The 72,089-nt window shown below is 34.6% G+C and overlaps 3 protein-coding genes across 8 annotated transcripts; 1 reads left to right on the forward strand and 2 right to left on the reverse strand.

Moving 5' to 3' along the window:
* Positions 1-4,795: 4,795 nt before the first annotated feature.
* On the forward strand, positions 4,796-18,336 carry LOC133306602 (uncharacterized). 4 transcript variants are annotated; one of them, XM_061506923.1, is made up of 12 exons: positions 5,644-5,732; positions 5,857-6,057; positions 9,144-9,274; positions 9,968-10,357; positions 11,632-11,742; positions 11,901-11,991; positions 12,805-12,873; positions 13,850-13,927; positions 14,008-14,097; positions 15,349-15,399; positions 17,655-17,891; positions 17,985-18,336. In XM_061506923.1, exons 3-12 carry the CDS (start codon positions 9,225-9,227, stop codon positions 18,102-18,104), a joined length of 1,287 nt encoding a protein of 428 aa, XP_061362907.1. In that variant the 5' UTR covers positions 5,644-5,732; positions 5,857-6,057; positions 9,144-9,224; the 3' UTR covers positions 18,105-18,336. The 4 variants fall into 4 exon arrangements, with proteins under 4 accessions (XP_061362905.1, XP_061362904.1, XP_061362908.1 ...); XM_061506921.1 differs by lacking the exons at positions 5,644-5,732; positions 5,857-6,057 and adding an exon at positions 4,796-4,835; XM_061506920.1 differs by lacking the exons at positions 5,644-5,732; positions 5,857-6,057 and adding an exon at positions 4,806-4,835 and having other exon boundaries at positions 9,170-9,274.
* Positions 18,337-30,875: 12,539 nt separating this feature from the next.
* Positions 30,876-38,998, reverse strand: LOC133306601 (plasma membrane ATPase 1-like). 3 transcript variants are annotated; one of them, XM_061506918.1, is made up of 21 exons: positions 38,945-38,998; positions 38,395-38,514; positions 38,213-38,311; positions 37,696-37,833; positions 37,418-37,552; positions 36,241-36,420; positions 35,934-36,140; positions 35,674-35,793; positions 35,105-35,224; positions 34,748-34,870; positions 34,192-34,296; positions 33,820-33,964; positions 32,970-33,131; positions 32,651-32,889; positions 32,521-32,553; positions 32,350-32,431; positions 32,081-32,241; positions 31,794-31,994; positions 31,522-31,704; positions 31,144-31,322; positions 30,876-31,030 (listed from the first exon to the last, which is right to left on the reverse strand). In XM_061506918.1, the coding sequence occupies exons 1-21, from the start codon at positions 38,996-38,998 to the stop codon at positions 30,934-30,936; spliced, it is 2,883 nt and encodes a 960-aa protein (XP_061362902.1). In that variant the 3' UTR covers positions 30,876-30,933. The 3 variants fall into 3 exon arrangements, with proteins under 3 accessions (XP_061362902.1, XP_061362903.1, XP_061362901.1); XM_061506919.1 differs by having other exon boundaries at positions 31,794-31,973; positions 32,075-32,241; XM_061506917.1 differs by having other exon boundaries at positions 37,696-37,820; positions 38,188-38,311.
* A 9,359-nt stretch (positions 38,999-48,357) lies between these two features.
* LOC133306615 (ranBP2-type zinc finger protein At1g67325-like) lies at positions 48,358-67,611 on the reverse strand. Its single transcript, XM_061506936.1, has 7 exons — positions 67,513-67,611; positions 67,314-67,359; positions 66,481-66,593; positions 65,390-65,594; positions 51,734-51,847; positions 49,614-49,720; positions 48,358-48,739 (listed from the first exon to the last, which is right to left on the reverse strand). Exons 1-7 carry the CDS (start codon positions 67,525-67,527, stop codon positions 48,605-48,607), a joined length of 735 nt encoding a protein of 244 aa, XP_061362920.1. The 5' UTR covers positions 67,528-67,611; the 3' UTR covers positions 48,358-48,604.
* Positions 67,612-72,089: the final 4,478 nt, after the last annotated feature.

Genomic DNA, 72,089 nt, shown 5'->3' on the forward strand with positions numbered 1-72,089 from the left:
ATTTAGAAAAAATATTCAGATTTTAAATTAGTTAAAAAAAATTAATTTTGTGTCTTAAACTGGTTTAGAGAATATAATTATTGCTAGAAACATAATCTAATAATTAATAATGGGATATATGAGGAGCCTACCTGATTAAATGATGAATATATATATTATTTTTACACTATGGGAGAATTTCTTGGCTTTTTAAAGAGAAATCTTTTGCTCACCGTTAAAAATATATTTCTTGATGTAAAAATGTAGTTAAAATTTTAAAACGAGAGATAATTATAATTTATACACTAAATAGTAAAAGTTGAACACTTTGTTGTTTATTATCTACCTCATGTTCTTATCACACGTTTAGAAAGAGAACACTGAATTTGCTATCATATATGTGAATCTTGTGCGCTAGTTTTAATCATTTTCAATCAACCAATTGCGGAGTGGTGAGAGTTTTGTATTCGGGTAAAGCAAGAAGGCACTAAGAAGCATTAACAATTGGGTTGATAATTTTGGCAAATAAAAGAGTGGAGTTAATAATGTCTTTCCATCTCAACACTATTCTTGACAATGCCCATTCTTTCGCTTCCTTCCACTTAAGGGTAACCAAATTAAGCACGCACCTATGTAAAATGAAAACTTAGATTATTCCAATTCCAAATAGAATGTATCAAATCAGGAAAATACGCTTAATATTTCCGTAAAATTGAAGACTCAATACGTTATTTATTAAAGTTAAAAACAAATAATTTATCAAAATGAAATTACTCTATTCATTCTTTTATGGTTAATATTACTTGAATCTCATTTTTTTCATACTCCTACTAAAGGAGTACTTAATTACCTCATTTATGATGTTTTCCTTATAAAATTAATTATTTCCTCCCCTCAAAATTTTAAAATATTTTCATTATGAGCCTTATATGTATTTTTTTTGTCAAATAAATAGTTATAACTATAAAGAAGAATCTATAAGAAAATTTATTTCTTTGAACAAATCAAATCGTTAAGTTTTAGTTGGATTACCTTTTGAATACGTCAGATCCTAAAATTTAGTTGGATTGTCCCTAGACCAAAGTGAAATCTACATCATTTTAATTCAACATAAAAGAAATAAAAATTTACATCATCTAGCTTCTTATACGTGGTGCAAAGATATGACTGATTATGTGAGATAGGAAGATCCACTCACCTCTCGTTGTAGTTTACTTGTATCATTGTATATTTATACCATCAAAGTTAACTACCTAATTATTTATTATTTTGTAATTTTGGGTTTGTAACGCCCGTTCATGACCGGTTTGTTGAACACAATTACAATCATATTAGTTGAATTAATTACAATTCTTTTTTCACTTTCCTATTACATATATTTTTACTCATAAAACTCTTTCTCTGTATCGAATTAATTCAAAAACGTAATTATAACTTATACATTATTCGGAAACATTAAACTTTATTTAAATTCATTATACATAATTCATATATCATCATCAAGTGGTCCCCATGAACCAACAAGGTGTAAAGCTCAAAAATTGAAATGTTGGGCAGAGTGTGGTAGCACTTATATCAGATATTTTTCACTCATTTTAGCGCGCTTTAGCGCTCTCTAGATATTATATATGTAAAAAAAAATGGAAATTTGTTTGTTGGTCTAGTATTATATATGTCTAAACTATGTAAGCTTATGTTGTTTTGATAAACCACAAGTATTCTTCACGAGGGGTGTAACACCTTGTCTACTGCCAGTGTATTATCATAGCAAGTGGTAAAATGATGTATTATCTTATGAAATTTAACTAAACGTGGAAGCTCTATGTTAACTTATCCATTTATCTATTATCTTTCATGTGAATAAACTTTTTTTTTTCCTTACTATCTTATGTATTGCAGTATTCGAAATAACATAATGTCCATCATTACAACTCCTGTCTTATATCAATAAAATCACAAACTAATCATGTTCCTACATCAAGTAGGCATATCAACATCCATAGTCATGGTGTAAGTATATACATGTCCTCAAATCAACACTAAAACAAATTATTTAATAGTGGCATAGACAATCCTTATGCTCACATCAAATAAAACATACATAGTCTCGCATATAATAATCATGTCCAAGTAAATACAGGTAGGGGTGTTCGCGGTCTGGATTGGATCGATTTTGGAAGCAAAAATCATCTAACCCAATTCCTTGGGTTTGATCATGTAATCATCCATTTGGTTTGGATTTTTTCAAATCCGATTCAATTTTTTCGGTTTGGATTGGATAGGTTTTCGGTTTTTTGAAAAGCCTAAAATTTGTTTGATGATTATTGTGCAAATAACATATATTTTGTATGTATTTGCTTTGTGAAGTTTTTTTTTTTGAAATACAGAATTATTAGTAAATGATAATCTAATTTTTTTTTTTGGTAATGAGATATGAAGCTCTACACAAGTGAAAATTTGCTGATAGGGTGTGGCTAGGTTTTTTCTTGTTTTTAGTTGATGTGTTAATGGGTCTTTGGTTTAGAATTTTTTGGGCTATGATTGGAAAAAGACCCAAGTAGGTAGAGAGAAATTAATAAATTGGATCTGTTTGGATTGAATCGATTTTTACCAATCAATCTGAAAATCGATCCAATTCAATTAGAATTTACGATTTTTTATGGTTTTCAATTTTTCAATTTTCGGTTAATTCGATTATCGATTTTTCAGTTCGATTATCACGATTTGAATTGGTTTGGATCGGTTGATGAACCCCATTAAATACAAGCATATAAATAAAATCCATGCATGTCCTGCTAAAATATCTACGCCAGCCTCTTGCCTTGAAAAGCATCCAACTCATGGATATCAGCACCTGAAAAATGGTCTCCAAACGAGGTGAGATGACAATCTCAGTAACATTTCCACTTATTTTTTCTCACTTTAGCCGAGGAGCACACCAAGGAGGATTCAAGGGAGACTTTTCAAGTTTAACACCTTTCAATTACCATTTAAATTCACCAACCAAGCTACCAACACACCCACACATCATCCATCAAGCCCCAACATCATTTTTGCAATATTTTCCCAAATTTGCAAGCATAGCCGAGGGGTATGTCAACATAGGCCCAAAGGAGTTTTTCAATTATTCAAGTGACTTATGTCTCCAATCAACAACTAAATTAAATACTCCAACAACAAATTATCAATTCCATCACCCAATATTAAATTCACTTCATGAATTTCACCAAACTTTCCCCATCAAAATTTATTCTAAGTGTCATAATTTCGTGCCCTAAAATTTTATTCATTTTTCATCAACAAGACATCAATCTAATCAATTAATTTCAAAGAGACACTACCATTACATGCCTCTAACTACCACAACCAACTCACACATATTTAAATTTTATACCCATTTTTAAATTATCAACAAAACTTAATGGGATTGAGAATACTTACCACAAATGGAGTCACAAGCCTCAAAGGAGTGATATTCAAGCACCAATGCAACTCAAACCACCATCAGTGATCCCAAAATGCTTCAAAAGTTGCCATTTTTTAGCTCAAATGTCTCCTCACACTCACTCATATCCTATCTCATTCTCATCCCAAAATCATAATTTATTATTATTAATTTACTAAAATTCTAATTTAACGGTGCAAGTTTTTACAAGATGCTATTTTATTCATGGTGTGTCCACGACTAAGGCTGTAAGCCCCCTTCCAAAGATTGTACTGTGGAGGAACAAACACATGTTCTCACCTTCACATGCTCAGCTCTTATACACCAACTAAGCTACCATCATTTGATATGTAGGTTTATTATTTAGTTATTAATGAATCAAACTTCGGAATTGAATAATACTCTTAGGGCCTGTTTGGAGCACCTGATAAAGAAGATAGGATATGATAACTTATCATATCCTACTTTTATCTCTTGTTTGGTGGGTCAATAGGATATGATTAGTTTATCCTATTGTCTTATTTTATCCTATCCAATACATGATTTCTTATCCTATGAGGAAAGTTGGGTTAGGATTCAATAGGATAGGATACCAATAGTGGATATCCAATATATCCCTACGCTACCCAATATATCCTCACGCTACCCAATATATTTGTATTTATTGCATTATATTTCTTTTCTTTTTTTCCTTTCTCCTTCTACATAATCTTATCAGATTGCTAATCAGGTGTTCATCAAACACAAGACATGATATAGGCTTATCAGCTCCATATTATATCCTATCCTTATCAACCCCATATCATATCCTACTCTTATTCTATCATGTCCACCAAACGAGCCTTTAGGGCCCATCTTACATATTAATAATCATTCAAATTAATCGAGACCATAGAATAATTAATGAAAAAAGTGTGCGTGATTTCAAATGACATAAGTTGTGTCATTTTACATACATAAAAAGGTGTGACCCGCATCTCTATTTTATTTTTTGTCTTTATTTTTTTAGTGGGATCCCCCTTTGTGTCTAAGAAATAATATAACTTGTGTCTAGGAAATGACATAACTTGTATCATTTAAAATGATACACACTTTTCTCATAATTTACATGCAACATTATGGAATGTATAAAAATATTTATAAAAACCAACAAATATTATTGTAAAGAGTGAGATTATATTTAGTTATTTACAAACTATTTAGTTTATAAACTCTTATAATCAAATTTTAATTATTAATTTCTATTAATTTAACAATTATAATTTATTGAGTATAAGAGTTTATAAATTAAATAGTTTGTAAATATAACATATTCTATTTTAAATTAATGATTTATGAGTTATTATGAGTATACACCATAACCAGATTACACACTCTTGAAGAGAGAGGTCAGAGATCACAACGGCAACTGGTAACTCTTCGAAACTGAACTTTGATTCATATCCTATCTCATTCTCTTCGCAATTGCATCATTGGCTTTCACACTTTTGGTTCTGTAAGCTGTATTTGTTGGTCCCCAATTTGCTTTGCTTAGTTTACATGATAATGATAACCCTTCTTTCCAAAGGAACTTGCAAGTTTGTGCATACCCAGAGGACAGAGGAGTCTCTTTCTTTTATTTTTGAAACTGAAATAGCTTTATGTATTCATAATCACATCTGGGTCTTCGATAAGCAAGTTAGAAGTGGCCATGTTGTGAGTGCCTATGACCTGTTTGTTAAAATGTGCGAGAGAGGCTTTGCAGCATTGGGACACAATAATTGTGGGTGTGACGCTAAGTTCAGTTCTAGGACTTATGCTTGTGGTGGTTTTAATTTTTTTTTTTTTTTTGAAAGAAAAAAAATTAGGAGGGCTGTCTTGTAAATTGGATAAGCCCAAGGACATTTCATAATATTAGCAGGTTTAAAATCTGAAATTCAAAAGTGTTGAGGAGTGGTGATTCCATGAACTAACTCACACAATATTGTTTAATACTCTATGGAATCTAACCGTGTGATTTGTAATTTGCATGTATGGCTGCTCCGTTCTTGTTCAATGAGAAAATTTTTCTTTCTACACCATAATTACCACTTTCATATCCATCTCCTGCATGCAAAGGAAATCACTTTTAACCTCTTCCAAAAAGCCATTGACCTTGTGGGAAGAAAACTTCCATTCTTCCACAAATTGTTGTAACCGAAGGAAGAGTCTTAGAATCCCTGGGGAATTTCTGCAATTTAGAGCAAGTGAGAAGCATTTTTTTTATTTATTTATTGGGAGCTTTACGAAGTAAAAGGTTGGATTACAGCCCCTAAAGTGTGGACAAACGGTAAGAATGGTTAAAACTCATGTCTTATCCTCCTCATGTGACCGAGACAAGCTCCTGGAAGTTAGGAATCTAACTTTTTGAACTACACTTCTTTTTCAATTTCTTTTTTTTTTTTTTTTGGTAGGAAAATGAGAGGAATGTTGAAGGAAGACTAGAAACTCTTTAACTTAAGTGCAAGAATAGGCTGTAGGTTGGGTATTCAATTTTGGAATCCTAAAACTGAAGTGGGTCTGAAAGAAGGCTATAGAGAGAGGCTTTGAAACTGTGGAAGTTCAGTTTAAGAAGGAAAAAGCTTGAGCTGGAGTTAATCTTGAAAGTTCACAAGGTAAACCTTGGAAAAATTGTCTTCTCTCCCTTAATATATTCGGCCAAGGCTGATATAGCCTTGGAAGATTTGTTGCTTAGAAATGAAATGTTGTTGATGAAGTGTTTTTTTTCAGTACTTATTACATGTATGAATATGGTGAATTGTTGATATGGTAGTGGCCTTTGTTTACTCTTAATTTCTGCATATAAAAATCTGTGATTAGTACCTATTAAGTCATTAACAGTGAATGTATGTATCCTAATGTATAAATGGCTGATTTAGCAATAATAGTTGATTGCTATGCTTTGAGATTGGCTGCCAAGTGTGCATCTCTAAGAGCTGATATGAGAAGAGTATAAGATCAGCTAAGAGAATGAAGATATGCTGCGCAAAGTATTTATAAGTCCTTGGCCCTCGCAGGAGATGTCCTACTTTGAGCAAAAGAGGCTCATGGAGGTGTAAGGAGAAGAGAATGATGCATATATGTTTCTTTATTAACTGTTATAATGTCATTAGGGAAGCTTTATATCTTTTCTTATGTTCATATGTTGCCAATATTTTCTTAGGCACTTAGGCAGAGAAGAATCCGAATGGTTGAGGGAAATACCTCAAGAATTCCATGGGTTATTGATATTAAAAACCTCACCCCTTTTAGGGCTGCTATAGCAGGAGAAAAAAATGACAAAGGCGAGGCCATTGAAGGATCCAATGGGCAAGAGTAGGGCTGTTATGTGGTTATGGATGTTGTGCACTTGTGGGAACTATCACATGAAGTATAATTTGAAGCATGTTGTATTTTGAAAAATATGTTTTATTTTGATGAATTTGTGTAGTTGTGATATATGGGCTATATGATTAGGAGATATTTTGTAATATGGCTGACTTAGTATATAAAATGATCCTCTTGAATGGCTGATATAAATGGCCCTCTGGATGTATGTGGACCGCCACACAATAGAAAGAAGAAATAGGAGTTTCTTTTGATAGATATTGTGCTGGAGGTAAACTGTTATAAGAATGATGTATGTTGCTTATGTGGTGAACATCCAATGTGATATGTTGCCTCATGATGTTGGGGGTCAATGAAACCTTAATGGTATCTTGTGTTGTCATTTTGAGGATTATAGCTAAACTTAAAATGGGAGAAGTACAGGTCCACACCAGAATTTTCATCCCAGATTCCCAGTAATAGGCTCCGAATGAAATACATTATTTCCATGTAATCCATGCCATAAGTTAAGTCCCTAGATTAATTAAAGGAATTGAAATGATTCTTACGTATGACTTATTTCCAAGAAATGTAAGTTGGCAGATGAGGACTTTATATTGTATTTTTACGGAGTATAAAGGGAGCGTATAGACTGTTTTAAGCATGAAGCGTTTCATTAGGTTACATGAAGTAGTGCTGTCATATAAGATTAATTAATTTTAGTACCCTTTATGTTGCATCATTCAAGGCTTCCATTCTAATCATGTTCATCAGCGAATAAGTAAGTAAGGCTGGCCCAATAAGTTGGAAATAGTAATAATACTAAATATGGAGTAATAGAAATGGGATCACCTTAAGTTGGTCATGGTTCCCGTTACAGAGTTTAGAGTTGTTGACCCATAATATTGAAACCATGATAACAAATGGGGATCCCAAGAAATCCACCCACGTAATGATTAAATGAAAAATAAGTGACAAGGTAAGTTGTGATACCTCCCTTATAAGCAATCTCATATATGAAACTTAAATATGCATTTCCTGTTTCTTAATAATCTTGTGGGCATAAACTCATTGGCTGGTTACTATTGTCTACTTGCTTTGTGCCTCCAATTTCCATAGTTAAGTGCTTAATTTCAAGTTGAAGTGGCCTTGTAACTCGTGGCTAGTTTTCTTTATTCAATTAATTCCTAATTGGATTTACCTCTCTTCATGAATGAACTTGCCTACCGCGTTTGAGATCATAAGGGTTAACGTACCGGCCACACACGAGGCGTTACATTTTCATACCTGACAATTAAGGGATGTGCAAGTCTTTAAGAGCTTTATTTGCTTGTGTGGGTTCAGTTTCTGTTACGACCCATAACTGATATTAGGGGCTCAACAGTAAGTTTACGTAGGCAAGGGTGCAGGGAATTACTTACCCTAAGGCTGACTCATCAATTGGAGGGAAAGCTTGTTAGTGAATTCAGTTAAATAGGCAGCAGCGTGGAAAGAGTGGGGTATCTTTTTGGGCAATTAGAACTTGGACCTTTGGGAGAGGTCAGGGGCTCTCCAACACCTCTGAATCTATCTTTCTTTATTGCTTTATTTTGTATTTCCAATTCAGTTCTGTAATTAGGAAGTTCATAGGAGAAATATTATCATGGAGTTCTTATGTAATTGATACTGTTGATTGCTGAATTTAATACAAATTGTCTCTGTTTTTGGGTTTATTCTTGAAATTGCTGGATCTGATTGTTACAATTTCATTTGTTTGTTGGAACTTCTTTGGCTCTTATCCATTTGCCTTGTTCGTTTTCTGAATATTTTCTTGTTACTGGATTATTGCTGCAATTTCTGTGTGGTGTTAGAGATTTAACCATTTTCACCTTGCGGTTGTGGAAGGACTCCGAAACTTACTTGCAAATGCTTGTCATGGACTCTGTAGCTGATATTGTAGTTAGTTATATGAAATGAATTGATTGATAGTTATTGATTTTCTTTCTTTTCTACGAAGGGTTTCTTTTATAATGTAATGACTTCGTTCCTCATATGATTCAATAAAATTGTTTTGGCAATTGATCATGTAAAGAACCAATTCAACTCAAAAGATTAAGCTATAATGTAATGCACATGAAATGGTTTTGGCAATTATATTTCTCTAACACTTCCCTTCACATAAGAGTCCATCGGGCTTGAAGGATGAATAATTCACAAGCCCATCTACCTGTGCTAAGAAATTCCGCAATATTTAATTATTTATAAATAGAATTAGGGGCGGTGATAATCGAACTCTAGACCACTTGGTCATAGAGGCTCTAATACCGGGTAAATAACCAATTTAATCCAAAAGTTTCAGCTATTAGGTGAAGGCACATTAATGATTTTTATATTTTATATTTAATTTCTCTAACAGATTCCATCCCTTTTTGTTGTTCGAAGTTGGCGCCTTAGGACGGCAAACTCAAGTGAAGAGTTGAATTCTAAAGGAAAGGCTATGGATCTCTTGCATCAGTTAGAGGATATCCTTGAATCTGATGCTCTAATGTAAGGTTTACTGATTTCATGCACACGGACTGATATAATTCTTGCCCTGATAGTTGCTTTAGAAACTCATGAATTTTATGGTAGAGAACTAGTACTTCATCCCATATCAGCAAATTTGAAAGTTTCCTTCCGTATGGTTCAAGATGAAATGAAGAAAATGAAGAATGGAATTGTCATTTCCTTTTGCTTTTTGGTTTGTCTAGTATTAATTCTTGGCCCACTAGGTAAAAACTTTCATGACAATGTTTTCTCTTACCTGCCATCAGTTTGAGGCTTATTTCATAGCCTTTATGTACATATTGTGGGGATGACTTGTGTTTAGTTATTTGACTTGTTTCTGTACTCTTTTGTTTCTCATTTTACTACTTGCTACTTGAGATTTTGAGTTATAACATATAATTCATCAACTCGATGAACCACTTCGAAAATTGGAACATTTTCATCATTGATGCTTAATAGTATTGTTTTAGTTCATATAAAAAAATGATTTTCTTAATTCTTGGTAAATTTCGTGAACTTCACTCGTGAAATCTGTGGATAATAGAAGTTATTGTAAGATATAACCTTAACTTGTTAAAATAACACCTTGTTAGCAATGTCTCTGTAAAGGTCAATCTTTATTTTTTGTGGGGTGATTTAATTATATTGTTTTTCCTTGTTTTAATATGTTTTCCCTTATGCTTTTGGATCCAGTGATGAACTGGGGTTTATTCATCCATCCCAGTTTTCCTTGCTAAATAAGGAATCAGGAATTTCGTCTAATTTATCTGATGAAGCTATCCATCAATCAGCAGACAGGATAACAAGCTCTGAGGAATGTGCCAAACAAGAGAACCTATATTTCTGGAACAGAGATCATAAATTGGGAATTTCAACTCATGTTCTTCTACCGCTATATAGAGCTGCTAAACATGCATTTATGACTACATTTAAACAGTACATGATGTGTGACAATCAATCTGACAAAGTTGGAATTTGTTTACCTGCCTCTTCATCCTATGACCATCTTGAAAGTATACTACTGAGACACAGCAGGTCTCTCCTGCTGCTAAGCTGTGATTTTATGACTGCTTGGAATTGCAGGTTCAATTCTTATTTTTTGATCATTTTTTATACTTATGTTATTGACATGTGTAAGTCGACATCATAAGTTGGCTGATTCCAACAAATTGTTTTCACCTGCTCACTATAACTAATTGTGTGATAGTGTTGTCCTGTGTCCAAGTGTCCAAATGACCTTTTATTTGCTAACTAAAATGGCCTCATTGAGCCATATTCTCTTTCATATTTGGGATTGAAAGGTGTCTCTCTAACTTAAAGGAAAGTTTTAGACCACAGCCATAAAACTCGTGATGTTGTACGGTAGTGAATATTGGACGGCAAAGAGCCAACAAGAACATAAGCTTAGTGTTACAGAGATGAGGATGTTGCAGCGGATGAGTAGACATAGAAGACAAGATGGGAACAAGAATGAATGCATTAGAGAGAAAGTAGCAGTAGCATCTATTGAGGAAAAGATGGTGGATTCTTGCCTAAGGTGCTTTGATCATGTAAAAAGAAGACCAATAGAAGCAGCAGTAAGAAGAGTAGACCAGATGCAGGATAGCCCTATAGTTGGAGGTAGAGGGAGACCAAGAAAAATTCTAGGTAAAACCATTGAAAAGAACTTAGATTTAAATAGACATTCTGAGGATTTAGTTCATTTTAGAACACAATACAATTGTTTGATCCATGTAACCGGCTCCATCCAGTGAGAAAATGCTTGGGTTGTTGTAGTACTTATCTTGTTATCTTCATCCTTCACTAATAGAAATTCAGGTAAACTAAGGGCCTATTTAATTGAGGGTAATATCTTCTAATTTGGAGAGGAAAAGAAGACCGGGGAAGGGGGTTTCATTTTGAACTTATTTGATCTGTTTGCCTAGTTCAAAACAATATTTTAAAGCAGCTAAAAGATTTCTTAATTGCTTTTAAATCTGGAATATCTCAACTGGGTTTATATATTCTGGATTTAATCATATATGATGGGTTAACTCTAGTGATTCTGTCTTCTCTTTTGCAGTCAAAATGTAAATAAAATCATCTCTTTGAGTTTTCTTGAATTGAGCTTATTTTGTGATTTTCTTTGATCTACAGGTTTTAAGGAAACATTGGTGCAATTTGGCAGAATTCTTATTTTTTTATTTTTTTTACAGTTTGGGGTTTATAGCTTTAATATTGTTGAGAGTATAAATATATTGAAAATAACATTCTAGAATTGCAAGGAAAGAAAACATACAAAAATGGAGAAAATATGCGAGGACTAGGAGTTTGATTTATGTTACAAACCTCTTTAACTTTTTCTTTGCATATTGCAGAAAGTTAGTAGTGTCCAAGAAGAAGCAGCTCTCAATGTTTGTAGATGAACTTCTCCTGTCAGAACTTGTGCTGTCATATTCTCCCAAAAGTGAACAAGCTTGGAATCATAGGTATTATATGTAACAATTGCTTCTTATGGCTTTGCCTTCATCGCTAAAATGATAAATATTTTCTCTGAGTATGTCATAGGTGTGAATTTTGACTATTGATTGATCCTGAGGCTTTGGAACATGAATAGCAATCTAATGCATAGAAGTATTTTATCTAGGCGGTGGGTGATCAAGTCAATCTCCGCAAACTGTTCAAATTTCAAAGAGATTCTGGGAAAAGAATCTGAGCTGGTGGAAAAAATAGCTGAGGTCTAAATCCAGTACAGGAACTGCATACTGTTTAAATTGGAAATGTTTTATTTTATGTAGGCATAATTGATGGGCTTGCCTACACAAGAGAAGGAAAATCGTTGCTTTTCTTTTACTTTTTGTCCAGGGCCCTTGTTTAATAAAGGGATATATATGAGATTCTATTGTAACATTGGCATACGTATTATTTTACATCTTGTCTTTGACACTGTTAGGAAGCCTCCTTAGTGCTGGTGTATCATAGGAAGCATAACGGGTTCATTTCTCTAAAATAGAATCTGGCCAAATGATATAGAATATTGTGGGGTAAGGTGGTTACGGGTGAGTGGGAGGTTGTTACAAGTGGAGGATAAAAGAGGGAGTAGTGGTTGTGTTAAGGGGTTTCCAGAATAATGGAGAGAGAAGATTGGGAGAGCCTAAAGCCTCTCAGAAGCTCTATAATATCTGTTTCTTTCTTTTTCCTGCCTTTTCTTTTCCACAGAGTTTGTAATTTCCTGTACTGATACTATTATCCTACTCATGTCAGGCAAATATACACAAATACATGTTTAATTTTCTAATCTTGGTTCAATTCATACTTGGTTCCTATCAGACGCCTTTGATATTTCAATCCATATTGGATTGTAAAGATCAAATAATCTACAATACATCCTCCCGCTGAAGGGAAAAAGATAGATGCAAAACAAACAAGAGCTCTGTTGATGATTTACTTGATTTATTTAATGCTTCACCTTTTTGTCATAGAGATTAGAGACTTCATATATTTTGAGTTAAATATCCATTTATTCCTTTTATTTATCCCTTCATTTTTAGAGGTCAAAGATGAATTATCGTGCATGGAATCACCGTTGCTGGTTAATCTCATACATGACTAGAGAACAGGTATTGATTCTATGATATTTTTTTTATAAGCTTTAAGTGTTGCGGTATGAATTCTGGATCAAATTGCATAGAAAAATAATTGATGCAATATCAATTTGACATAAAATGTTGTACATGAAGTCTTAAACTCCCAAAAGATTCTGTACTTTAGTAGCAGCTTAATTGTTTTCACTTTTTGAAATATTTTGTCACATTTAGTCTTGTGCAATTTTTTTATAAGCTTTAAGTGTTACGGCATGAATTCTGGATCAAATTGCATAGAAAAATAATTGATGCAATATCAATTTGACATAAAATGTTGTACATGAAGTCTTAAACTCCCAAAAGATTCTGTACTTTAGTAGCAGCTTAATTGTTTTCACTTTTGGAAATATTTTGTCACATTTAGTCTTGTGCAATTTTACCTCAGTTATGTTTCAAATTTTTTTTTTACCTTAGTTGTTGGAGCAAGGGGAGATATTAATCTTACTAGTCCATGTTTGGCTATGAAATGGATCCATTTGCATTCCCATACTTGGTTAGGTCCTTTGAATGGGAATGAGCATTCCCACAATTAAAGGAATAGGTATTTCCCACAAAAGTGATGTAATCCTCATTCTATTTCACCATAATATGCATAAAAAATGGTCCAGCCCACATTGACCAAATTGTGTTTTTTTAGGCCCAAAAACATTGCGTTGGATTGACCTGGGCATGTGCCAGCCTAACTCATAATTTTTTTAAGCACCGAGCCTATTTGACTAGACAAATCATAATTTATTTTTTATAGTATGCTTATATCAATTAATACTGAACATAAAAAATAGAATGTAATCAATAATTCAACATTCCATTCCTGTCCATACCAATAAAAGTTGAACATTCTATTCCATTCCTACTCCCATTCCCATTCCATTAAAGGAAATATATCCTTCATTGTCAATGACTTAATAAATGGTTCTCATGAAGTCCATGAATTAAACCTGTGCTTATTTAGGTGCTGTATGAGTTGAAGAATTCTAGAAGCTGGGCTGCGCTACATGTTGCTGATAATTGTTGTTTTCATTATCACAGAGTAAGTTTTGATTTACTTGTTTGAACCCAATATTGAGTTGGAAGACACCCTGGACAATCGTAGTTTCTATCATATTGCAGCGGCTATTGCTGAAGATTATGGTGGACCAAAATTGTGTGGAAGAAATTATATCTTGTGGTCATAATGCTGATATTGCCCAAGCCTTTAAGGTAATAATCTAGCTCATTTCATTTATTGTACATGATATGATAGGCTCTTTATTTTGAGTCTCGTCTGAAGGGCTTAGGATTGAAGCCGGACCATTGATTGTTATCAAACTGTCAGATATATATACTCTTTTTGTTTCCAGAAAAGGTAGCAGAATGAGTGAAGTAGGACATTAAAATTTATAAGTAGCATTTCAGTTTTATGAGATCCACGAGTTACAAAATTGAGAAATTTGATGTTATCGAAGATGTAAATTTTTTAATAAATAATTGATTTGTTATGCTTTACTGAAGTCATTAACGCTTATAAAAAACATTTTTAATTGAAAACTGAATGGAAAAATAAAGTTTGAACAAGAAGGCTTGAAAAAGTTGCAAACAAGTGAAGCTCACTTTATTAGGTATCCTGATTTACTATAATAACATCATGATCAAGGTTTTGAATTGGCATAATTTTTTGTTATTGCTTTCTTGCTTAGTGTTGGACCATTGAAGTGGGTATATGAGCGTAAAAAAGAATAAGGTCCATTGTGAATCAGGAAAAGGCTTTTGAGAAGGAAAATGTGGAAATTGAGTTTGTTGTAAGGAGTTACACCTGGAATGCAGTCAATGGAGAGGAGGTAGTGGGTGGAAAGGAGGAAGTGGCGTCAGTTATAAAAAAAGGGGTTGGGGGAGTGTGGAAATCAGATGGTCAGTAAGCAAAATGGTGAGGTAGGGGAGCTTGATGAGGAGTGGGGCGCTTTTACTCATTAAGGGAGGTCACTGCTGGTGCATTGGTTCTTCTGCATTTCTTAGTTAATTGTTTAGTGTATTTCCATTACAGATACAGTGTCTCATAGGTTTATCAGTGAGTATTTGTCATTGTGTTACTGTTTCATTTATCTTGTACTAAGGTTGGTACCTGTAAGGGCTTGTCCCAGTATTTCAACATAAGTGCAGTGTTTCTGGTTTACTGGTACCAACACTTAGATACTTTAAATGATGGTCTTGATAGGTAGAATCTATGTTAGGACTTGGTCTTGACAACACTTTATCAATGAAATATCCAGTGTATTACGTACTGCAGAAAAATATTATGAATTATATGTTTCCTTCACTGAAACTTAGATAGGGAAAACGAGATCTAAAGATTGACTTATGGAATGGGCTAACATTACTGTATCATTTTGATCATTTTTGTCACATTGAATAACTGTTACTATTAGTACACATAAGTTTAGTTCTTTTCACTATGTGACACTTATGGTTTGACAGGACGAACTTGATTGGAATAAAACATTGATAAAGCGTTATGTGGGAAGAGAGGTACGTGGCTTTTGTTAGTTATTAATTTATTATTTGTCGATCATTAGTAAACTAAAGTGGTACATGGATCAGCTGGAGCTTTTATAAATAATCTCTTCATTCATTATCCAAGGGCTTCTTGCATTCCTGAAATTTGAGAGTATCATTTTCTCGTCTCATGACATCGGATTTTGTTACCTTTAGGGAGAGAAGTACTAATCTCTTGATGTATTGCTTACAGCATAGTGGGGCAACTCTATCCATTTGTCCAATTTTGTCATTTTGGTGATCTTTTTCACTCCCCTTTTCAACAATTTACGTCTTTTTATGAAGTGATTGCATGACTATGATATACATTGGCTCTTTTTGGCAATTAGTTGACTTGTCTGCTAGGATAAGGATTGGAGATGATCTCTGAAGAAATTTGCAAAAGTGCTCTGGTGATAACTGATTAGTATAGTGTACAATGGAAAATATTTTTTATATAAGTTAACAAATTTCGAGAACCTTTGATACTCATCCTTTTGTAAGTGTTTTATTTTTTATTTCAATTATATTTTCTTTGTTGTCCAGGTATAGTACCGGCACTTTCCCATCCTCAAACTTAAACCTACACTCTAGTTCCTATTTCAAAACCCACAAATACCTCTTCCCTACAAAATAAAGCACAAATAGTGTTAAAATTTACTGTGAAATTTCAACCCTTAATAATTTCTGTTAATTTGTTTTACTTGAGAAAATATATTTTTGAGTTTGATGAGAAATACCATTGACATTTACTTGTTAGATAGAGTAAATATAGTCAAATATATATGTGTATAGTTTTTTTTGTAAAAATGCAAGGTAAGGCTGCGTGCAATTAACCATAACCCCTATCCTCTCAAGTTAAGGAGCCTAGTGTATCAAGGTTTGCTCTTTATATCTATAGTTGACTCATTTGTAAGATATCGTAAACACATTGTATACATGTTAATAAGAATCAATGCAATTAAGTTATTCCAACGGATCATTCTGGCATTATGTCTACAATATCTATCGGTGCTTATGTCTGCACTGAGTTGACAAAAAGTTAACAAAAGGGGTTATTTATTAAGTGAAAATTAAAACTTGGAGATTTTTTTTTTTTTTTTTTTTTTATGGGTTGGGGGGGGGGTTATAGTTTTGAAAATAGAGGGGCCGATAACAGAGATTTAAGTTTGGAGAGATGTGATGACTAATTGAACTGTTTCCCACTTTTATATTAATATTGACCAAATGGTGGTAGCTCAGTTGGCGCATGGGGGTGAGAGCATGTGTTCGATCCTCCCCAGTACCATCTTTGGGAGGGGTTTAAAGCTTTAATCCTGGACCCGCCCCGAATCGGACTAATCGCGAAGCGATGAACCGATTGGAATATTTCAAAAAAAAAATATTAATATTGATTAGACAGCTGTTGGGCCTCTTTGGTATTTCGTCCTATAACTTATGTACCAAATAAGCACGGACTATTAGGGGGCGTTTAGTAGAGGAGAAATTTTTTTTAACTAGACAAGAGAAATGGTGGAAAAGTAAATTTGCTGGTAAAGTTGAAAAAAAGTTTTTTGGTAGGGCGAAATATTATCGGGAAAATTAATTAAGTTTTCAAAGTCTATGTTTGGTTGAAGGTAAAATATTGATAGGAAAATAGGTTAAAATTACAAAAGTAACTCTTGAGCATTTTCGTCTCAACAGTAATCACTCAACAGTATATCTCAGGGTCATTTTCGTTTCCATTTGACACTCCTTTTCTCGGTTTCCTGGCAAACCCCAAAATACCACATTGCAAGTGGTTTTCTGGAATAGTAAATTTCTTCAAATTTTGCAAAGAAACCAAAATGTTGGGCAAACAATTTGGCAGGTTATATTTTTTTGGCTCTTGAACCAAACATGGTCAAGAGAGAATACCAGTGGAGTTGCCTGGGCATCTACAACAAAAACCTCTACCAAATGCCCCCTTAAGATACCCTGTTGCTCAAAATATAGATGGACTCATGCAACTATACAAGTGCAATTGCTTCAATTGCATCTCAGTTTTGAGGGGCTCATCTTATTTTTATTTGCTAACCAAAATTGCATTTATGGTTCCTTGATTATAAGTGGTTATTCTTCTTAAGTGATTTTCTTACAAGTTTAGATGTTCAACATTACTCTTTTCTTGCTTTTTTTTAGGGTTTATTGACCACCAATCCTAACTAGTTTGGGTTAAAAGAGATGTTGATTTTGATATTCAAATGTTCAACGTTACTCATTTGACACAGGCCCTATGGCTTCATCGTCGCTTCCTTTCCATGTGCTGGATAAATAATTTTCTAATTGATTCTGGTGATGCATCCAACCATTCCACGGAGGCAATGAGCATGTATCATGACTTTGGCACCTTTCTGCAGAATGAATTATGTCTCCTTCACTCCTGTTCAACTTTTGTTGATGATGATTTTGCGGATTTTCAAGCACAAGCCACACATTCTGCTAGTTACATGCTATGGTTGAAAGTGGTATGCTGATTCTTTTTCTATTAGGCTTTCCATTTTGATACTGCTTAGCTAGATTGCTTTCTCAGGCTGTCTTAAATGTGTTATGTGCATCAGCAAGTTCCCAAGCCTCTGGAAAATGAACTCCTAGAGAAGATGAGAGATATAGATCTGAAGACCTTGCTGGATAAGTCATACCCGGAGAGATCCTCACTATTCAATTACTTAATGAGCTAGGTGGAAGCATATCAGCTATGTTAGAGGGAGTAGATATTATTGTTTATTCTAACAATTAACTTCTTTTATTTTATGTTACACATGGTATGATCTCAAAAGCTACGTTATCTTGATCAAAATCAAACTTTGTCCTCTGATGACAATGGCACTAGAATGCAACTGTCATCAGATTGATGTTATAGTCAGAAATTATTACTGCAATTCTTTCCTTAAACAACTAACAATACACTACATTTATTCCAGCCAATGAGGGGTGGCTCCAACCTCGTCTTTCCCTAAACAAAAAAGAAAAAGTTTACTAAAGCATGGTTGATGTATCCAATATTTACTGCAAATGTGTGGCAAGTTTTACATTTAGTGTGATTGTCAATGACAATGCTGCTTTGTTTTGCTTTTTTGTTTTTGTTTTTTCCCATTCATTCAGAGAGGTATTTACTGTGCAAACTGAATGCATTAGGTTGTCAAAGTCCTTACCACAATGAACTAATTGATAGAGGCCTTGAACAGGGGAAGTTATATGCAGAATAATATATATTTATAAATAGCAGAATAATATTTTGGTATCAAATAAAATGACTTCCTTTGAACTCTATGTGGGAAAAACCCATTACTTTTATTAATTCCTGAAATTCAAATCTATATACTTTTAACATTAAAAAGCTTTGGAATGCAAAAGGACTTTTCAGCCTTTGAAAATTTTATTTTTATTACATCTTTCTCTTTTGTATGTCACATTCTTTCTCGCTTAATTGGATCTTTCAATATGTGGTTTGATGTGATTTGTGAATATGATATATTTTTTTCCACTTTGTGCTCTACTGAATTCAGTCCCAAGAAACATTGATGATGAATATGATGCACATGCTGCGGAAAAAGATCCTAAAATTTTGCCATCCATTGTCTCATCTTCCGAATGTCTTTGTTAAATGACAATTTGATTATTTGATGGTTTGTTGTTTTATATTTTTTAGATAATTAGAGAGATAATATCACAACATGTAATAAAAGAGTGACTCGGGGAGGATAAGAAATCCTCCTAAAACAGATAAAATGGATATCCGATACCTCCCAAGAATGCAATAAAACTGTCTAATTTCTCTGCATGTCACCTTTGGCGTTTGGTACGAGGTTTATTGTAGGGTTTTCGATAAATTGAATTTTTTTAAATTTTAAATTTTCGAATATTATCGTAAACTGAATGTGAAAATTATATTTCTAAAAATCGAGAAGTGTATTCTTTACGGTATAGTGGGGTAACCGTGTCCATTTGTCCAATTTTGTCATTTTGGGGATTTCTTTTCACTACCCTTATCAACAATTGACATCTTTTCATGAAGTGATTGCATGACTATGATATGCAATGGATCTTTTTGGTAATTAGTTGACTTGTCTTCTAGGATAAGAATTGGAGATGGTCTCTGAAGAAATTTGCAAAAGTTCTTAGGCAATAGCTGATTATTATAGTGACAGTGGAAGATATTTTTAACCGAGAATTATTTTTGTTTTTAGTGCGTAAATAATTTTCTATCTCACACAATGTATTTTTGGAGTATATAGGCGAATTTTTATTTTTATTTTCAATTCAGTGGGTTCCACTTTTTTTTTTAAATGTCTCTGTGGCAGACATTATTTTTCCGCCACTGTTACAGAAAAACAACGCTCTATTTTAATCAGAGAAATATTTTTACAGTGACCGCAGATAAATTATTGCATTTACTTTCAAAACGATATCATTTTAGATTGAAAGATTTAAAATTTATAATGATAAAGATGGGAAAGGTTATACTTACAACATATTTTCCTTTACAACCTCTTACAACCAATATCTTAACCGTTGATTTCCCTCAATCAACGGTTAAGATTTTTACAAATAAAATTTATTAAATAATTATTAATTTACAATAAATCTTAACCGTTGATTGACGGAAATCAACAGTTAAGATATTGGTTGTAAAGGAAAATAGGTTGTAAGTATAATATCTCTCGATAAAAATTATTATAACTCTGAAATAAAATAAAATTATAAAAATATCTAAATTTCTTTCTCAAAATGATATTATTTTAGACTGAATACAAATAACATCGATTTTTAATATATGTTAACAAACTTCGAGAACCTTTGAAATCCGTCCCTTTCTAAGTATTTTTATTTTTTATTTCAATTTTTTGTTTTTTGTCCAAGTAAAGTACCAGTACCTTTCAAAACCTAAATACCTCTTCCCTACAAATTAAAGCACAAATAGTGTTAAATTTTACTGTGAAATGATTGAAATACCCTTGATAATTTCTGTAAAGTTAAATATGTTATGTGCATAAGCAAGTTCCCAAGCCTCTGGAAAATAAACTCATATATAGGAGTGTAAATGGGTTAGGCTGGCCTGGCCTATCTCACAGTCCGATCTACGTTGAACCTAGTCTAACCCGGTCTACGTAGAAAAATAGAGTAGGATTAGGCTTATAAACAAGCCTTTTAACAAATAAGCCGTAGGCCAATTTTGTCAAGCCTGGCCTAAAGCCTTGTAGGCTAACCTATTTAATTTTTTAAAATAAAATTATATATTTATTTTAGGTGGCAATTAGTACCAACCCTTGTCTTGATGGTGGTTTAAAGATATTTCAATAAATGATATTTTCTTGTAGACTTTATTTCAGTTTTGGTTGACCTAGTAATTGTATTTTTTTATTTTCCCCATTTCTTTCACTCTATTCCTCTCTTATATACATGATATACATTATAGAGCTGGGGGTATTATGTTGACTCTTTCTTGTTTGTCATTTTTTATTTCTTATGAGAAGTACTAGTGCATGGATGAATGGAACTTTACTCAGTATATTTTTTTAGTTATTTTTTTTACTATTGTAAAATTTTTAATGCTCACTAGTGAAATTTATATCTCGTGTAAAAAATACAGCAATTTATGAACACGTTAATGACTTGTAATGTCAAGCGAATATTTTAAAAATTGTTAAAAAAAAATTAATTTCTTTTAAAAATATATCACGAGGGAGGCCTACAAGGCCTGTAGGCCATATCAGGCTCTCTAATTTTTAAAAATAGGCCAGTCTTGCTCTATATATAAAGCCTACTAACCTTTAGTAGGTCAGATAGGCTGAATATTTTTTTACGTCGGCTTAGATCAGGAAGGCCAAAGCTCACCCCAGCCCGGCCCATTTACACCCCTACTCATATATATCTAAAGACCTTAATTACTAGATAAGGAAATTTGGACCGGTCCTCTCGTTGACAGAGTGACATATGAAATTTTTTTTTTCTCCCTCTTTCTCCTTAATCTCTCTTTCAGTCTCTCTCTACTTCGCCCCACCTATATTTTGTGGGGCGAGAGTGCTAAAATAAATCTCACTTGATAAGTCATACCCGGAGAGATCCTCACTATTCAATTACTTTATGAGCTAGGTGGAAGCACATCAGCTATGTGAGAGGGAGTAGATCTTATTGTTTATTCTAACAATTAACTTATTTTGTTTTATGTCCAACACATGGTATGATCTCAAAAGCTACGTTATCATCACTTGGAATGCATTGCATCACCGCTTATTGTCCTAAAATTTGTACAATCTTGGGATCATATAGTCAATGGAAACAAGCTCTTATTCAAGTGTTATTTGCAAACATCTGTATTTCAATGCTTTTGAATCAACATTTGGACAACAAATGTATCATAATTATAAATTAGCATTCATAAGAAACAGCTGAGATGAGTATATCACACTTATATGGGCAAAAAAAAATTTAAATATGTATTTCAAAAAAAATAAATCAAATATTACTATTTTAATAATTATTTATCAAAACATAACTGTTTTGAAGCTAAAAATGGATCTATTCAGTCACATCCAGAATAGAATGTGACCACTTATGCCCAATATAAGACACAACCCAGGAGAGAGATACATCTTGCATGAGATATGAAGTATGAGGAAAGACACACGTTCAATTTGGGATGTAAGTGAAAAAAGAGACACCCTCACCATTATAGGTGTGACCGAAAAGGTTTTGCACTTCGCAATGAAAGAAATTTGGTAAAGTAAACAGAGACCAGAGTCGCTGTTGCCTGTTGTTGTCTTCAATGTGGTCAAAGACTCAGAAGGTGACGGCAATAGAAGATGAAGTGTTCGTTTGGAGAAGTCAGAAGTGTCAGCTCGCACAGTCTTCATTTTCAAACGTTTTAATATCATTCTTTTTTTTCTATGCTTTCGTAGACTGTTAAGTTTACTGTAGCATGCACGGGCTTTTCCTTGGATTAGGATATGGACAAATATGTAATATAAAAATTTGGCTAAAATGTTAAATATGCCCGAAACATATTAACTTCAAGAATGTTTATTGTTCGTGATCGGTTCTAAGAAGTATCGGTAAAAGTTATGAGAAGTATTACATGTTCATGCACTCAATTGTAATACTTCATATCGGTAATTAGGCTTAAATGGATATTAATTGTAATCCGCCCTTTTTTCCCCCTTTATTTGGTCCTAAGATTAAATGGATATTAATTATACCTAAGGATGTAAGGAGTTTGAGGAGGCTGGTGTTAGCAAGGCATTAGGTACTCATGTTCTTTCCACGACGGAGGAATTCTTTATTATTTTCATCTTTTCATTAGGTACTCATATAAACTTAACACTTAATATGCATATATCGGTAATTAATGTGGTTAATTTCAACCAAGTGCAGTAACACCCTCAAGTTTACAATTTTTTCCTTTTTAATTAACCGTATGGAAAAGTGTGTGTCATTTTAAAGGATGTAAAGTTGTATCATTTTAAGTGAGAAAAAGAGATAGATCATGAGGAAAAGAGAATGGACAAAAAAATAAATATGTGGATCCCACCTCTTTGTGAGAATAAAATAACACAAATTATGTCATTTAAAATGATAAATATTTTTTCCGTAACCCTATTGTACTATCAAAACGCTGCAATATTCCTCCTGCTGTCATATTTTTGTTAAAATAATTTACCGATTACAAAAAAAAGTTGTGTTTTAGGTTTATTGAAAGGGAAAAGTATGTGTCTTTTTAAAGGACATAAACTTAGATCCTTTTAAAAGAGAGATAAATATAAAGAGATATGGTCCCACAGAAAAAATAATGACAAAAAAAGTATGAATATCACTTTTTTGTGTTTACCTCTCTCTTAAAAGGACCTAAGTTTGGTTTACCAAAAAAAAAAAAAAAAAACTCAAATTGTGTCTTTTAAAATGACACACACTATTCTATTAAGGTAACTTTAATTGGTTTCAAGTTAGTATTTTTTTTTCTGGAAATAAACAAATATTCACTATATAATATAAGGGAAATATGAGAATCATTTTGCAAGAATGACACTGTTCACTCCTGCAACAGGGATCTGGTTCCGTATCCTGAGGATACGGTTCAGTATGCTGACTTTTTTTTAAGCACGAGATACCCACATAATTTGTGTGTGTAAAAAAATACTCTTATCATATCATATGACAAAAAGTGAACCCATAATATATATGCTGTTTAACGCAGATCTTAACGAAAAATATTGGGGGAGCTAATATAATTGTTACTATAGTAATAGATTTTTAATTTTGTAAAAATATTTATTTTAAAGGTTATGCTTTATATTTTTTTTTTTTTTTTAAATATAGTTATTAATAGAATATCTAAAATAATATATATATATATATATATATATATATATATTAAGTATGACTGAGTACAATAGATTCATTTTTAATTTTAAAACAACTATATTTTCATAAGTAATAATTAAAATAATAGTATTTAAATTCTTTTCCCCTGGAAAAGAGAGCAGAAATAATTTATCAGGCCTCCAAAGACCGTACTGACATGTGGCTTAAAATATGTACCTTTCAGGTATATAAAACTATATATCCTTCTAAATTGTTTTTATAGGCTTCCATGTCACCTGCAAAAATTGAAAGAAAACGATTTGACAAGAGCATGTGTTCCAACATTTTCAGTATTATCTTTGGGAGGAGTTTACAGTTTTAATCCTAGACCTGCTCCAAATCGGACTAGTCGCGAAGCAATGAACAGATGGAATATTTTTTAAAAAAGAAAGAAAAGAAAACGATTAAAATAACTACATGAAAATGAACAGAAAATAAAAGTAATTAAAATGTATTAGAAAAATACATATTTAAAGTACAAGGGAGAAAATACCTAAGGTATGGATGCAACTTATAGTTATCTGCACTAGCCACGTTATATTTAGGTTACAGTTATATTTTAACAAATTTTATTTATTATATATAATTATATAATAATTACAATTGGACTCTAGTTAAAATTAAAAATTGACCCTAGTTAAAATTGTAACAGTGGATGGTAAATAAAGATTTGGAGCTACTTTGCGTGTGTGAGCAGATAACGGATTGCTTTCTTCATAATTTCTTCTTCTTCTTTAATCCTTTTCCAATTAGGGTTTTCTTCTAACCTTTTTTTTCTTATTTGCACTCACCACCTGGAACCCAGCCATTCTACTACAATGTATGATGTTTCATTCCTTTCTCAAGATTTTACGGATACATTGCGATGGACTGACCTGGGCATGGGCCATCCTATGTTAGGACTCGGTTTTGACAACTTTATCAATGAAATATCCGGCGTATTACAGAAAAAGATTAAGAATCGTTTGTTTCCTTCACTGAAACTTAGATAGGGAAAACGAGATCTAAAGATTGACTAATGGTCTGACATTGTTGTATCATCTTGATTATAATGACCCAAAATGGTAAATCTTAATTAGAGGTTTAATTTAAGGATTTAAATGCCATAATTAGATTCAGTGAGTGATTCCAAGTATTTTGACTGTAATCATGACTATGTTATGAACAGTGCGTTCTGTCGGAGAATTCGCAGTCTTGTGAATTAACCGGTAGAGCTTAAATAAGCAAAATGATTTTTGAGACATAATTTGACAATTCTGACTCCATATATGAGTTCAGAATGAAAAATTGTATAGTCTGGCACTTTCCGTGAAAATCTCGTGAATAGTATTTCTACCGGGTATTTTGGACCGCTGTTTAAGCAACCGGTAGAGTCCAGAAACAAATAATTGATGAAGTAAGAATATGAAAGTCCAATATATGCCAAGCAAGTCAATATAGGCCCAAGAAAATGATAAGTTTATAAGTGTTAAGTTTCAGAAATAAATAAAGTACAATTAGTGGTTCACAGTGCATTTCGTTAAAAACGGTGCAAAAACCATACTGTGAATTATAAATATTGTTCCTTAGAAAATAAAAATTAATGTAAATGATTTTAGAAAAATAAAAATATGTTTGTAACTTTAAGTTGGTTCCGGGTCTGTTTAAGTTAAAATACGCGAAAGAAAAATACCCGGGTAAAAGCCACATGTGCTTATAAAACATAAGTGACCTAAGTAATCACTATTCACATCAGCATCTCTCTCCTCTCCTCACTCTCAAAACCGAGCTGCACTTTGGAGAAGGGGGGATAGGGTTTTGAATTTTGTTTTCTTGATTCTCCATCATCTATACTCCAAATTCAAAGACCCACCATATGAAATTGCTTGTAAACCACCCAATGAAGCCTTTCCACCCATCAATTTGAGCTGTTGTTGAGTGTGTGAAGAGTTATTCTCTCCCCCAAATTCGAGCTACTATTCATCAAAGGGGAGAAATGGAGTTTTTCATGGAGTTTTGCTTGGTGGATGTCCTCTAGGCTTTGGGTAGTTGATTAGAGGTAATAAACCTCTATTTCCATGGTATTATTTTGATGATTTAAGTTATAAAAGTTATGAGTATGTTTTGGTAGGAAAGCATTGTGTATTAAACTTTGATTTAATGATGAATCTTTGATGTTTTGGATTTAAGAAATGAAAATAAGCATTTGTATGTACGTAAAAAAATTAGAAAAAAATCCTATGCTTTCCTCTACATGTTCGGCCATCATAGGTGAAGAGTAGGATGTTGTGCAAAATTTTATCTTAAGTATTAGGAAGGTTTAATGTGTAGGAATTAAGTGGAAATTTGATAAATTAGTGAGAATGCCAAAGTGGGAAAAATTATATGAAATATGCCCTTAGGTTTAGGCCTTGTGGGGCTTTGGAGGGACTTTATTCTCCAAAAATTAAGTTGGAACCTTATGAAAACATGTATTTGTATGTGTAAGTTACATGTAAGTGAAGAAAAAGAACCTTTGTCTATGTCCTTGTAGTGTTCGACCTAGAGGGTGGTATAGGGGTATATTTTGTTACATTTTATTGTAAATAAAATGTGTTGTAATTCATTGTATAAAATTGATGAGTTAAGAAGTGAAATGACTTGAAAAATGGTTGAAAAATACTTTGATTTCCTAAGGGTATGTCCGCGGCTTTTGAAGTAAAATAGCATGATCTATGTTGGAAATTCTTAAGGGAATGTTTGATTAAATTAAAGAACACCAACGGTTATAAAGAGGTCTAGACTTGTGTATTGGCATAGTATTGGCAAAAACGTAAAGAAACGAAAAGAAGCGATAAAATGCATGCCTTATGTAAAATCTAGGCATGATAGCATTTTGTTGATTTGTATTTTGGATTCTTTCTCTAGGTGCGCCTAGGGACTGAAAAAGATCGAAATCTCTTGAAGATATAAAAGTAACTTGTGTCACAAGTAAGCAGATTGATAAAGCTTCAACAGGTAAGCTCTATGTTTAAGGAGTCTTTTCCTGCTTGAGTGCTCCACCATGGTTAGTGAACTATGGTTGGACTGTATGACTGTTATTTAGATGCTTTGTATAGATGCATTCATATAGAGTTATTTGATAACATGATATGTCTTGCTCTGATATGACTTCTGTAATATGATTTCTGTAACAATCTCTGGCCATTGATTGTATAGTACCCGGATGTCCGCTTTAGGGTCCTCCCTCGGGACTGATGGTGTACGCCTCTGATATGTCTGGTTCCGCTTTGGGGTCCTCCCTCGGGAACACGTGCGTTGATTTTCGCTTGGGGTCCTCCCTTGGGAATGACGGCGCACATCTCTGATATGATATGGATATATGCTCTGTTATGTTATGATATCTGTTATATGTTGTATTTGTATACTCTGTATCTGACTTTCATGCAGGAGTGAGCCGTGGGTATGGAGAATTCTCTATAAACCTGGAGCTTATTGAGATTTGTAATCTCACCCCTCGTTGGGGACATATTTTCAGGTGCCCAGATTCCCGGTGAGTCCTCACTAGGCAGGGACGCGACACGTGGCTGAGGTAACTGACGGATCGGATTTTGAGTGGCTGTAGGCTACTACTTTTTGGAAGTATATTCATGTCATTTTGTATTTCCGCCTTTGATGGATCATGACATTGATCCTTTATTTTGTATATGGCCTGTATATGTTTTGTACATGTCTGTCAGTTTGATGCATGTACATTTGAGTATTCAGGCACGTTATATGATGATATAGTATTCAGTTATGTTTATGTATTGGATTGCATGCTGTTAGATTAGCGGCACTGAGCCAAGTTATGCATGCGCCCATGGATGGGTATCTGATTATATTTGCATGACTGGTACTTCTGGATTGATGTGCTGTACAAATTGTTTATCAAGAAATGCTTCTGAGTGGGATTGGAAAATCCCCAGTTGTCCGATTTATAGAGGAAACTCTGTCCGATTTCGTTTACGTCGAATGAGAATTAAAAAGAAAAAGAAAAAGTTAGCTCGTATTTTCGTAAGTTAAGTCTTCCGCTGTTTCTGTTTATATCATATGCATGTTAATTGAACCGGCTCGAGACGAGGATGTTACATTGATCATTTTTGTCACCTTGAATAACTGTTACTATTAGTAAACATAAGTTTAGTTGTTTTCATTATGTGACATTTATGGTTTGACAGGACGAACTTGATTGGAATGAAACATTGATAAAGGATTATGTGAGAAGCGAGGTAGGTGGCTTTCGAATATTATTAATCATTAGTAACCTAAAGTGGTACATGGATCTACTAGAGCTTTTATAAATAATCTCTTAACAATTAACAACTTTTATTTTATGTTTGACATATGGTGTGATCTCAAAAGCAATGTTATCATGATCAACATCAAAATTTGTCTTCTAATGACACTGGCACTAGAATGCTACTATCATTCGATTGATGTTGTAGTCAGATAAACTGTTATTACAACTCTTTCTTTAAGCAACTAACAATACATTACATTTATTCCAGCCAATGAGGATTTGTAAAATTATGGTTTATTTGTAAAATCTCTTTATTTTGAACTATAATGACCCCTCCCCCACTGGCAAATTTTATTATAGAGATTTAATTTAAGGATTTGGATGCCAAATATGTGTTTTTACCTCTGTTTAAGCAACCGACGGAGTCTAAAAATGAAAAAATGATGTAATAAGTATATTGATGTTCAATATATGCCAAACAAGTCATGTTTAGACAAAAAATGATAAATTTAGAAGTTTTATGATTTTGCATGCAAATAGTCACAATTAGTGATTCACGGTACATTTCGTCAAAAACGGTGCTAAAACCCAACTTTGAATTGTGAATATTGTTCCTTATGGAATAAAAGTGAATGTAAATGAGTACAAGATAATAAAATTGTATCGTAGCTTTGAGTTAATATTGGGTCAAGTTAAGTGAAATTAAGTGAGAAGAAAATACCCGTTAATTTGGCCATATGTCATATAAGCCTTAAGTAACTTAAAGAGACACTATTCACTATCTTCTTTATCTTCTCTCTCCTCTTGGCTGATCCTCCCTCCTTCCATGGGTGCTTGAGGTTTCAAATTTTCCTCTCACACTCAACCAAATGATTAAGTGTATTACATGAAATTGATAGGAAATCACCCAAGGAATCCATTCCTCTACTTATTTTGGGCTCAAATTGCTTGTATGAAGAGATCCTCCCTTCCCCCAATTTGTGGCACTATTCTTCAAAGAGTGAAAATATGCATTTGGATGGAGCTAAGCTAGGGTTTTGTTTGTTAGACCTTGTATAAATGATTGGAGGTAAGAAATCTTTATTCCTATGGTTTGATTTTCAGGATGTAAGTCTTGAAATATATGAGCATATTTTGTTGGAAAATTATTAAGTTTGAAATTTGAATTTGTGTTGGATTATTGATGAATATGATGTATAATATGAGGTGAACATGTATATCAGTGAAAAGTTTGGAAAATTCCATTGAATTCCTCCCTTTAGGCTTCATCCTTAGTGTACCCAAGTAGCGATTGATGTGCAAAATTTAAGTGTACACCTTGTGAAGGTTTATAAGTATGTGTATATTGTGAATTAAGTGGGTAATTGAAGGTATAAAGAAAAAATCCTATGTGATCCTTCCCTCTAGGTTTCGGACATTAGGGTTCCTATATGGTTTGAATATGCTAAAATTGTTTTGATGATGTGTTGAGGTTCCAAAGTATTGCATGAGTGTGATTATGAATTAAAATGACTTCAGAAATGATGAGAAACATCTTGGTTCCCTCTATGTATTCCTCAGCCTTGTGAAGAAAAAATGAGCATGAGTTGTGTTTAAATTGTTAAATGGATACATAGATAACTTAGGGACCAAGTAAGAGTTCTAGGAACCTTGGTTATGTAAATTGAAGAGATTGGCTCTCCCTAGGTCATGGTTTCGACCTTTACGGATTTTATGGGCTAGGAAGTTCTGAAATTTGTAAAAGGTATCTTAGAGACATGGTGGTGTCATTCCATGTATGTGCATCAGTTTGAAACCATGTAATTGCTTGTGGAACAAGTAATCTCCTACATGTGATCTAAATAGTAAGTTTTAAGAAAAAGTGGCAATGACTTATGTATTGGCATATGATTGGCATAAAGGATTAAAAAGTGAAACGTGATAAGACTAAATGGCATAAAAACCTAGGGGTGCGTCATAATGGTCTAAAATAAAGTATGCAATAAAGTGTGTGTGTGTGTGTGTCTTGTATAATTAAATGACTTGGTATCATTTTATGGAGTTTCATTTTGAATTCTTTCTCTATGTATGCTGTTAGAAATAGTGGCACGGAGCCAATTATGCATGCGCCCATGGATGGGTATTAGGTCCGTTGTTAGACAAAAATATGATTATATGATATGTTTAATATGATATGTTTATCAGGGATAGATTATGAAGGTGAGATTTAATCCCCATTTGTTCGGTTTACAACCGGTATGCTATCCGGTTTTAGACTCTATTTGGATTGACACTTGCTGTCATATTCATATGGTTAAGGGCCATTGCATATGGTCATGGATGAAAGATGAAGGTTTAGAAAAGAAATTACGAATGATAAGAAAAAAGGGACGTAGTACTATATATCTTGCGAAAACAAAATAAAGAAAAGAAAAGTTAGCTCGTATTTTCGTAAGCTAATGCAAGATTATAAGTTAAGTCTTCCGCTTATGCATGTTTTAATATCATATGTATGTTAATTGAACCAGCTCAAGATGATAATGTTACATGAACTGATCTAGAGTTGAGAAAAAGGAATTTTGCCAATTTACAGCTCTATCAGAAGAAAAATGACACGTGTATTTGTATATTATTTTATTGTCTTATTTAGAGGTTTGAACATGCATGTTTTCTGGCAATATTAATAAAATGTTTGCATATAAAGATTTTAAACTAACACAAAATAGATACAATAGCCAAAATAAAAAAATACAGAAGAAATAAGAGCAAACAACAAACAATGGTTTGAGTGAGGAGCACAAGAAAATTTAATCTTGTAACAGATGCATTATTGAAGTATAATTTGTCATCTGATACTACTAGACAAAGCCATAATACAAGAAATATTAGGATCACAGAACGGAACAATGACATAAAATAATCTTAATGTCTTAGACAGTATAGTGCCCGTTCACATTATCAATATCCAAACCCCTTAGCTTGGCAAAGGATTCCACTCTTCCTTTCAGAGTGTAAAGCTCTCTCAACCTGCATTAAGGGGGGAAAAAACTATATCTATGGAAAAGTGGGAGAAAAAAAACTATGAAAAGGTAAAATAAAATTATGAAACAGTTTGAGGATAAACAAAGACATTTATTTACCTTGCTATCTCTGCTCTCCTCCTAGCTTCTTCTGCCAATGTATTTATTTCTCTGAATGTGTGCTTCTCTGCCATCACTTTTGACTCAACAGAATGGAGGCCATGCAAGGTTCTCTGCTCAGCAGCCCATGCAGCCTCACGTGCTTCTCTACCAAAGTCATTTTTGTTGATGAATGCAGTCTGTTAATTTGCACCACCAAGAATTCATAGACTCATATTAGTACACTAATCATTATATATGAGTCGCAGAAACTATAATAACTCAAAAGGTATGCTTTTTTATGTTTTGAGCCCATCTCTTGTTAGACATAAGTTTATTTATTTTCTACACAAAGTTTTGCTAAATTTCTATCACAAGTTCTGTCATAGTACTACTCACTCTTTGGTTGACCACCAGATTCCAAGCCCTTCCACTTAATGCATAACGAACAGCAAACTTTAAAGGATCCAGAAGTACATAAGTTACAGTATTGAACAACCATATGACTCCTGTCCAGCCCCAACCTATACTTCTAATTCCAGCAGTTTTCCATGTGACTTTGGCAGATATAACAGTTGCAACCTGTAAGAGAATGTAGTTAAATGAAATAGTGAGGCTTTCCACTGAGAAAGTTCACATGGTTTGAAAAGTTTGAATAAGCAATGCAGTACCAGCTGAGCAATTATGAAGGCAATAACAAGCAAAAGACCAGGTCTTTCTGTGTAGGACCAACCCCTGGAGCGTGTAACAAAAATTAAGGCTTGACTAATTGTGCTGACTTGAAGATAGACAGCAGATCCCAACATTTCTTTCACTTCATCAGTAACAGGATCATCTGTATTGACGCGGAAGTGTTTCACACGAAAATGGTTCTGGAGCAGAATATTTTCATTATCATATCATTCTTACATAGGAAAGAAAAGTAAAAATAATGAACTAGTGGAAGTAAGATCCTTACAGGAAAGAAGTTTGTTTCATAAACAACCAAGAAGAAGATCACAGTCATTAGAGCAAGATAGCTTCCAAGAACAACCCCAGTTGCAAAAATTTCACTAAGCTTCCAACTATCAGGAGTTGGAGAAGGCTTAACCCTGTCTTTAGATATTGTCATGATGGTACCTACAAGGGTGCTAACAAGTCAGAAGATAAGTATGAAAGTATTTTGTTAAACAACGTCAAATTATAATGAAACTTTAGATTAAGTTGCTAAAAAGTTGCTAATATTACCATCATTGAGAATGGCAATGATTAGAACCATAAAGGGGGGAAAGTTAAATCTCCAAAAGCAGGTCAGTAACATGAAACCCAACTGAAATTACATAAAAACTGAAATGAGAAAAAGTTTGATGATCCGGTTCATTGCTGAATGAATATATTATACATGCTTAAGAAGCTTACCACAATACGAATAGTGATAGATACAGCATATATCTGCAAAAGGAAAAAAGAAAGCAAAAATCAGGATTTGTTGCCACACTAAGAATAATTAGGACATTTTGTACTCAAATTTTGATAGTTGTGGGATTACTGTGTAGTTTTTCATTCTCTGGAAAATTGCACGGCTAGTTAAAACTGCACTTATGATCACACTTAACCCAGGTTCTGTTAGTACTATGTCAGAAGCACTTCTTGCAGCATCTGTAGAATCTGCTACTGCAATACCTATGTCAGCTATCTTTAGGGCAGGTGCATCATTCACCCCATCACCAGTCATCCCACAAATGTGCTTCCTAGCTTGTAACCTCTTCACAATCTCATACTTGTGCTCTGAGAGAAACATAAGTTGTCAGAAATTGGACAAGTCATTAAATTAGAGCTCTCATTTGATAACTGCTTGCTTGGCTTACCAGGAAAGACACCAGCAAAACCATCAGCATTCTCAATGAGCTCATCAATGGAGACAGCACCTAATCCATCTTTTTTTTCACCAAGCAGTGATGAAGAAGGATACATGTTAGTTCCCATCCCTAGACGCCTTCCTGTTTCCTTCCCGATTGCAAGTTGATCACCTATAAGGTTTTTTTTTTTTTGCAGCATTAGCATATGACTAGAGTTTTGATAAATTGTGGACATTATAATTAAATTATTGACCCCAGAATTAAACTCCAGACCACTTGGTGCAAAGACTCTAATACCATATCATGAACCAATTCTCTCAGAAGTTTAAGCTGTAGAGAAGAACACATGAATGGTTTTATTATATCTCTAACAAACACAAAGAAGAACACGAGGTAGAATCTCTCGCTTGTAGACTGAATCACAAACTTCTTATTCCTATCTTCTTTATATCGCTAGATGTCAGTTACCATCCAATTTAAAGTTGATTTGTTTAGTACACTTTCTTCACTTCTCTACTGTCCTGGACAAATTATTTTGTAGGAGTTGTCTAAACAATAGAACGTAATTAAAAAAATTAATGAAATCGTGGTTCTCAATCATCTACCAGCATAAACAATGAGTTTTATTCTTGTAGTCCTTCCATGCATGGATAAAATTTCTCTATAGGTACCATGCATGGTTTATCCTCACCATGAAATTTTATCCAAATAGATGGTGGCATTTGTAACTTTTTCCACCAAACACAAATTACAAATTCACTTGAATCATGTAAAGGTATATGTCTAGAACTTGTTCTTCACATAAAGATTTCCAAAAAAAAAATTCATATTTTAAAAGCAACCAAGACCTTACACATACCAGTAATCATTTTGACACTCACACCAAGATCAAGAGCTCTTCTGATTGTTTCTGCACTATCATGGCGAGGAGGGTCAAAAAGAGGGAGAAGGCCAACAAATTCCCAGGGTCCTCCTGGACTGTCTTTATTCCCCTCAGGTACTTCCTAAATTGAGAAAAAAATGTATTGCTAATGTTATAAATATAATATAAAAAAGTCATTCATGTGTCTTCACCTAACAATTTAAACAGGTTAGAAATATAATATAAAAAACTATACATGAGCTTTCACTAATAGTTTAAGCTTTGGAAGAGTTGATTCGTGACACAAAAAACAATTATAGACATTAATATACTTATGAGATGATGAAGAACGCATAGAAGGATAAAGACCTGGCGTGCAACTGCAAGAGAACGAAGTCCACGTTCTGCAAATTGGTCTATAATTGCATGAACCTTCTGTGCAATTTCTGATTTGTTGTTAGAAAGATTGAGAATCTGCACAGTACATAGCAGAGTTAAATAATGATCTAACAAATGTTACTTTGGTATGTACTCTTGAGATATATAGTTCCACATTGGTTGTATGTGTAACTAATGTGGAGTTTATAAGGCCTTGGGCACTCCCACCCTTTGAGCTAGCTTTTGGGGTGGTGACCTCAAGGTTCTTTACATGGTATCAGAGCCTCGCTGTCCCCCACTTTCTCTTGTGGAGTTTCTTAGCACAGGTAGGATGGGCCTATTGCATTGTCCACGCTTCAAGCCCAAAGGGCTCTCGTGTGAGGAGGCGTGTTGAGATATATAGTCCCACATTGGTTGTATGTGCAACTAATGTGGAGTTTATAAGGCCTTGGGCACTCCCACCTTTTGAGCTAACTTTTGGGGTGGTGACCTCAAGGTTCTTTACATGTACTGTGGTTCTTTAAAGTTATAACTGATTATGTTTTACCTGCTCTGGTGCACCTTTGCTAACCCTGTTCATCTTGCCAGCAGCTTCAATGTATGTAAGTGCAGTTCTTTTATCAGTTGGATTGAATGGAAGGAAGTGAACTTCTTTTATTCCAGCTCGTGCCTTGCAAAATTAAATAACCATTAGTAGACTAACCAAATTTCAACTACAGAAGATGGTGGAAACTTGCTTTGCAGAATTTACAGCTAGAATAAGGGAAATTTTATTTATGTCAATATGGGGATACTAATTAAGCCATCATCTACCAAGTTGATAAATATTGTGAAATTCACTGCAAAAAGCAATGGCAATAAGCTTGAGTGTTGCCAATCTTGTAAGGAATCTTTGAACTTGTACCTCCTTTGGGTCTGCCAACATTGAAACAATTGCACCATCAATTGCATCCTGGTTCTCTAGCCTTGATGCTCTTGCAGCCATAAGTACAACCATATCCTTGTCAACACCTTTGGCAAAAACCTTTCAGATGTATCCCAAAAAAGAGAAAAAGATGTTATCATTTTAAAATAAGCATGCCATGTATAAACAAATAAATAGACACATGCACACATTTATATCTATTTATATATGCAGATTCAAATGGTTTCATATGAAAAGGATTTTTTCAGGGCTATATGATAAATTGCGAGTTTCTTATCAATTATTAGCATTGCTCTTCATTTTACCATAATATGTAATTATTCACCAAAGCAAGTTATTTATTTAAGAAATTGACTACTCTTGTTTCAGATGTGAGTAGAATATATTTGTGCTTGAAAGGAATCTCACATGTCATGCACAAAATACCTTTTAATATTTCAATATGTGACCCTACATTCTGATTTACCTGTTTCTATACTTAGACAGATATGGAGTTTATATCTAAATTGTTATTTTCAATTTTATTGTGGGAAGAATAAAATCAAAACCTCAATCATATTCTTGTCCACTGTAAGCTTGTTAAGAGTTAATGTGCCTGTTTTGTCACTACATAACACATCCATTCCAGCCATTTCTTCAATAGCAGTCATTCTCTTTGTTATGGCACCCTGCAAAGGGTACACCCATCATACCAATTAGCTAAACTGCAAAAATATATATAACCAAAACTTAGAAATAATAATAAAAAAATTTCTTTCAAAAGCCACTGAAATGTTGGAATCAATGTACTAATTGTATTATTACAAACCTGCTGAGACAACCTATGTGAACCAATAGCCATTGTAACAGAAAGGACAGTTGGCATTGCAATAGGGATCCCCCCAATTAAGAGCACAAGGAGGTTATCAATACCAACCCTATATCCCCTTTTCTGGATCCCATATATCACAATGATTTCAATAACCATCCCAATAGCAATTGAACAAATGCAGAAATTCCCAATAGATGTAAGAACCTGTAACAATTATGTGATGTCACTGAGCATCATCCTGACAATATACATAGAAAACATCATTCACACAACATTGAGGAGATAATAAATCCTATATATGAACCTTCTGGAAATGTCCAACATGTGTTGTATTTTCCACAAGATGAGCTGCCTTGCCAAAAAAAGTGTGAACTCCAGTAGCAATAACTACTGCTTCTATTTCTCCTTGCTTGCAAGTTGAACCAGAATATACTCCTTCTCCGGGATGTTTAGTGACAGGAAGTGACTCTCCAGTAAGAGCAGACTGAAATACACAGAAAAATAATTCTGAATGCAAGAATGTTCAGATATATAGTCTCACATTGGTTGAAGAGCAACTAATGTGGAGTTTATAAGGCCTTGGTCACTCCCACCCTTTGAGCTAACTTTTAGGGTGGTGACCTCAAAGTTCTTTACATGGTATCAGAGCTTGAGGTTCGATCCTCACCGCCCCCACTTTAAAGTGGAAGCACAAAAAAGGTAAACCAAAGATTGGGCCTGTTGCATAATCCACGCTTCAAGCCAAGAGGGCTCTTGCGTGAGGGGGCGTGTTGAGATATATAGTCCCACATTGGTTGAAGAGCAACTAATGTGGAGTTTATAAAGCCTTGGGCACTCCCACCCTTTGAGCTTTCTACCTCAAGGTTCTTAACAAAGAGGGTCATGTGTGGAAGGATATGATGAACTTGTGTTGGTAAGGATTTCAAAAAGGAGTGTCTCATCTCATCTATCTATATAATCAAATACTGAATTTCTTCTCCATCTAAAAATGTTATTTCCTTTTTCTTAAGCAATATTCGAGACCAGCTCAGAAATTTTCTATTTAGTTCAAATCTCCTTTTACTTTAACTTAGTTGATATGGTGCAAGCTCAGCCATTAAATAAATATAAGATGCTAAATGTTTAATTTATAAGAATACTTTGGCCAACCCTCCATATACTAAAAGATTATTTGAACTTTTATTTCTGTGCATAGATGCCAAACTTAAGAACATCAACCAACTTGTGCAAATTAATGTTTCTTGTGAGGCTTAAGTCATCCATTAGTAAAAGGAAAAATCCCGGTGCACAAGGCTACCCGAGTGGCGAGGATAGGGTTAAGGGTTAATTGTACGCAACCCTATCTTTGTATTTTTCGTAGAGGTTGTTTCCCAGAATCGAATCTGTGATCTTTCGGTCACAGGGAGCAATCTGAACATTGCTCCAAGACTTGCCCTCTAAGTCATCCATCAGTATCTTCAGAATATTTTTGTGATTTTTACCTGGTCAATCTTCAAAGGATCTCCTTCAAGGAGACGTGCATCTGCAGGAATGATATCACCAAGCTTGATGCTAATTATGTCTCCAGGAACCAACACTGAAGCATCTTCTTCACTCCATTTTCCATCACGGAGTACCTGTAAATGTAAATATAACGAGGAAGTCAAAGGAACTGGAAACAAGACAAGATAAGAAAAACATTGGAAGAGAAATCTGAAAGGAAAACATAAAATGCAATAATTCTGTAACAATCTATTGTTAAGTCAGTTAAAAGAAGAACCTTTGCTTTTGGGGCCAATCTGGCCATAAGGGCTGCAGCTGCATTACCAGCATTATTTTCTTCTATGAAACTGATGGTAGAGTTGATAACTAGCAAAATAATTATGCCAGCAAAATCTTGATAATCTGGAGGTTCTCCCTGCAGAATTAAGGAGTTGTTATGTTAAATTTACTGGATGATGGATTGCAACCAAACAGTTCTGAGAAAAGTAAAATTTCATTAATTGATACTGAAGCATGACTTTCCAATTTAAACCTATGACAATAACTAGAACAGTTGCAACCAAAAAATTGTATTCAGCACTCCTTTGTATAAGTAATTATATATATATATATTTTTTTTTGTAATAAAGTAATTATATTTTTAAGCTATATGTTAAATGTAACAAAAGGGATAGAAGAAAATAGTTTCATATTTACTATATATATAATTTTTCTATTTATTTTTTATCATTAATTAACTATGGAAAAACCATGGAAAAAAAATTAAAACCTCCAAAAATAAGGTGGAGATTTACCCCTCCATGTGCCATAGCTATAGCCATGATAGCAGCAGCTTCCATAACCCATGACAGAGGATTCCACATAAAGCCCAAAAACTTCAGTATCTTACTTTCCTGTACAAATATTAAAAATTATAAAAGCAACAATTTATAAAGGAGATATAAGAAACTAAAAGCACTGAAGTTTGGCTTTTAACCTTCTTTTCTTCAAGCTTATTGTATCCAAACAAGTCTAGCCTTGCTTGTACTTGCTCGGAGCTTAAACCTTCTCTTGTGCATTTAAGATTATCAAAAACCTCCTCAAGAGAAATGTTCTCCTACATAACACAAATTACATGTTTGTCAAATGCCTAATAATAATCATCAGGGAAGTATATTTCAAAATTTTCATCCTACTTTTCTATTAGTTTTGTATTTCTTCATCTTTTGAGTTTGGACTCAAGAAATACACAAAAAGTCATTGATTAAGTTTTATTTTTTCAAAGCTAGAAATAAGAAATTCAAAAAAAAAAATTCAGCAAAAGCAAAATAGCTTCTAGATAATTTCCCAACTAGTTAATAAACAACATAACTAATCAACATCAAGTAATCATCTGAAAATTAGCATGTCAGAAACTAAAATATGTTTTCTGTTCCAAATGGTAGAGGAATAAATATAACTAAGGACATTTAATACAGATGTTAATAGTAGTCTGATATATTCTGTAGAATTCCACGAAAGTACTTTGTATGATTTATTTCACATACCAGATCAACAGCTTCCTTGCTAATAGCTTCAAGTTCCATGGACCTCTCAACCATTTTCCTTCTTTTCCCCTTATCTGAACCTGCTCTATCTTCTACTCCCTTCCCAGCAAGAGAATATGCACTCTAGATCTCTAAATTCAAAACTAGAACCCTTCAATGTTGATTGATGAACACCAAAAATTAGCAACAAAATATAAGATGTGCCACAAAAGAAATCATAGTTAAGAAAATACATTTATAACTAAAATAAGCATAAATATACACAAATTTCTTAGTTCAAATATTGAGTTCTAAATCTTTGGATAATAAACCCAAAAGAGTTTATGTAGGGCCAACCCCAATTCACAAGATTCATCGACTTGCGGGAGTAGAGGTAAAAGTCAATTGTACGCAACCTTATCTTTGCATTTTTTTTGTTTTTTGTTTGTATATCCCTTATCTTTACATTTTTGCAAAAAGAATGTTTCCCTAACTTGAACCTGTGACCTTCCTATTACAAGGAGCAACCTTCTGCTGCTAGAAGGCTCACCCTCACCCAAAAGAGTTTATCTACTAACTAAAATTTTGGTTCTACATAACCCTACCAAAGTTGTGAGCATTACCAGAAACTAAGCCTCTTAGAGAGGCTTGAGAGTGTCTCCAAATCCTCAAAACACTATTTCAAATTCAATTGGATCCCCTTAGCTTAAACGATGTTAATATCAAGAATCCAGGAGATGACATTATACGAATGGCACAATTATATATATACATAAATAGAAGAGAAAGAGAATAGTGAGTACCCTCCAAACTCCAAAACCAATCAATGTCAAGCATTGCACTACACGTGCTTAGAATAACAAGAATGATAAAAACTATATAAGATACAATGCTTAAAAAGAGACACATAAAATGCATGTAAGACTCCGCCGGCCAGCTCCTGCAATGTCTGTAGCAAACAAAGCTACAAGTGTATAAATTTTGTGTGCAGATTATAATATTTATTCAAATATCAGTTACTTTTGCCGCCATGTCTCTATTTAATTTAGCTTTGAATCCAATGTTTCTTAGCATGAAGGTAAAATGAATTAATAATTCAATTGTACTTATTTTTCTGGCATATGTACTTTGCACTTTGAGTCACAAGTACCTATATCAAGTTAAATACCATTTGATTCGGTCACACCAATCACATTTACATGTTCAAATTTTGTTCGTTTGCTAATGTTGTGAGTATTACACTGGAATCACTACGTTAAGTTGAATTTGTAAAATGAATCGATATTTATATTTGTTTACGACACACACCAAAAATCCAATGGTTAATGTTAAAAAGAAAAAGAAAATTGTTGTCACCTAATTATATTAAGATTTAATATTTCTGTTTTTGCTACACAAATTTTTTTTCCTTCCATACTCATCTAAAAGTGAATGAATCTCGTTATAAAGACAAAAAAGAGAAAAATTTAGCAATACTTACTCATCGAGCTTAAATTTTTGGATTAAATTGGTTGTTTTGCTGAGGCTAAGAAAAACAAAAAACTCTTTCTTTCTCTGAAGGGATTTTTGGAACTACAATCGAGCTAGAAGGGGTGCTAAAGAATGAAATCAGCAATTTTCAAGTGAGTCTAACCCATTTTCTAGTGAACCCCTTTTTGGGAGATTGTGATTCTCTGAGGGAGGCTAAGGTATCTCTAGTATAAAAATAACCATCTTTCAGAGTGGAGTATTTTAATAAACCACCTCAATATTATCTAGTCTAGTGCTATGTACCTTTAATAAGGGTGGACATGATTCGACCCAAACTGGATTTTTGTTCAACAAGTTCAAACAACCGAACTATTTTATTTATCTAGTCAAACTCAATCTTACGTTGTTTCTAATTCCATGAAATGATTCCATTTAGCATCCTTAATTATGTAAAATATTTTCACTTAATATTACAATTATAAGTGAAAGACCAAATACGGTATGGACTGTCCGATACGTATTGAGCCCAATCATACACAGTTGAGACTTTTTAAGTGGTTATTGGCCTGGGCCAGGTACTGATGTTAGAGCGAGCTTGAGCCCTTTGTCCTTCACGTTACACCAAATGGGGGTACCTGCGAAGACACTCTGATGCTTAAGTCAGTATCAGAGGCAGGTGTTTTATGTTGTGAAAGTAAAGGATGATCGTACCTTGGTGGTATATCGTGTGTTTATATAGTAGTTGTGATGCTGCCTTTGTTAAGGCGGCATGGCTTCTGAGTGGCCAGCCTTGGGCTGCAGGTCAGGCAGGGGACCTGTTGTAGCCTTATCTTCCATAGTGTCTAGTAGTAGAGTTGTCGCGAGCTGGAGCTGTCTGTTGCTTACTGGTGCTAAGGCGCGGTGGTGTTGCCTTGGGCCTTAAGTTTACTTCCTATAGAAGACATCACATGCGAGGTGAGAGTCGCGTGCCGCGATGAGGCCATCGCGTCTTGTGTGCCGCGATGAGGACATCGCATCTGTGCTTGTTCCTTGTGCTTTGTTCTGGGTCTTTACTGGGCTTGGGTTTCCATGTGTTAGTGGACCCTGATTGGACCTATATTTTATCCGGATCAATAAGGAAGTAATTAATTTTAAGTAATTGAACTACATGCTAAACTATAACTATTTGAACTTGTTCTACAGAGTAAGATAATGAAACCAGATGTACTGGTTGCTAGTTATTTTACGTATCAGCTTAAGTATCCTAATAAGAAGAATTAGTACCTTCGCAAGAAATAAGTATCTATATTAATTATGTGCTCTTCATGAGGGAGGGTGTAGTATTTGAGCTCTGATTATGTATGATCTAGATGCTATAGTTGGTGCTAAGTATATGATTGGTAGCGTCGTACCACGTTTTCTGATGGTTTTGGAATTATGGGGAATTGGACTTTGTAAATTTAATGTTAGGTAATGGTTGGTTTTTTTTTATCACTATAGATTTTTTTTTGATAATTAATTATTAAATTGACCCTATTTATAAATTATTTTAAAAATTTAATCTCTCTAGAAAATATAACATCAATCTGTCCATGTTTTACCGTTGACCATGAAGCCTACCCGGGTATACCCCTACCTATTTGGATATATTTTAAAAAAATTTATCTACCTGGATATACCTCTCCCTACCCAGGTATATTTCTTGAATTTGGAAAAATGTTTGAATTATTTACCCGGGTAGAGAGGGGTGTACTCGGGTAAATAATCATAACCTTTCGTTGTAATCAAAGTGAGCACATGATAATCGAGCTACTAAAACAATCAGAAAACGATGCTACAAGCTAAGTTTCAGCTAGAAGAGTAAGCACAGTAGCGTAACTTGCTTGAAAGGATGAGGAAACGGTAGATGTGCGACAATCTTGAAAAACAAACAAACAATAAATCCAGTTAGAAGAGTAAGCACAGCAGCGTAACTTGCTTGAAAGGATGAGGAAACGGTAGATGTGTGACAATCTTGAAAAACAAACAAACAATAAATCAAGTTAGAAGAGTAAGCACACTAGCGTAACTTGCTTGAAAGTATGAGGAAACGGTAGATATGATGTTCATATTCAGCTATGATTATTTATCTGAGCACACCCCTCCCTATCCGGGTAGATAATTCAAACATTTTTCCAGATTCAAGAAATATATCCGGATAAGAAGGGGTATACTCGGGTAGGTAAAAAATTTCAAAATATACCCGGGTAGGTAGGAGTGTACCCGGGTAGGCTTCATGGTCAATGGTCAAACAGGAGCAAATTCGTGTTATGTTTTCTGGACAGGTTAAATTTTTAAAATAATTTATAAATAAGATCAATTTGGTAATTAATTATTAAAAAAAGGTTAAAATACAATTTACCCCCTTAAACTTTGGTCGTACTTCAAATTACCACCTTATACTTTTAATTGTTTCAATTAACCCCTCATACTTTGTGATGATAACAAATTAACTATTAAAATTTTGTCTAACGGTGTTAATTTTATTATTTTATTTTTTAACAATTGGACAGATTCTCAAGGAAGCACCCCTTCAGCAGGAACAAAATCTCAAGGAATGACAATTGCTGAATTTTCATCATGATCCAATATCCCGCTCCCAATCAAGGGGTGCTCCTCCTCTCCCTCCAGCAAGAAGGCAATGGAAGAGAAAACCATACAATAAAGGATGCCAAGTAATTTAGACAATTAAAACAATCATACCAGAGAATAATCTAGAAGAGTTTCTTATCAGATCCACTGCTGGATTCGAGTTTATAACATCAATACACCCCTTCAATTAAGTCTTGTTGCTTGTGCAGCTAACGTTGTCGAACACAGATGCAGAGGTTTCAGTGACAGAGAGCATAAGGAAGCCAAGTAGGAATGCCACAAGCCACTTTTGGGCACTGTCAATCATGATTGTGTTATGCTGCAACATTTTTGCATTACACAAAGAAAATAAATGGTAGCCAAGCATGCAAATATGATTAAAAAAGGGGCAATTGGATATGGTGAAGAATATGAATACGATTAACGTTTATGATTATGAATCAATAAAGCAAAACTTGAATGAGAGCCGGATATTGGATCATAATGAAAACTTTGAATGTAGAAGAGTGGAAGAAAAACTCTACACAAGAGTATGGAATGCAAATAAGGAAAGAGAATAAAATTAGGGATTTAAGATTAACACTGTTAGTCAAATTTTAACAGATATGTTAATTTGTTAATGTAACAAAGTACAAGGTGGTTAATTGAAACAATTGAAAGTCTAAAATAGTAATTTAAAACATGACCAAAGTTCAAGGTGGTATTTTGCATTTTAGCCTTAAAAAAAAGACTATAGTGGTCAAAAAAAACCGGTAATGGTTAGATTGTTGTTTTGTCTTATGTTAATTAATGAAACATGGTAATCATTGGGGTCAAGGAGTGTTGGTAGCAAAACTAATTATCGATATGCTTCTATCGCAATGTTTAATCATGTTCTTGTATGAGGAAACTCAATAAAGAACATAGTGTTGGGCCAGTGACAATTCAGTTTGCTCTGTCACCAATATCAATGTCAATAACATATTTATTATAAATTAGTAGGGGTGGCCAAAAAACCCAAATGAATAGTAAAAAAAATTCAAAGAAGAAAAAAAAATTAAAAATTAAAAAATATTAATTTAATACAAAAAAGTGAACATAAATATAGATAAGAAAGAAAAATATATAAGAAATTAAATCTAAGCAATGCACGGTCATAGGTTATGATTATAAGAAGTTAAATAAAATCCTAGAAAAATTTACCAAAAATAAAAAATAAAAAATCCTAGAATAAGCCTTGTATATTTTGTTTCTGCATTGAAATCTAAGGTCGTGCAGTCTTATTGCGCTGAAAATTCTGGAGGGTAAGTTACACTACCAAAGTCAAATGCACATATTGTCTGCTAACACGGGCAGAAGAAAAGGAGACATTATAGATTTGTTTCCATGTAAATATTTTTTTGAACCTATAATCTCATACATAGTGCCCAATCCCCTCATCGATATTTGTTTATGTGTAAATATTTTCTAGGTGTTTTGCCATGTACTTTTGGGCTTTTGGCTATAGGGGTTAGAGCTAGCGTTGTAGTTTTCTTTCCTTGGCTTATTTCGTGCCTTAAAAAAAATATTTGTAATTTGAATATATGTCTTTAATAAAATCTCGGTTTTAATTTGTTCTTTTCATTAAAATTTTAAGTCACGCAACATGGGGTGACTCATCCCCTCATAAATCTCACCCATTTTTATTATTTTTTTGGTTTTATTAATCTCATATTAAAAGAAATAAGTTATTTTATGTCATAGAGATAAATTTGCGGACTCCACTACATGAAAAAATAAAATAAAAATATGGCACAATTATCAAAAGTGTGTAGGAGAAAAAATTTATCTCATATAGCATGAGAATAGTTTTTTTTTTTTTTTTTATAACATCCTTTTTTTTCTTTTTTTTTTAGTGAGAACGTAGGACTATGCTTTTGGTACCCTTTGCTTTTGCAAAATGCCAAGTTCAATAATTTGTTATTATAGAATCATAATGTCTGAAGGCAGCATATACTCTTATACAAGGGGTGTACATGTGATGAATCTAGGTTTTTTCAACCTAATAAAAAATAACAGATAGACAAACGTTGATTGTATTTAACTGCTTATAATATATAAGGATGATGTTACATTATTAAGATTATTATAAGACATTTATTTGGGAATATTACATGACATATAAATGCAGACATTCTTATAAGAGCATAAGTTTCTGATGAGAACGATCTCTTTACAAATTTTTTTTACAAATTTTTGCAAATTGTACTATATTTTTCTGGGAGAAGATAGTGTGACTAGTGCTCTCCGGAGAGAAGATAATGTAGTTTGTAAACAAAAAAATTTATAAATATAACCTGCCCCACACTGGCGGACCTAGGTTAGTTTTATTGTCTGCACTTGCAGACATAAAATTGAGGAGGAAAAAAAAAAATTACATAAGGTGTGTGATTCAAGTCAAGTAAAAAAAAAATATAGGAAGATTAAAAGGAAAAAGGTAAAGAGTGGACCGGAGGAGAATCACACAGGATTTTTCATGTTTTCTTATGAAACAAAACTGGTCAACTTTGGATCAAATAGACATCGACAAAGATGGGTTTTTGATCAATTAACCCCTACAATTATACTGTATTTTACAAATATCTTTTTGTGGTGTTTATTTATTTTTTAATTATCATTATCGATTATTTCCTTGAAACTTTGGTTGATTCACCAAAAATTTACTTTTGAAGTGGAAGCAAAAATTGGATCATGATTATCGTCTTTAAAACAAAATAGGAGGCGGCACTGAGTCCGCCACTGCTGCCCCATATTAGATACTCCTTTGCATAGTTTTCTTATCATTTTTTATACTAGCATTTTTTCTTAGATTTTTCTCTTTCCTTTTTTCATTGAATATAAAATACTTTGTATGTTTACCAACAACAAAAATACTTTCTATTACTTTAATTTAAAATGCGACAATTTCGGAAGCCAGCATCAGACACAAAATTAGAGCTCTTATAACACCATTTGGCACTAAAAGCCAACGTTTCACACGTATCCCATAAGGCAGCGAAGACAGGCGCAATTCGACACTATGATATTGACAAAATTTTCTCGACCCACATTAGGAGAATAATTAAGAAATTTATTTTAGGAAAAAATATTTGTCTTTTTAATTGTCACAACTTGTGTCATTTTACTCTCACAAAGAGGTGGGATTCACACCTTTATTTTTTTTTTATCCATTCTCTCTCCCCCATGATTTATCTATTTCTCTCTCTTAAAATACACATTTTCCCTTTATTTTATGATTATGTTCTAGAATAAACCAAATAGTATTCGTAAAACATCAATTTAACTCAAAAGGTTAAACTATTAGGTAATGTCACTCATGCACTTACTAATGGCCTAACCAACTAATGGATTGATTCAAGAAGTTTAGAGTCAAACAAAATTATAGTCTATTAAGCACAACTCGCATGTTCAAAGCTCCAAGTCTAGATTAAGCAACATATTTGATTGTAATTTGTTCGGAAAAAAAAAAAGGAAAGTAACAAATTTAACGTGATTTGAAATCTAGAATTTGAGATGTATTTTGAATGATATAATTGTAATTAATTATCTTTCTTTTTAGGAGGCAAATATCGTTATATTTATTTTTATACATTTTTTTACTTTTAGAATTTTTATTTAATTTACAATTGATCTATAAAATGTTGCTTAAGACTCTTATAGTAGGAGTTAAATATTTTCTTATTTTGATAAATATAATTGTGAAATGAGGGTTTCTCTTTTGTTAAATCACAACTCTCTATTTAGTCAATTTTCTATGCACTTTCGGTATTAGTCACATTAATAGTTTTATAGTATATTTCTCTCATGCACCCTCTCACACCATAGTCAATTGAGCTTAAAAGTAGACAATGCACATATTCAATTACGTGTATTAAGAAATTTCACAATATGTAATTCATTAATAGTATTGGGGCGATGAGGATCAAACTCTTGACTTCTTGATTTTAATATTATGTAAAGTATCAATTTAATTCAAAAACTTAAGTTGGTATGTGAAAATTATATTAATGATTTTACATTATATTTTTTTAATAGTATTCGACGAGGTATCATCGAATGTGACAAAATATAAGTGTATAGGCCTAGAAGTGGATAGATAGGATCAAGCTTCAAGCATTGAGCAAGCCGTTATTCGAATTGGAAGCAACGACCATTCCAATATGTTCCCTTTGTAATGTGTTCAAACTATTGTAAAATGTTGAAAACGAACACAATGATAAATGGAATCTGATTGGTTTTGAATCCTACGTAGAAATTCACGCAATGATACAATCAACATAAACTTCACTCCCACCAAAGAATTCCCCCATTTTATGTAGCACTAGATAGTTTTCTAATTTTGCTTTCCGCAAGAGACATGCAAAAATACACGACACTAACAAAATCTCTTTGAATTTATTGATCCTTGGCCCCAATACAAACCCACCAAAAAAGATAAAAGACTAGGGGGAAAAAACGTAATTAATTTGAACTCACAACAAAAAATGGTTTACCCTCAAGTGCAAAGTTAATCACTGAATGATTAAACATTACTAAAAATAGAGTCGGTTTCGGTGAGAAAAGATTTCAGAGATGGTTTCAAAATAACTTTGATCTACCACCAAACATGTAAATCAATTGATATAAAATTATTTCACTTTAATTCATAATTTTGAATTCGAGTCCTAGATACGCAATTTTATTAAAAAACTTGACAGAGAAAGCTTTGTCACCGTTATTATCCTACCTGACTCGAACCGAATTGATCGTGTAATTGATGAATCAACAGAAAAATCTCTAAAAATACAAATAAATAAATATATAAATAAAATAACTTTTTTTTTTGTACATATAACATGTTGCTTGCAAAATAATCAGACGGATAAGTACCACCCTCTTGAAATAATCACGTAGTTCTCATTATATTAGGTGCTTGCATCTCCATGTCATATGAATGTGTGTAAAGATCACACAACTTTCTATTGTACCATTTTCACACCTTTCTAAGAAAATCAACAACTTTCTCTTACCCTGAGAGTAACTTGTTATTGTTAATAACTTTTTTCATCATTGCATGAAAATTTACTCGAACAAAAGTTATCTATATAAATTAACAACTTACTAGCTAGTCAAGTGTAAGTTACAAATTATCATAAAGACTAAACATGGAGCAATAGAAAGTAGTATAAGAGAATCATTAGCAATATCTAATTTAATTGAAAAACCAGTTTAAAGAAAACACAAGGTATATGAATTCAGATGCTTTTTCCAGGAAAACACCAAGGAAATCAATGGTTTCATAACTTCCAAAAGAAAAACACCAAGATGACTGAGAATGAATTTAACAAAATAGCCTAGCAATGATTGCCATAAAAATCCAAATGTCTGATGATCCCATTCAGCTTATTTCTCAGTAACTTTTTCATATAAAGTATCATCAAAATACAAAAATAAATTGTCATCAACAACCAGGCCAAAATTATCCGCATGGAAACTCTTCCCCTAGAATTCACAGATATCTAGTTCCCTGCTTCTAAGCAAAAACTTTTCCCTTTACACAGAGGGACCAAAGATGTATATATATATATACACAATGCTGTGATGCTAATTGGCAGAGGCTGTTTTCTCACTTCCACAGTCTTTTCGGTTGCACACATTTCGAAATGGATAGTTAAGGTTCCCACATTTTCCACAAGTCCAACTACCTTCAGGAATACCTGTATTTGGTTGGCTTGAGCTCTTCAAAAAAGCATGGAAAAACACAAATCAGTATGTGTTGTCATGGTGAACCAAAAAAAAAAAAAAACCAAAACAATCTTCCTGCCCCTCTCACAAAAACCGAAAAAAATAACAAGGAAACACAGTAGATCACAATATGATAACATGATGAAACTATTCACAATATAGTTACATCCTCAACTTCCATTCCAATAAAATGGGGGAAGTGCTTCTTTTAAATTATTGTAGTGAAAATCCATTTTTATGTCTTGATATAATAGTTTAAGCTTTTATAATGAATAGTCATTTATTAAAAATGCCACAAGAACCTCTTTAGCCAAATAGTCAGGACTTTGATCCACACCATCTCTATCCTCATACTAAGCTAAATTTCATAACTTTATCCACGTTTTTGGCCCCAAATGGATTTTGCATGTTCGATGTTGTTAAGATATATGTTATAGTTATGTGTGTTGGGGAGTCCATTAGCTATAGGCCCGTGGCCCATCTATCTTGTAAACCTATCACACTGTAGGATAAAAGAATAAGATAATATGATGGGATATTTCCTTGATAAAATTAAGAAAGAAGCATTGGTATCAAAAATAATTTTTCAAATACAAGTTTAAATCTGGGTGACTGAAAGTTTAGTGTCCTAGTAATGAAAGTTTATGATGATGGGAATCTCTCTCCCCATTCCAAGGAGTTTTCATCTGTTTAGAAGTATCAGAAGTAGGCTTTTGTATCTGAAGCTTAAAGGATCATAATGAAATGAAGGTGAAATACAGACTAAGGCTCACTCTCAAACATAATGAACACCTCTTACACGTGCACTATTCATTCATGTTTACTAAGATGATCATTAGAGCATTGAGAGACAAAAGAAAACACTTACAGGTCTGGCAGCTCCACAGTGTTTCATGTTGCAAGTAGTTCTGAAGGCAAAGTTAACATTCTCACATTTTGGACAGATCCAGTCCCCTTCAGATAAACCATCTGGCCCTGCATAGACAATCCAAAACATGAGGGTGACGCCGTGACATTTTTTCTGTTTTTCTTTTCTTGGTCAAGGCATGAAGATATTTATGCATGTTATTGCAAATCTCCATATAAATGCAAAATAAAAAATACATTATGACTTCTTTTGTTCCCCCACCCTGTCCGAGGGCAGAGAAAGGATTGTTATGATCGAAATTTGAGCCCCAAAGTTCTGTAAATCCAATTTGGGGCATAAGGCCAACTCAAACAGATAACTGGTATATTAAAAAAGGCTAGTTGATTGTAATGGAAAACAAGCAAATTATAGTAAGTTTCACATTCAAAATACATCTTAACTACTTTTCTGTTCATATATAGGGTAAAATTCAAACTTCCAAATTTATTTCCCAATACGATGAAAAGAACAGCATTCACATAATTTGCCTCTTAACCTGAAAAAATATGCAAAAAAAAGCACTTATAGATCAGTAACTTTCTCAAACACTACATTATATCTACTACGCCAAGTTAATTATTTTAATTGACTATTGAGCTAGCCTTTTCCATAGACCAAGAGATCCTCAGAAATCTTATGCCATCAGAAACCAAATGAATTACAAATATTTTCCTCTACAGTGAACAAATTTTATCACTCGTGAAGGAGTTGGAAATTGGAATGTCAAAGGCTTCACGAATCCTAGGAAATTGAAGAAAGTCAAGCACATATTTCTAAGTCTTTGATGGATATTGTCTTGCCCTTCAAGAGACCAAGTTGGAGGAAGCAGATGGTTTTTTGGTCAGAAGTTTATAGCATTCAAGGTTTAAAGAATGTGAATGTTTTACCTCCTGTAGAAACTCAGGAGGTATGATTGTGATTGGGGATACTAGGGTGGCTGCCAAGGTTGACTTGTATCATGGGAAAGATACAGTTTCAGTTTTGATTGCTTAACAGGGCAAGTGGCAGTGGGGTTATATTTCAGTCCATGGTTGTATGAGGTTCGGTTTAGGCCTTTTTTTTTTGGCAACAATTAAGCTTTGTTAATGTTTTCTGATTTAGTGATTTTTATACTCCTTGCTTGTGCTTGGAAGGCAATTTCAATGCAGTTGGATTCCTAATTGGAACTGGGGAAGGAAGAACTATAACCACAATGAAGAGTTCTGACACCTTTATCTGACTCCTCTAAATCCCTCTTCCAGTTTCACACTTAACCACCTAACTGTCAAAGTCAAAGGTTCCTCCTCAACAAACCTATCTAGAATTTCAAGCTCTCTCTAGGTCTTTTGTTTGGACACTAGTTCTTCATAGGATTAACACAAATCACTTGCTACACATTTGCAGATCTCATACCGCTATTTTCCCCCAGGATATGTGTCGTGCAATAAAAGTTCAGAAACAGCTCAATACCTATATCTGCAATGCAAGGCAGCAGCTACCCTTTTTGGAGCAAACTTTTGGGATTTTCTATGATTACTGGATGTTTCTGTGTACTTTATAGAGACTTTTTTTGGATGGTATACTCTAGAGCAGACTTTGATGGTTCAGTTTAAGGGATTTGTTAATAGTAAGGAGGACAACTCTGTCACAGTATGCAACATCTGGCAATTCTTTGATGCATTTGGCTAGAACAGAACACACACATCTCCGAGGGTTCACCGAGATAGGGTTATAATATTAGCAACTCTCGAGTGTTCTGCCCAAGGTTCTTTTCCGGCAAATGGATTTGGGCCACCTTGCTGCATTTCTAGTTTCCTAATTTTGTTTTGATTTAGCTTTTTTCAACTCTTGAGGATGTGTTATCCGCCCCTACAGATATATTGTACTTACTTTTCTCCTCTTTAATAATACTCAGAATGATATGGTAGAGTACACAGATAAAGTTGCTACCATAAAGTAACCTACAAGCAAGAACCAGTTGTTGAAAAAGCCATTTCACCAAATCAGAGAAATACATTAGCTATTATTCGAAAACAAAAGAAATAAAAGAATAAAGGTTTTGAACAAGAAGAGAATCAAGAAGTAAAAGGTCATGTAAATACCTCCACGACGTTTCCGAGATGCAAAATTATCTACTACTAATCCCGTGTCCCATGGAGGACTTTGAAAACCATATCCATAGGGATTGATTCTAGGCCTTGGGCTATAAGTAACACCTGATTCAGCAATAACTTAGTTATAGGAAAATAGACACATTGAAATGACTAAAATCATGATGTCATAGGTAGAATTGCAGCAAATTATGATGCAGAAGTATTTGTATAATTTTTTACTCATTATACTGTTTAGTTGCCCCTACTTAACCTTACAGTCTGCTGCTAATTAAGTTCTCATTAAACATTAAGGTTAGATGGATTTATATTAAATCACAAAATGACCTTCTCAGATGAAACTTGAGTTTCGGGATGGGTAATGGGTTAAGTAATATATACTTCACCAAGTACAAATAGTCCTTAGAACTTTGTGTTCAGCTATCATATGACATATTTTCAGATTTGAATGGTTTCTAACCCTAGACTAATCCTCTTGTTCCTACTACAATTTTCCTACTCCTAAGCATAATTCTTCGAAAAAGTTGTTATTGTTGATATCTATCGAATTTTGTTTGCGTCACATAGGCATATATATCAAATAACTAATATATTAAAACACAAATATTGACAATTGCGAGATTGAGACGAGCACCGCGTGATGAGTCTCCAGCTTACTATGTATTAAGAGACAAATTGAGCATGAAAATGATTTAAAAATAACCAAAAGACACGAGAATTGTGATTAAAATATTATTTTACTCTCAGCAATATTCTTAGAAAGAAATGCTCGTATTTTGTAGGAATTTTGACTTAGTGGAGAAGATCACTTAGTTTTCTTTTCTTTCATTGTTTTGTTTAAGCCAGATATGTCTGGCTAATTTTCTTTGTAGTTAGGGATATGGATCCAACGTGAATCCTTGTTTTGGTTTAACTTTTTATTTAACAAAATCTGTCTCAAATTGTTATGTGCTTATCTCGAATTACTTGTTAAATTCTTGTATGATCTGATCAACCATATAGAAATAAAGAGGGTTAGGGTTCTTAATAGAAATATTGGGATCCTGATCTAGACAGGGGTAAACACCAATTCTTGCATATTCTAAACATAGACATGTTGGAATTGTAAACTTGTTAGATTCATCACGCGTAAAGCTTAATCTAAAAAGGATTTTTAAGACATTAGGATTCTAATTAGGTTAAAGAGTTAAATAAGTAAGACATTAGGGGGATTTAACCAATTGTCTCTTAGATGATGAATTGTATGAAACAAGAGAGATTGAAATTGTTGAATTGAGCCAAATCACTTAAGGGGGATCAGAGGTGAAGTCAACCCTAACTACATTTCTCATTCTTGATTCCCAACTCATCTTTTAATTATTTGAATCCTTTTCTTGCATTTACTTGTTGCTTGGTATTAGAGTAACTCAGTTTATATTCTGTAAAATCAGTTACAACAATGTAACTGACTTGTAGCTATAACAATGTAACTGACTTGTAATGTAACTGACTTGCAGTTACAACAATGTAACTGACTTAGTTTTATGTTAGATTCTAACTCAGTGGGTTAATATTGTATAGTTAATTAACTCACTGAAGTTAGCATAGTTCAGTAGATCTATAAATAGATCCCTGTGTAATTCTCTATGTACTGTAATCATTTTTTCACAATTCTAAATACAGCTTCTTTCAGATTCTCTCTTCCCTTACTTTGATTCTTCGTTTATGGTATCAGAGCTCCATTCTTGGGGCCCCGATCCATTTTCTTCTTTCTTCCATGGCTTCCGCTACAAAAAACACTCCAACTTCAGCGTCATCTGCAAATCAAAAAAACGCTTTAGGTGATTCCAAATCGCCTATATTGTTCAACACGCAATTGTCTGTGAAATTAACTAGCAAGAACTTCCTATTATGGAAGCAGATTGTTGAACCACCAATAATAGCTCATCAATTGGAACACTATCTTGTAAATCCACAAATTCCTCTTCGATTTAGATCAGAAGAAGATCAAGTTGCTGAAATAGTTAATCCAGCGTTCGTTGAATGGGAGAAAACAGACAAGATGCTCCTCACATGGCTTCAATCAACTCTTTCTGAAGAAACCATCAACAAAATTCTTGGTGTGCGTCAATGTCATCAAGCATGGGATAAAATTCACAAATATTTTGATTCAGTAACAAAAGCAAAAGCCAACCAAGTCAAATCTGAGTTACTAAACATCAAGAAAGGTGACAAAAACATCGAAGAATTCATAGCTCGAGTGAAAGCTCTCAGTGATACGTTGATAGCTATAGGAGATCCTTTCTCTGATCAAGAACTTATTCAAACTGTTCTTGAAGGACTTCCTGAAGATTATGGTCCGTTCATCACTTACTTTAGAGGAAAAGATTATAGTTGTTTTGAAGATCTTGAATCACAACTCCTAGCTCAAGAAGCTATGCTCGCAAAATTTCAAGCAAGTATGTTATCTTTGAACTCAATTAATGTAGCACATAACAGTCATCTGTTCACCCCTGTTTTAGGAACTCAAGAACAGGGGAACACCAGACAATTGCAACCTTCTTTACGAGGACCTTTTGATTAAGAAAATAACTCAAGAAGTTACGTTCAACCTGTAAGAGGTGGATGGCGCGGTGGTCGTGGCAGAAATCGTGGTGGAAGAACTGGTGGCAGATTTCTCGTGACCTGTCAACTTTGCCGGAAAAATGGCCATGAGGCTGCCAACTGCTGGTGGAGATTCAACACAAGCTTCACACCTCCACAATCAACTCAGGCTCATTTTCCGACCACTGCGAACTTTCCGGCAAACTCTCCAGTGACAGCAAATTTGACGGTCTCTCAAATTCCAGCTCGTCCAAACTGGAATTCTTTACATGCTACACCTAATTCCTTGCAATCTCAATCTCAAGCTTCATCTTTTCAAGGTGGACTTCCACATGCACTTGCTGCTGCATCTACCAGTGGCCAGATAGCTCTTGAAAGGTATCCTGACTCAGGAGCTTCACACCATGTCACTGCTGATTCAGGAAATTTGATGCAAAGCACTCATTATGATGGTCCAGAACAGATATTTGTTGGAAATGGGCAAGGTTTGTCTATTACTTCTGTTGGTTCCAACAGCTTTCTATCTCCTTTTAAACCACAAACTTCTCTATATCTACATAATCTTCTTCTTGTTCCAAAAATTACCAAAAATCTTATAAGTGTCAGCCAATTTGCTAGAGATAACAAAGTTTACTTTGAATTTCATTCAACTCACTGTTTTGTTAAATCACAGGAGTCCCAGGAGGTCTTACTTGAAGGCTTTCTTGAACAAGATGGTCTGTATAAATTCAAGGGACTCCAGCTTCTACTCCTGTCCCATCAAATAATTCTACTTGTCATTCAAATAATTCAGTTTGTAATACTCTATCATGTAATAAAGTCTTTCACAATCAGATTTCTGTAAATGATGTATCAAGGAGCTATAGTCTTTGGCATTCCAGATTAGGACATCCTCACTTTGAAGCTTTACAAAGAGTATTGTCTCATTGTAATATACCAATTGGAAATAAAATGATTTCTGATTTTTGTACAGCTTGTTGTATGGGAAAGTCTCATAGATTACCATCTTTTCCTTCTTCCACAGAATATAATGAGCCCTTTGCACTTATTTTTAGTGATTTGTGGGGACCTGCACCCATTTCCTCATCTCAAGGCTTTATGTATTATATTACATTTGTTGATGTTACAACAAGGTATATATGGATTTATCCCCTCAAACAAAAATCAGAATCACTAAACATTTTCAAACAATTTCACTCCTTTGTTTCCACTCAATTTCAACATAATATCAAATCTGTTCAAACTGACTGGGGTGGTGAATTTAGACCCTTCACAAAATTTCTTACAGAATCGGGAATCATTCATAGACTCATTTGTCCCCATACTCATCATCAAAATGGGTTAGTTGAGAGAAAACACCGACAAATTGTTGACATGGGACTTACTCTTCTTGCACATGCTTCCCTTCCTCTTAAGTACTGGGATCATGCCTTTCTTACAGCTGTCTATTTAATAAATAGACTGCCTACATCAGCTTTAAACTTTAAAATTCCCTACTATGAACTTTACAAAACATTTCCTGATTACAAATTCCTTCGCAGATTTGGATGTGCTTGTTTTCCTCTACTTCGTCCATACAATAAGCACAAATTTGATTTCAGACCTCAGGAATGTGTTTTTCTAGGATACTCACCCAATCACAAAGGTTATAAATGCCTCCACCCTGATGGAAAAATTTACATATCTAAAGATGTACTCTTCAATGAACACAGATTTCCCTTTCCATTCATATTTTCTTCAACCTCATCAAGCATCCCAAGCATCCCAAGTAACTTCACTTACTCAAGTAATATCATCCCACTAACTTCTACTTCTCCTAATACATTCTCTCCATCACTTCCTCAGACCCCTACCTCAGAATCATCAACTGCAGCAATCAGAACCAATTCGAATGTTTCATTTTCTGGACATACCAATGACTCTGCTCCTAACTTGTTACATGATACATCATTTACTTCTTCTGATAGTGTTATACCTTCTGACAGTGCAGTACCATCCTCTACTTCACCTCACTCTAATTCCTCACATAATAGAGTCAGTTCACCTCAACCTTCTACTACTGCTGAAAAATCCTCTCACACCAGTTTTACTCCCTCATCCAGTCAAATCAGTCCCTCTCAGTCTTCTAACTCTAGTTCTCCACCCTTAAATACTGCAGTGCAGTCCCCCATGTCCACTGTTTCTCCTATGTCTTTATCTTCTTCTCCACCTTCATCAGGATCAGAATACAGACCCTATAAATCTCTTAAAATACATTCTCCTCCTCATACTATACTTACCAGATCTAAAGGTCCAGCCCCTTCCATCTTTACTGCTCATATGGAACCAACCAGTGCTAAACAAGCTCTAACTGACCCCAAATGGGCTCAAGCTATGCAGCAGGAATATGATGCTCTCATTGCAAATTGTACATGGTCTCTTATGCCTCTACCAGTCTCAAGGAAACCCATTGGTTGCAAATGGATCTTTAGAATAAAAGAAAATTCTGATGGTACAATTAATAAATACAAGGCAAGGCTAGTTGCCAAAGGTTTTCATCAACAATATGGCTGGGGTTATAATGAAACATTTTCCCCAGTAGTAAAGCCTATTACTATTCGAACTATCCTCACATTGGCATTGTCTCATGGATGGCCTTTAAAACAACTTGACGTTAATAATGTTTTCCTTAATGGAGATCTCTTGGAAGAAGTTTATATGTCTCAACCTCCAGGTTTTGAAGTCACTGACAAGACTCTAGTACGCAAGCTCAACAAAGCTCTTTATGGATTAAAACAAGCTCCTATGGCATGGTTTGAAAATTTTGGAGCTGCTCTTCATCATCTTGGTTTTATTTCTAGCAAATATGACCCCTCTCTCTTTATTCTTCGCTCTAATGGCAACTGCACCTATATTCTGGTTTATGTGGATGATATTATCATCACAGGAAACAATTCTGACTTAATACAGCTTCTAATTGATCAGTTGCATTCTAAATTTGCCTTAAAATAGCTTGGAAATCTGGACTACTTTCTTGTAATCGAAGTTAAACATCTCTCCAATGAAGGATACTGTTATCTCAGTCAAAATATATTAGAGATCTTCTTTACAAAGCTGGAATGGCAGAAGCTAAAGGAATTTCCACTCCTATGCCTAGTGGATGCAAGCTAAGCAGATTTGGCTCTAATTATGTACCTGACCCCTCACTTTACAGGTCCATTGTTGGAGCATGATAAGTCTGGCAATTAAATCAGAGAAATAAACGCAGCAACAGGGATTTTTGGCCCAGAATTCTGGATTTTCTTCTATTTATATAAACTGAACAAAATTCTATTACAACTAGCGTCAAAGGAAAATTGCAATAACAGAGAACAAACTACAAAATTATAACAGAAGTTTCAGTGCAATTAAGAGGCACTGATCTCTCCCAAGAACTCCCAAAATGCCAGCCTCCCTTCTCCTTGCATCGTTGCTGTTTATATATCAGTCTTGGGTCCACCTTCCTCCACCTGCCACATCAGCCACACGTATGGCCTCAACAAACGTTACCCAACAACATTCTCACGTCCCATAACAGAATTCCCTTCAACCATTTTATGCATCCCTCTCTCCTCTGAGTCATCAATAAGGTTTACTCCTCTCCAACGCTTCCTACTATACACCTTCAAAGGATTCTTATCAATACTTCCCCCCAAAACCTTCACCTTGTCCTCAAGGTGAAAATCAGGAAATTGAGAGTTAAAAGATGCAGAATCCTCCCATGAATTTTCAAAAGATGGAAGCTGAAACCACTTTATCAAAACTTCCACTCGCCCCATAGGGTCTCTTCGCCACTGGAGGACAGCCTCTGGTTGTGCTACTAACTCCCACTCATCATTCAACATTGGAGGCAAGGGCTGCACTATAACAGTAGGAGAAATGGCCTTCTTTAATAAAGAAACATGGAAAACGTCATGGACTTTACAGTCTGCAGGTAACAATAATCGATAAGCCACAGCCCCAACACGCTCCACTATCTCATAGGGCCCATAAAATCTTGGGCTGAGCTTCTCATTAAACTTCCTTGCTAATGAACGAAGTCTATATGGTTGGAGCTTGAGATAAACCATGTCCTTTACCTGAAACTCCACATCACGTCGATGCTGATCTGCAGACACCTTCATTCTATTCTGAGCAGTCAGCAAATGTTGTTGCAGCTCATGCAAAATTAAATCTCTATTTTGTAATAATGTGGAGACTTCATCAACAGGAGAAATAGCAAAGCTTGAGCGAAAAAGTGTGGGGGCATCACAGCCGTGTAAAACCTTGAAGGGAGTGGTACCAGTAGCACTCTTGAAAGTGGTGTTGTACCAAAACTCCGCCCAATGCAACCATGAAGACCATGTTTTGGGTTTAGGAGAGCATAAACACCTGAGATAATCTTCCAAGCAACGATTCACAACCTCAGTTTGGCCATTTGATTGGGGGTGGTAAGAGGTACTGTATTTTAATTTAGTGCCACTACAACGAAATAGTTCAGACCAGAAAGCACTAAGAAAAACACGGTCTCTGTCACTCACAATGGAAGTGGGGAACCCATGTAATCTGACCACCTCTTTGATAAATAACAATGCAACCACCTTTGCTGTATATGGATGCTTAAGAGGGATGAAGTGAGCATACTTAGAAAGACGATCCACAACCACAAAAATGGTGTCAAAGCCCTGAGCCTTGGGTAAACCACCTATGAAATCCATAGATAGATCAGACCAAGTATGTGTGGGAATCGGCAGTGGCTGTAAAAGACTTGCAGGGGACAATGTAGAGACTTTATTTTGTTGACACACAGGACAAGCGGCAACGTAAATTTTGATTCTTTTACGCATCCCTTCCCAATAAACCACACCACTTATCCTCTTTAGTGTCCGAAGGAACCCAGAGTGCCCTCCCACATAAGAGTCATGAAACTCATGTAACACCATGGTAATAAAATTAGAATTTTTGGCTAATACCATTCGGCCTTGATGAAACAACCTGCTGCCCCCTTGTAAGCTGAAGCCAGAATGAGCTTGAGGATTGAGTAACAAATCCTGAATGATGCTCTTCATTCTGTTATCTTCTTGCAGCTCTTGTTCCAATGCCTCATACTTGTTGACGTCCATACAAGAGAGGGAATAACATTGCAGGTTACGTGACAATGCATCCGCAACCTTGTTATCCTTCCCTGGTTGATATTGGATCTCAAAATCATACCCAAGCAGTTTGGAGACCCACTTCTGTTGCTCTTCCCCTAAAATCCGTTGGTCAGTCAAAAACTTCAAGCTCTTTTGGTCGGTTTTGATGATAAAGTGATGACCCAAAAGGTATGGTCTCCACCTTTGAACAGCAAACACAATTGCCATCAATTCCTTTTCATACACAGATTTCTCTAGAGCCCGAGGAGAGAAGGCTTGACTGATATAACTAATTGGCCTATCCTCCTGCGTAAGCACTGCTCCTATTCCCTTGCCTGATGCATCAGTAATAACAGTGAATGGCTTAGCAAAATCTGGCATTGCTAAGACCGGAACAGAACACATAGCTGCCTTTAAAGATTCAAAAGCAGCTTGGGCTTCTGGACTCCAAAGAAAAGCATCTTTTTTTAACAAATCAGTTAACGGTTTTGCTATCTTGCCATACCCTTGAACGAACTTCCTATAATAACCAGTTAATCCTAAAAACCCTATCAATCCTTTGAGGTTTTTAGGACTAGGCCAATCAGACATAGCTGCAATCTTGGAAGGGTCAGCTTTAACACCTACCTGTGAGATGATGTGACCCAAGTACTCAATTTGCTGCTGTCCAAAACTGCACTTCTTTTTGTTAACAACCAACTGATGTTGTCTTAGGATGCTCAACACACATCTGAGATGCCTTAAATGTTCTTCTTCACTACGGCTGTAAATCAAAATATCATCAAAAAACACCAATACAAACTTGCGCAGATGAGGCCGTAGGATCTCATTCATCAGAGACTGGAAAGTGGAGGGAGCATTGGTGAGCCCAAAAGGCATCACCAAGTACTCATAGTGACCCTCGTGGGTCCTAAAATCCGTTTTGGGGATGTCTTCCTCCCTCATTCGTATCTGATGATAGCCTGACTTGAGGTCAAGTTTGGAAAAGATGCGGGAACCTCCTAATTCATCCAATAACTCCTCAATAACAGGGATTGGGAATTTGTTGGGGACTATAAGTTTGTTGAGGGCCCTGTAATCCACACACACTCTCCAGCTACCGTCCTTCTTCCTTACCAAAATGACTGGGCACGAAAAAGGACTGATACTAGGACGTATCATGCCTGCATTGAGTAATTCAGACACCAAGGATTCAATCAATGATTTCTGATAATGAGGGTACCTGTAAGGCCGTATGTTAGGCACTCCACTACCAGGTTTCAGCTCAATGGCATGGTCTTGACGTCTGTGGGGAGGCAACCCTTGTAGTTGTTGGAAGACATCGTCAAACTCAGCCAACAATAAAGACAGGGCTCCCCAATCATTCGGTACTGCAGCCCCATCACCCTGAATCCAGTGAGGCTCCACTACATATCCTTGTCCCTCATCCCTCATTGTTTTCAGCATTGAACGAAAAGAAGTCAATGCCCCCTTTCTAGACAGTGAAGGATCTCCACGAAGTATCACGTCACTCCCCTCTGTCTGAAACTTCAAAGTCAACTTGTTGAAGTCAGCCGTAATTTCCCCCAATCCCCTCAGCCACTCCATTCTTAGGATGACCTCAGCTCCACCCAAATCAAAGACGAACAAGTCCTGCTTTGTCAATAGCCCTTGGATGCGTAACTCAATCTGACGACACACCCCTTGGCTTTCCACCTTGTGACCATTTCCCAAGACAACCTTAAAATTGTAGGAGTCTTCGATGGGCAACTTCAACCTCTCCGCGACTTGCCGATTGACGAAATTGTGAGTGGCACCACTGTCTAACAACATCGTCACCTTCTCCCCCATCATCGACCCCCATAACTGCATGCTTTGGTTCGAAGAGAGCCCTAAGACACTGTAGATCGACAGCTACAAGGTCTCTGTAGCGACGGGTCCCTCCTCATCCTCTCGCGTCTCACCGTGTGTGGGTATGTCCTCCCCATTCGTGCCATCATCCTCTTCAATGACTAAGAGTTGTAAATGGGCATTTTGACAACATTGTTTGCGATCCCACCGCTCCCCGCACTTGAAACAAAGACCCTTACGGCTACGATCATGCAACTCAGCTTGACTGAGTCTCCCTCCTCCTCCGATGCTATTGCTTCTAGAAGCTTCGAGCATTCTGGAGTCTCCCACTGTCCCTGCGTTCGCAACACGCGTAGGATTATTTGGTGCAGAACGCGAGTCGTTTTGGTTTGTGGCAGCAGCACGTGTGTCGGTGGGTGTACTTTGAGTAACATTATTATATGGACCCTTTGGCTGTGGTCCATTAGTAAACACGGTATTGGGCTGATTGGAACGGCCCATTCCCTTTCCTCGACCAACCCACGAAAAACCCAGCCCATCCGTAGCCCAAGAAGCGTTCCTTCGTTCTAAACTCATCGTCTTCCTCATCATGTCTGCTAATGAGTCCAGATTACTTTGAATTAACTCAGTGCGCAAGCTATGGCAGATGTCATGCAACCAAATCTCCTTGAGCATAACTTCATCAGCGTAGTGAATTGGACCAATTATCCTTTCAAATTCAGCCCCGTAGTCAGCAACACTTCATGTTTGCTTTAGACTAATGAGCTCTTAGTATGGACTTCCGGTCAACTCCAGCTGGAATCGATCCATCACATCAGTGCGAAAATCCTCCCAGGGAGCGTTTGGATTACTACGCTCCCACACAAAAAACCAGTTGAGAGCAGGTCCATCCAAGACGATCATGGCTGCATCCACCTTCAACCGGTCCGTGATCTCATTGACCCAGAAATAACGCTCGATCCTGCTAACCCATGCGAACACATCATCACCACTAAACCGTGGAGGTTCCAAACGCGGTTGTTGTGCGTTTCCCCCTGCATGTCTCCCTGCAAATGGATTTCGCGCTTCCGATTCGGTGCTCCGTCGACGGGAACGACCGCGGCGAGGACTGACTTCTCTGTTGGTCCTGTCTCGATTGCGCGGGTTGCGTTGTTACAAAGCTAAAATGTCATTTAGTTATTGTTCGTTCCGATCGTGCCTTTCCTCTGCTAATGCCTCAATCCGCCGTAAACGTTCTTCAACCACTTCCAAACGAGTGTCCATATTTCTGGTGATAACCATTCAAAGCACCCCAAGATCGGAGTGCTCTGATACCAGTTGATAAGTCTGGCAATTAAATCAGAGAAATAAACGCAGCAACAGGGATTTTTGGCCCAGAATTCTGGATTTTCTTCTATTTATATAAACTGAACAAAATCCTATTACAACTAGCTTCAAAGGAAAACTGCAATAACAGAGAACAAACTACAAAATTATAACAGAAGTTTCAGTGCAATTAAGAGGCACTGATCTCTCCCAAGAACTCCCAAAATGCCAGCCTCCCTTCTCCTTGCATCGTTGCTGTTTATATATCAGTCTTGGGTCCACCTTCCTCCACCTGCCACATCAGCCACACGTATGGCCTCAACAAACGTTACCCAACAACATTCTCACGTCCCATAACAGAATTCCCTTCAACCATTTTATGCATCCCTCTCTCCTCTGAGTCATCAATAAGGTTTACTCCTCTCCAACGCTTCCTACCATACACCTTCAAAGGATTCTTATCAGAGCATTACAGTATGCTACATTAACAAGACCTGAAATTGCATTTAGTGTGAATAAAGTCTGTCAATTTTTATCCCAGCCACTTGAGGAACATTGGAAAATTGTTAAACGCATTTTGAGGTATCTCAATGGCACTTTATCCTATGGTCTGGTTTTTCATCCACCTTCATCACAGCACCCTCTTTCACTTGTGGCATTCTGTGATGCTGATTGGGGTTCAGATCCGGATGATAGAAGATCAACCTCTGGAGCTTGTGTGTTTTTAGGCTCAAATCTAATCTCCTGGTGGGCCAAGAAGCAGTCCCTAGTGGCACGTTCAAGTGGTGAAGCTGAGTATTGAAGCTTAGCCCATGTTGCAGCTGAAATTTTGTGGGTGCAATCACTTTTACAAGAGCTCCAAATTCCAGTTAAAGTCCCTGTCATCTACTGTAATAATCAGAGCACAGTTGCTCTTGCTCATAATCCAGTCTTGCACTCTCGAACAAAACATATGGAACTAGATGTTTTCTTTGTCAGAGAAAAAGTTTTGGCTAAGTCTCTTATTGTGCAGCATGTTCCATCTTCCCTACAGGTTGCTGATACCTTCACTAAGCCTATTTCTGCTTCCAGATTTGCAGATCTCAGAGACAAGCTCAAGGTCTTGGATCATGCAATACTGACCAAACCCCCTTGAGCTTGAAAGGGGGAATATTAGAGTAACTCAGTTTATATTCTGTAAAATCAGTTACAACAATGTAACTGACTTGTAGCTATAACAATGTAACTGACTTGTAGTTACAACAATGTAACTGACTTAGTTTTCTGTTAGATTCTAACTCAGTGGGTTAATATTGTATAGTTAATTAACTCACTGAAGTTAGCGTAGTTCAGTAGATCTATAAATAGATTCCTGTGTAATTCTCTATGTACTGTAATCATTTTTCACAATTCTAAATACAGCTTCTTTCAGATTCTCTCTTCCCTTACTTTGATTCTTCGTTTACTTGGCATTTGTTCTTTTAAATGCTTTCTTTTAATTGGCTTTCCATTAATTAAAAATTACTCTTCCCAAATCAACTTTGAATTGTCTAACTTAGATACAAACATTGAATTATTGCTTGTAATTAGTCCTCGTGGGAACGATACTAACTCATCATTTTATTACTTAGAAACGACCGGTATGCTTGCAATGTTCACAACACCGAGTCAAATGACAACATTCCTGAATTCGACTAGCATGCTTTGAACATTTATAGCAAGTATCTAAAACTAATGTCAACACTCAAATTACTAATTATTTTTTAAAACTAACTACTGTTCAAAGGTCTCCAGGAATCGTACAGAGTATTGGTATCCGACACATGTTGTGTATTAGTGCTTCATAGCTATTTAGCATCAACTTTGACTTGAGTTAGATGATTCTCAAAATAAGTGTCCAAATATTTAACAAGAAGCACAAGTCACAATATGAGCATTGGTTAGAAAAACAAAAAAGTAATTTAGTCTTGAACGTCAAGCATTAAATTGGTAAGTTTTTATATATGCACAAAATACAGGCCCCAAGTTTGATTCAATTATACTGTCAACTATAATATAACTATGGAGAGCAATGAGAGCCAAATTAAAAATAAGTTGATTGAGATAGGAATAAAAAAAAAAAAAAAACCTACTTTAATAAAGCATGCCTCAAAAGTCAAAATTCAGAGATAAGTAGTTTTTTACCTAAGTTGACGTTCCATATCATTGAAAAAACAAAATATTTGAGAAATTAAATAATCTGCCACTAGAATTGTATTCTAAATGTAAAGCATAAGAATTTTCAGGGATAAGATAAATGATAACTTCATTCAATCGTAGAATTTTAAAGACAGTTTTCTAATTGTCAAACCTCTATCATTCTAAGTACTACAGAATAAAAACTATCCAGGCTCCTGGAAAGATAAACTAAAAAATTCAAACTTCAACCTCAGTCTTTGTTTTTCCTTTATTTCTTTTTTTCTACTATTTGTTTTCCCTCGTCTTTTCAGGAAAAAAATGCTGGTACCAATTAATATACTTGCAGCAAATAAGCATTACTGCTGCTTATTCTATTCCAGGAAAGAAGGGGAAAAAAAAAAGATGAACTACTTATGTACCAAAGTGTACAGTGTAACAATAACAATGTCAAATATTGTGACAGCAACCTTTTCTATACTTAGAATCTTATGCTCAATAGGTTTCTTGGTAAAAATGAGATTCTACTCGAATTTATCTAGTAAGCAAGAGGATTAACCTTAATAATCTCAAATCAGAGAAAAGTGAGGGGGGGAAGGGGCAGCTTGTAAAGAAATTACAGATACAGTTACTGAGAAAATACCTCCAAAGCTTCCAGGTGGGAATGAGGGTACTGGACTATACGGTACACGAGGCCTAGTATAAAGACCATAATCATACTGTACACCAGAATGTGGCATGGGGGATCCAAACCTGCTTGACACACCATATGGTGGAGGAGGAACCCCAACACCTCCATAGTAGAAGTGGGGATGACTATTGCCATACGGGCTTGTAACTTGGGCAGGCTGTAGAAACGAATCAATTAAGCACTCATCAAAATCAAAAAAATATATGGCGAAAAAATAACATTTTACATATTTAATGCCCATTTTGTTTCATTGAATTAATCTTAACCATGAAGAAGCCAGGTAACCCTTATAATAACAACTCCATACAATGAGAATTAATGCTCAAATACTTTTCAGCATGCATTATACAGCTCAAAAAAAAAAAACTATGTCCAATGCATATGTTATATTCATAAAGAATTATATCCAAATAGCGGTAAGTAAAAAAAAATGTATATGTTGTAGTTCTCATAAAGGTAATGGCTGTGAGGTTCGTCATTTGTAGGGGATTGTGAGATAACAGCAAAGGCAACACTAAAATAACAGCTACCAAGCTTTATACCAATACATGGAATCAGATACAAGATAAAAAAACCACCAAGTGCTCTATTGAAAACCACATTTTCAGAAAGTCCATTTAGATCAAGATCGTTTTTAATGGTTTCTCCTAAAGTGTTTTTTGGTCTTCCTCTAACTCTTTTAATTTGGGTATCTTCCATTTGAGTCACTCTTCTCACTAGAGCCTCCATGGGTCTTCTAAGATGCATGGATATGGGTAAGTGTATCAGATATGACACTGTAAAAAGAAAAAGAAACATGTTTTTTTGTGACATTGTGACAATATAAAGTCAACAAACCAGTCAAAAATAAGAAACACGAAATTAAATATGGTCTACACATTTTGTGTTTTTAAAAAAAAAAATTATTCTTTTGCTCCTATAGGTCATCTGTTTGTATACATCCGGTACACAGGGTTTTGCCCATTGGATGCCTTTTCAAATCAAGTTGGCCATTCACCAAAAGGAAGAAATTCAAATGATAATCTAAATCAAGATGTACTTACTGGAATTACGGATGGTCTTGGAGCACCACAATGTCCCCGATTGCAAACAGTTCTAAAAGAAAAGTTTAAGTTCCCACAATTAGGGCAGGTCCAGTCTCCATCTTTACGCGAAGCTGATTACATGAGAAACAAACATTCTCTTAGAATTGTAATTTAAAAATCAATCAAGCACACTAAATTAGAGTTGCAATTTGACAGCTACTGTGATGCCCATTGTTAGAAATATAATATAAATATAAAGTCATTCACAAATCTCTTGTAAAATGGTATCAGAGCCTCTGTGAACATATGGTCTGGAGTTTGATCCATGCCACCCTCATTCTTCTAATAAATATTAAACTATGGAAATTTTTAACACAAGTAGGTGAGTCTGTGCATTGTCCACCCTTCAACCCCAACGGGCTCTTGTGTGAGGGGTATTAGAAATATAATATAAATGTAAAGCCATTCAAAAATCTCTTGTAACACCCATTACTACAAAACCAAGTTTCCATTATTCTTCTAAATGATCAGCAAAATCATGATGAGAAGAACACTTTTAGAGGCACTACCCTATGTCCCACAATTTATTCACAAAAGAAAATACTAGTCTGGACATAAATCCAGACACTACACATGATCTCCTGTAACTCTCTACACTAAATTGGATGTCTAACCAAAACACACCCAACATGAAAATTTGAAACAATTCACATAGTACATAAAATTAAAAGGGTTGTTCCTCCTCAAATAGTTAAAACCACAAGATTTTTTCCACCCAGATAACAAAATACAATTTTTACATACTTGCTGCAGAAAGCATTAAACACCCAAAAAACGCAAATGATATTTACCATCGTTGCGAGACCTTTTTGATCCAAATGAACCTCGAATACCGTCCTGCAAGAAAATTCACACAACACCCAAAAGGAAAAGGAGGAAAAGAATCAAACTTTGTATTCAGCAAATGAAAAACAGAATCAGACAAAGAAGAAGAAGAAGAGGGCAAGAGGTAGATATGGAATAACTGAATGGAAATGGAAGCAAACCCACCTTGGAAGAAGCCATCAGAAGGACTCAGGGAGCGAGAGAGAGAGAGAGAGAGAGAGAGAGAGAGAGAGAGAGAGAGAGAGAGAAGTGCTGAGTAGAAAGAGTAACAGCTAGAGGACGCGGCGTTCATAGCATTTGATTTTTCCACCCAAAAAAAAAAGTATGAATAATCAAATAACATAACGTGACTTGCTTTTGAAAAATAGGACTGATTTGATTTTTTATATTGACAGTTATATTTATTATCATCTTAACTTTATTATTTTTTGGGTTTATTTTTCTGTAATTAATCCAGATAAGTTATTAAGTCAAATAAGATGTCATTTTCAGTAGAAATTACGATATTTTTGTAATTTTAATTTATTTCATGATTATTATAATTTCTATAATTATAATTTTCTAATATTTCAATTTCAAAACGATGTCATGTTAAAAATAAATACATATAACTTATATGTACTAACTCAGAAATATTTTCTTGTTATTCTTTTTACTTGATTAGTTAATGTTCGATTAATTTGAAATTAACGTTTAAAAAATAAAAAATAATAATTATTGTTAATTTCAAATTGATTCAATAATAACCAACCAAGTAATAAGAATAGTAAACTTAAAATAATAATTAATATAATTTTTCTCTTATTTATATATATAAATTAACGTTAAATTTAGATATGAAAATATGAACAAAAAGAACACGAGCTGTGTCATTTTATTTAAATTATTTTTTGAAAAGATAATATTAAAAATGAGATATGTTATTGTATCTACTTTTTTTTATCTATTTTTATTTATCACTCTCTAATACCATTAGATCATAATCTCAATTATCCATTAAATCAAAAGTAGGCAAGAAAAAATAGGTAGAATAACATGTCTCTTATTATAATTAATAAATGAATATTTTAATATGAAGTTTTTAACTAAACTATAACAAGTTGTTAATTAATTTTATGGGAAGAAATAAAATAAAAAATTATTTCAAAAAATTCAATCGCATTTTGCAAGCAATTTAAACGCACTTTTTCATTAATCATTTCATCATTTCCATGATTTTTAATTGGGAATTGTTTTTCTTATTTAACATAACAGAAAAATAATTTTCTACACACACATGAAAGAGAGAAGAGAGATAATAAGGGACAGACAAAAAAATTAAGTGGGTACCATATTCAATTTGTATCTAGTGCATAAAATAATAATTTCATGTAACATGATATTATTATTTCCCTTTTTAATTTTATGTCTTACCCCTGAAATTATTTGTAAAATGGAAAGACGAGTGTGTAAGATTCATAAATAGACACATTAAATATGGATCGTATAGTATAACATGATTTTTTATTTGAGGTTAATGTCTTTCATTTTATATGAAATAAAATTATTTTCAAATACACATATAAAAATATGTAGAGCTCGGCCATGCAAGAAGAGAAAAAGAAAAAAAAAAGACTCATTATATTTTTATGTATATATAGAAGATAAAATTATCTCTAATAATAAAAGAACCACTAAACCCTTGTTATTCTGTGTCTTATCCCTAAAATTTGATTTGAGACCAAAGATATTTGAGAATATAAAAAACAATTATACTTTTGCATTAAATCACTCTACATTAATAGCTGTTTATTATCACATTCATCAAAATTGAACAACCTCAATCCCACTAAATCACTTTTAATTTTATTTTCATTAGCATTAATGATAAATAAAATTGCATAAATTTTTAACTAAGTGAATTAATTATATTAAGTAAATTAATAATGAATCGAATCTAATTTAATGACATGGAAAGGGGTTTTGCACAAGGTTAAACCCTGCTTCCACGTGGCAGCGAAGACATGCATACTTGAATTAGAGGGTTAATGTGTTTCTTCTATTATAGGTGTTGGGTATTGATTTTGATTATAACAAACAAGTTAGGTCATGTCATCTAACAATGTTTCTTGAGTTTTTAAAAATTTGTTATAGGATTTAACAGAATTATGAAGAAATGATTGTAATAAAATATTCATAACAATGTAAAGATAAGATTAAATCTTAGATTTCATATATGAGTTGATGAGTAAATCATAATCATGCCTTCAGTTATATTATTTTAAAGTTTTTAAAATTATAGAAGGAAGATATAATTTTTAATTTTAAAAAGAAAAAATAATTTGATAAATTCTCACAAAATACTTACTTTTTTCTAATAAAAAACTTGAGAAATGATTCTGCCTACGTACTATATGATTTGGCCGAGGTTTTTGGGGCGGAGGATTTTGTGTGCTTTATGGGATTAGGTAACCAATGTATGGAATGTGATCAATCCAACTCAAATCGGGCTGGGCTTGATCACTCACAGTTGAAGTGAAGGATGTTGATGAAGAGAAAAAGAGGTGGCAAGGAAGCTTGCCGAGATGTTGAGTGGTTTCGCGAAATGGCTGATCAACACTTTGTGTATCTGGGCAATTTGCGAGCGATCGGGGGTACCTGCAAAGGCACTCCAATGCTTAAGTCAGTTCAGTATTCAAGGAGGTTCAAGTATTCAAAAAGAAATATCATATCTGGGCTAAATGCCTTTGTATTTATAGTATTGAGTGCCTTGTTTCATATCGTCTTTCGTAGGGTTCAGGTGGTGGCCAATTTGTCTCAGCTGCTGATCTTGACAATGATGGTTACTTTTAGGTTAAGTCACGTTGGCTTGCTAGTCAAGGAAGCGAGATCCTATGCTTTCTACATGGGATGGGTTGCCTTTGTAACAAGTTACATGGGTTTCTGGGTCGTTTGGGCCTTTATGGGATTGGACCTTTATCTCGCATGTAGTAGGTCTAGATCATAAGTCCCCCAACTTGCTACTTATATTGTTGGCATAAGGAGAGAGAAGTATTCTTTATGCAGGATGTTCATTCACTTGTGGCAAGATACAACCACATATTCACAATTTTGCACTTGAGTGGGTTTGGTAATCCACATTTTGCCGCTTAAGAGAGAGTTGATGTGATTTTAAATAGTCAAAAGCATTAAATGTAGCTTTCATTACATGTGGGTTAATGTATTAACCTTTTGGTCTCCTGCTGCCGCATGTCCCACTCATTTATTTTACTATTTTATCTTTGTGTGCTTTTACGCATATACCTTCTGGCTACTTTTCATATGTTAACCTTGAGGATTTTGGAGGGAACAGTTATGTTTCGCTGCTTTGTGTTTTTTTCTCCTCTAATATTGCTCTCTTTTCTTCCATAGTTGCTCTCCCTTACTTCCCTTGCTAATTTGTTTTTGTGACACACTTGTAAGTGAATAAGTTGTTTTAGTGTTCCTGTGCTTCGAAGAGCTTCATCGAACTTCAATATACCTCAAGTATAAATACCATGTACTTTCTTTCTATTGTTTCTTCATTCGCTTGCTTTTCTGGAAATTTGAGTGTTGAAACTTTGTAGTCTTTTGCATTTGTTACTTTCATTTACTGTGTGTAGTAGTTTGTTCATTCTGGGTATTTTTTCATTTCTGATTTTGTTTTTGTGAGGAGTTTACCACCCATTTGAGAGAATGTCTATTGAACACCTTTTTTCGGCATATTTTTAGAATGATGGAGAGGTCAGGTTCGACTGGTCCAGAACCTAGGCCACCACCTAGGTCTAGTGCTACTAAGTCTCTCAGTACTGGAGAATGGTGGTTAACTGGAGAAACAATTTCTCCATGGGAGAAAGGATTTCTCCATGGGAGAAAGCTGAAATGCTTGGGACTTTTCTCCCTTCACTAAGAGGGTATGGAGGGGGTTCTTCTTCTCGAGGCTCTAGGATAAAGCTTAATCCCGTGGGAGCCATAAGGAATCTCACAAGCTGCCCAGGATTCAATCCCAACAAAGCAATATACATGAGCGAGTTGGTCCTAATACTCATATTCTCTCATCTTCGAAAATCCTATCGTCATTTTCAGTAGTTCAACATCTGAGTCGAGTCCCCATTCTGCTTCCAAAGCATCTCGCAGTTCTAGTCCTGTTCCTCAAAGTCTTAGTCTTATTCCTTTAAATGTTGTCTATACCATTGGTTTTCTCTTTAAAAAATGTAGGATAGGCAAGATGCCTGCTAGTTCATTTTTTAGCTCATCTTCTGATTCTTCTGATACTTATTCCACTTCTTCCTCTCTCAGAGATGTCATGAGTCATCGTCGATTTCCAGAGAAGAGTACTTTGCGAGATGCATATAGTCTCGCGTGGGTATGTAACGATGCAAAAAGGGTGGTTTCAAAATATCATACCACTGGGTCCATTGCAGAGCTTTCTGCCTTCATTCACCTTACACAAGATAAAGCCATTAACCATGAGTGGCAGATTTCCCCTATTCCCCCGAATGAGCGCGTTTGTTCATCTCGCGTGGATGATAGGTTCAAACACTTTTTGATGATGTACAACTTCTTCTTCCTTACTTTAGGTGTTCGTTTTCCTTTCTCTTCTTTCGTCAATAATCTTTTATATCAGATTTATATCGCCCCCTCACAACTACATCCCAATGTGTGGGGCTTTATTCATGTCTACGAGATGTTATGCAAAGCATATATTCTTTTTCCTTCTGTTTAATCATTTTTATGTCTATATA

The sequence above is a fragment of the Gastrolobium bilobum genome, unplaced genomic scaffold (assembly GCF_033153095.1).
Source record: "Gastrolobium bilobum isolate Gb01-03AN ecotype WA unplaced genomic scaffold, APGP_CSIRO_Gbil_v1 utg2894, whole genome shotgun sequence".
Taxonomy (NCBI): domain Eukaryota; kingdom Viridiplantae; phylum Streptophyta; class Magnoliopsida; order Fabales; family Fabaceae; genus Gastrolobium; species Gastrolobium bilobum.

What these genes read in the sequence shown, in the direction of transcription:
- LOC133306602 (XM_061506921.1), top strand. Translation starts at nt 9,225, where the DNA reads ATGGATCTCTTGCATCAGTTAGAGGATATCCTTGAATCTGATGCTCTA. An exon ending in GAACAAGCTTGGAATCATAG is followed by an intron (nt 11,743 to 11,900) that starts GTATTATATGTA and finishes TATTTTATCTAG; the next exon opens with GCGGTGGGTGATCAAGTCAA. An exon ending in ACATGCTATGGTTGAAAGTG is followed by an intron (nt 17,892 to 17,984) that starts GTATGCTGATTC and finishes TATGTGCATCAG; the next exon opens with CAAGTTCCCAAGCCTCTGGA.
- LOC133306601 (XM_061506917.1), bottom strand. Translation starts at nt 38,998, where the DNA reads ATGGTTGAGAGGTCCATGGAACTTGAAGCTATTAGCAAGGAAGCTGTT. An exon ending in TGGACAAGAATATGATTGAG is followed by an intron (nt 35,225 to 35,673) that starts GTTTTGATTTTA and finishes TACATCTGAAAG; the next exon opens with GTTTTTGCCAAAGGTGTTGA. An exon ending in CTCTTGCAGTTGCACGCCAG is followed by an intron (nt 33,965 to 34,191) that starts GTCTTTATCCTT and finishes TTCTCAATTTAG; the next exon opens with GAAGTACCTGAGGGGAATAA.
- LOC133306615 (XM_061506936.1), bottom strand. An exon ending in AAAAAGGTCTCGCAACGATG is followed by an intron (nt 66,594 to 67,313) that starts GTAAATATCATT and finishes TCATGTAATCAG; the next exon opens with CTTCGCGTAAAGATGGAGAC. An exon ending in CAAGACCATCCGTAATTCCA is followed by an intron (nt 65,595 to 66,480) that starts GTAAGTACATCT and finishes TCGTTTCTACAG; the next exon opens with CCTGCCCAAGTTACAAGCCC.